This window comes from Camellia sinensis, chromosome 9 (assembly GCF_055761805.1).
Source record: "Camellia sinensis isolate YWXY chromosome 9, ASM5576180v1, whole genome shotgun sequence".
In the NCBI taxonomy this organism is placed as follows: domain Eukaryota; kingdom Viridiplantae; phylum Streptophyta; class Magnoliopsida; order Ericales; family Theaceae; genus Camellia; species Camellia sinensis.
Genome location: NC_138969.1, coordinates 172,878,675 through 172,950,763, shown reverse-complemented (window position 1 = coordinate 172,950,763; position 72,089 = coordinate 172,878,675). Strand labels below are relative to the sequence as shown.

The 72,089-nt window shown below is 35.2% G+C and overlaps 3 protein-coding genes across 5 annotated transcripts; 2 read left to right on the top strand and 1 right to left on the bottom strand.

Moving 5' to 3' along the window:
* Nucleotides 1-15,130: 15,130 nt before the first annotated feature.
* LOC114259093 (sulfite exporter TauE/SafE family protein 5) lies at nt 15,131-26,291 on the top strand. Its single transcript, XM_028199096.2, has 4 exons — nt 15,131-16,067; nt 24,644-24,778; nt 24,881-25,027; nt 25,751-26,291. The coding sequence occupies exons 1-4, from the start codon at nt 15,264-15,266 to the stop codon at nt 26,057-26,059; spliced, it is 1,395 nt and encodes a 464-aa protein (XP_028054897.2). The 5' UTR covers nt 15,131-15,263; the 3' UTR covers nt 26,060-26,291.
* A 717-nt stretch (nt 26,292-27,008) lies between these two features.
* Nucleotides 27,009-31,146, bottom strand: LOC114259125 (protein DESIGUAL 2). The gene is made up of 3 exons (XM_028199122.2): nt 30,888-31,146; nt 29,608-29,813; nt 27,009-27,405 (listed from the first exon to the last, which is right to left on the bottom strand). The coding sequence occupies exons 1-3, from the start codon at nt 30,984-30,986 to the stop codon at nt 27,189-27,191; spliced, it is 522 nt and encodes a 173-aa protein (XP_028054923.1). The 5' UTR covers nt 30,987-31,146; the 3' UTR covers nt 27,009-27,188.
* A 4,109-nt stretch (nt 31,147-35,255) lies between these two features.
* LOC114259094 (uncharacterized) lies at nt 35,256-44,747 on the top strand. Of its 3 annotated transcripts, none has more exons than XM_082888066.1 (3): nt 35,256-35,380; nt 42,756-43,324; nt 43,950-44,747. In XM_082888066.1, exons 2-3 carry the CDS (start codon nt 42,808-42,810, stop codon nt 44,579-44,581), a joined length of 1,149 nt encoding a protein of 382 aa, XP_082744192.1. In that variant the 5' UTR covers nt 35,256-35,380; nt 42,756-42,807; the 3' UTR covers nt 44,582-44,747. The 3 variants fall into 3 exon arrangements, with proteins under 3 accessions (XP_082744192.1, XP_082744191.1, XP_082744193.1); XM_082888067.1 differs by lacking the exon at nt 35,256-35,380 and adding an exon at nt 41,843-42,155; XM_082888065.1 differs by lacking the exon at nt 35,256-35,380 and having other exon boundaries at nt 41,527-43,324.
* Nucleotides 44,748-72,089: the final 27,342 nt, after the last annotated feature.

Here is a 72,089-nt window from a genome sequence, read left to right as displayed (position 1 = left end):
TTCTTTTTTTTCTTTTTTTTCTTTTTTTTTCCTCATTTCATTTCTTTTGCATTTTTTCGTATTTTTCTTTCTTTCTTTTTTTTCTTTTTTCTTCTCTTGCTCTAACTTTTGCCTGGGTCGCCCTTTCGGGTTTTCGGCCCAACGAGCCTCTCAAAGGGTAAAAGTGTAACAAGTCCATGCCAAATGGTTTTGAGATCCTGAAGTCATCTGAATCCAGAAAAATGACTGTTGTATTGATTTGCTGAAGGACCCATCTTCAGCTCTTCGAGCACATCGGACATTTTTGCCCCTAGTTGGAGGGATGCTTCTGTTCTAGCTTCACAAGCTTCTTCTGATGGGATCTGATCTTCTTGATCTGACTTTGGTGCCTCTTGTTCGAGAGCTGCCTCCGATCTGGCCATACAGGCCCCTTTTGATAGTCGATCGTTGAACACTCCGAATTGTGGTTCAAGGTTTTAAAGCAGGGGCTTGAGTCTTGAGGCTGAGAGTGATCCTAAGCTGCACAATCTCAAGAACGATTCCACACAGGTCTTCGCAGGACCGCGCAAAACATTTTGTTTTTGAAAGTTTTGAAAGAAACGACAAATCGCTTGCGCTGAAGATAGTGTGGAACCAGTCTGGATTAAGCTGGGGTCCTCCTCAGTACCCACGCTGACAAACACGATTTCAATCATTAAGGGCTTACCATGCCTCTCTTTTTCTCAATTGATCAAATTTTACAAAACCCGAGGAATTCCTTCCTCTTCGTTTTCATCACTGCAGTGTTCAAAAGGTTTTGAAAAACTTAGGTCAATGCAATGAGTTTGGGGTGCAGAAGAGTAAGCGAGATGCTCCGCCGTTTCATTCAAATCTCCTGGCACATCTTGTTCAAAGTAGCAATAAGCACGGAATCATGATAGCCATAGTTGTTTCATTCAAATTTCCTGGTTGCAACTGGCTCCACAGCAGAGACAGACTCAAAAGAAAGCAAAAGGATAATTACAAAACGAAACGGTGTTTGAGGCAACAACCCCAGAATCACCTGACATTCTATACAATGGGACTGACTCGGTACAACAAGATAGACCCTTAAGCAAAAAGACTGACTCAAAACAAAGAGACAGACTGAAAATAAGACCACCGAACTGACTCGACACCCAAGCCAGGAACTACGCAATAGCATTCGCAGGTGCTCAAAAAAGTGCGTGCCAGACGCCACATCTTGAAATAAACCAAGCGCCGCCCGCAGATGGTCCAACCCCTGATCACATACTTGCAGTATCCTCAAAGTCCAACAACTCAGTGGTGACAGACTTTGCTGCGGTAGGTGGGAGGATGACCTCATTGTCGATCAAATCTTGCACTTCGTGGCGAAGGTGGAAACAACCATCGATGCTGTGACCGGTTTGCTGGTGGTATGCGCAGTACAAGGTAGCATCATGTGAGAGAGGAAGATTCTTCGGGAGAGGCCAAGGCTCGAGAGGTTTAAGATGCCCCTTTTTAGCCAAAATTTGAAATGCCCTAGACAAAGGCATGTAGAGGGCGTGAAAGACTCTGCGCCCTCGAGGCAGGTACTTCGAAGTCTGAGGGTTCTTGCTAGATGCACTAGCGAAAGGGTCGGCAGGCACTGCCTTGGCTTTCTGATCTTTTCCTGGTGCAGGGTTGGGAGCAGAAGGAACTGTTCTGGCATGACGGGGCCTATCCCGATTTTCCGCCTGGCTTGAACTGCCCTCGGCTGGAGTAGGGAAAGCATCATCCATAGCTTTAGTCATGACTGCGAATACTTGCTGCTTATTCATCTCCCCGGCTTTCAAAACCTCGACTACCCACAGCAATTGTTCAACTGGATCAGCATCTGTTCCCACTTTATTCTTACCTCTAGCCTCAGCCTGATCAAGGGTTTGGGCTGCTATATCAGAGCGGAACCCGGTTGTTGTTGACATGTCATTGCCATAGCTTGGGACAGCCTCAGGCTGGCTGAGCTCGATCACAATTCGTCCCAGTAGCAGGGGCTCTTGTGGTATGAAATTCCCGGCATATGGTGCAGCTGGTGGCGAAGCCGACATTCCATAGGCCAGATCGGCCACGGATCTTTGGAGGTCGCCGATCATTCCCATTAATTCAAACGGGGTGGGCTCACGTGCCTGATACAACTGGAGAGTCCAGATCAGGTGTGCAGCAGGCGACCTGGGCGGATGCGGTACATCAACATTGGTCTTATCCTACAAGATGATCCCTTGGTCTAGCACGGCTGCCATAACCACAATTTCCTCTGAGCTTTGGGTCGTCATAAGTACGCTGATCTTGAACGGTGACTGACGGATCAGATATCTTCCTTGCCTCAACGAGGGAGAACACTGGCTATTCTGTACTCGAATCTTTGAACCTCTAAAGAGAAAACATGTAGCATTTCAGCCCAAATGGAACAAACACAGGCATAGCTAAATAGTTGTACTCTAATACTGATCACTGTTCTCCAAAATCACTGCCCCAAAACACTGAATCTGATACCCGCAGATATAACCGATTCTCAAAGACACTAATACTGATGCCCGCAAGCCTGATGTTCAAACTCACAGACTGATTTGTACGTTCCTGTAGAGATACACTCTAAAAGCACATAACAGATAGATGAGAGCCAAAACACCCCTATGTTGGGATAGGGTTTCCCTGTCCTATTTTGTCAGGAGCTAGGGTTTCACTACGCACGCAGCGGTTTCAAACAACCTGTCATCGGGTAAGCAACTTGTCCTAGTTTTGAATGGTCACTATGGATTCTGAATATGCACTAGGTCGAATGGTCAAAAAGGGTCCCCCAGTAAAATCGAGGTTTGTGTTCCCATACTGGCAGAGCCCGCAACCGGTCAGCCTTATGACATGCTTTGATAAAGCAAGCCTCCGGCAAACCGTTCAGGAATAACAGATAGCAAACACGGTGTCCTAGGTGCACCAATGCACATGTAATGCAAAGAAACACATAAGTGTAGTCAAAACAAGATATCATGAGTTCGAGTCAAGTTCTCTAACTCCCCAGCAGAGTTGCCAGAAACTGTAGACGTCCCTGAACGCCCCGGGAGGATGGGTTCCGTTCTGTTCATATTGGGCTCACTACAGTTCGGACTCTCGAATTGTCACGGTTCTGAATCTGAACCAAAGAGTCCAAATCTAGCAAATTATTTTTAGAAAAACAAATTTTTAGAAAAGAAGTGCCAAACATGGACTGCTTTGCCAGATACAGAGTCGCCACCTAAATATTTTATTTTGAGAAATTTAGGAAACCCTGACTCGGTGCCAAAGGCCACGTGTCCGTCATCACCAAAGTTGCCTTGGCTCGGGAACTTGGGTACGATTGGAGAAGGTCAGCTATGAGCACCCCCTCTCGCCCGATCAAAGATCGGCCTCTACTAATCGTGATATCTTGTTTTGAAAGCATTATGTATTCCTATTCCTGTTATTAGCCTAGAATTACTACGTTATGCGCACAACAAACAAGTATAGACCAAATCGCCTAAATTGGAACAAAACATTTCATGTTTGTTTTGAAAAATAGTTTGCTACTCGCAAGTAGGCTAAAATCCAGATTTTGCCACCCTCAAGTGGGCTTTAGAAAATATGGTTTTGCCACTATCTAGTGGGCTTAAAACTCATAGTTTTAGTGCATTATTCCAATTTAGGTAATTCAACCTCTATCCACAGGCACTCAAGTAGTTATATCATATAAGCAAATAGCCTCATGGTAAACATGCTGTCATGGCAACATTCACACTCATGCAAGATGCTAAAGCATAAATGTTCACCTAGTACTCCGTGCCAAAACAATGAACTAGTTAGTAATCATATGCATGATCCTAGTTCATGTTAAGTGCCTAATGCGACACATGCAGAATGCAATTAGGATAGGCTCGGCTAATCCTAGGATGGCATGTGAAATGCAATCATTCGATGCACGTATTCAAGTTAGATTTGAAATACTTATGCAGTTAGCATGATGCGCCGAGTCCGGTGCATGCAATACTAATAAATGATGCACGCATGCATAGCATAAGGTATGTTAAATTAAATATGCCCTAGCACTAACCATCAAAGCAGGTAAGTAAAAGGGAGAAAGAAGTGGGGGTTGGATGACATGCACACACGCACCCACACTTATTACAAATTTGCCCTTGCTCGGAGGGACCGAAAGAATAATACAGATTTAACTAACCTACAAGCTAATTAAATATTACAGACCACTTAAACTAGTTAAGCAAATTAACTAATCTAATAAAACAGTAAATCGCCTCGGGGAGAGGGCCCGAAGCAATGCGTGCTCGGCTCCGCTCGGAAGTCCACTGCCATGCACAAGTTGCCTCTGTTTTCCCTGCTCTGTTCTTCTGAAAATTGCACGACTCCCAATGTATGCTCTATGGACACTTGTGGATCACCACCAGCTAAGATAAATCATCACCGGCCATAGCAAGATGGTCATCAACCATTTTTTGGGCTCTCGGCCATCCATATTTGGTCGGTTGGCAGTATAGATGGTCGGCCGGCCAAAGCTTCCTGTAGAATCCTGTTTCGACAGCAGCAGAGGACAAAACAGGGCATGGCAATGCATTTCAAGCAAATGTGCGCACCAACACATCCCTATCATGTTTATGACTCAAAGGGACATGGTTCTCGATTCTCGGACCACCAATCGCGCATTTCAATGCGTGATGGCCCAAGAAACCATGTATGCACTTTGATATCAAATGAAATGCAATGCACATAATCAAACAAAGAGGCCCAACCTCTATCACTTGATCAAGAGGCAAGGCATGCATGCCAATGCAATGCAACCTAGATATGTGGACTAAGTATGCAACATGAGCATAGGCACTAGCAATGCACAATGCTTATTAGGCATGCAACCTATGCGAGCAAGCATGCAAGGTATGAGGCATCAATGCTAATCAACAAGCATACAAGATACAATGTGGATGTTCAAGCATGCAAGTAAGCATGTGACTTCATTCAATCATGCAACCACACACAAGTATGCAACAACGCACAAGGTGAGCATGCATCAACATGCAAGGGGTGGTCTTAAATTGATTTGAACAGCCTTATACTAGACCAAAACAGTGGCCAAATGCTAAGAGAATGATGACCAAATAACATGCAAGCATGCATGCACACAAGGACCAACACTTAGGCATTAAAGAGCAACTCTCAAGCACACTTAAGAGGATGCAAACATGGACATATAGCATGCACATTAAGATTTGAAAATCATGTTAAGAATGGTGCCAAACCAAGTAGACAAGATAGACATGGCATGCAAATAAAACCCAAAATCCAAGACAAGCCAAAGGGCTTAAATCATGATCATGTGACATATGAAGCAAATGATCAAAATGAATCAAATCAGTCCCAAATCATGTTAAGGCAAGCCCCAAAAACCACTTAGATGGCATCTAAATGATCTACACATGGAGGCATGCACAAGTGCTTAAACATGGAGTGTACAATATAACCACTTAAAGCATCAAAGGAGCATTAAATGCAAGCGTGCGAGCATGTTAAGTGGACTGAAATGACATGATAAGTGGTGCTAAACCACTAAAAATGATGCAACTAATGCATGCTCATGGTTCATACACTGAAAGCCAACAAGCTAAAATGCAAAGGGGCTATACGAAGCATGGAAAACATGGCTAAGACAACCTACATCAGACCTTAAGCATGGCAAAACAAGCCTAAAAGCTTCACAAAGCTTGGCCAAAACAAGCGAGCATGGTAATCTACATGCTAAGTGCATGTTAAGGCAAAATGATGGCATTACAAGACATGTATGCAAGGCATGCAACGTATGTCTAAACCAACATGAAACAGAGGTAATATATGGCAAAATATTACCAAATAACAGTTAAGGCATGGCCAACATGGACCTAAACTAGGTGCTCACACATGAGGCAAAAATGACCCTTTTTAAGGATAACAAGGAGAGGGGGTGACCCTCTCCTTCTTAGGACCCTAAACCACCATCCTCACCACTGAAATCTCTCAAGATTTCAGTGGTGAGAAGGGCCAAACAAGGTGGTCCCGGAGCTCATCAAAATAGCACAAAAATAGAGCCTAACAAGGCTTAAGAGGGGTCAAACAACCCCAAAGCTTAAAACACCCTTAAACAACTATTTAGAGCAGGCAAAAACAAGGCTTTTATATGTTATACACAAAGTCTAAAAACAGTCGCAAGATAGGTAAAAAGACTATGAAAATATGGGGTAAAAAGGGATAAGTTCTTACCCTTGTTGACCTTCTTCAAGAATGATGCTCCAGCTGGTCCTCAAAGCTCAAAACCAATCAAGAACACCAAGAACACCAAGAACAACCCTCTGGCCCATCAGCAACCAAGGGAAGGTGTAGAACTAGGTGTTTGTGCAAAAACGTAAGACAAAACACACACAATGCAAAAGAGAGAGAGAAATATAGAGATAGGATAGAGACCTAACCCTAATATCAAAACTCCTCTGGCTTTTTTTTGTAACCCTAATGGAGGGAGAAGAGGCCTCCTCTTATAGAGCTTCCCTCTTGCAAAGCTTCTCAAGTAAGCTAGTCAAGAGGGAGATCCCTCCATACACGTGTATGGAGGGGAACAAAGTGTATGCCAGCTAGTACAGCTGGCATAAAAATATCTGTAAAAGCATATGAACAGTGGTCGGCCGGTCAAAAATGCAATTTGACCAAAATAGATGGTCGGTCGACCATCTAGAGTGCCGGTCGGCCAAACATTTGGCCGATGGAAACAAAACACAGCCGGTGGCCTCAATCCATGGCCGGTGGAGTGTGGGGATGGCCAACAAGCCATTCCCTGCCCTTCAAAGCAAAACACAAGTGTTTGGTGCAAAACCAAACACAAAACAGTCGAGTCGAGAGATCATGAGGCAAGGCGCGTAACTGAGACCTCCGGGAACTCAAGACGAACACAAACAAGGATGATCACCGAGTGTTCAAACGGTGACGTCCAAGTCTTGAGGACGGTCAAAAATGGGGTGTCTACACCTGGCCACAAATATCTCGGCCAGGCCTTCCCAACTTTTCACAGTTTCTTTCGGCAACTTGTGAAACCAATCTAATGTGATTTCCCCAAAGGATGGAGGAAACACCTTGTAGAGCAACGGTTCATTCCCAGTATACAGTGCCATTAAGTTCAAATACAAGCTGACGTGAAAGTTAGGATCGGACTTACTATCGTATATCTGGAATCTCGGCATGTGGAACCTTTTCGAGGCCTCAAACTTATCCAATTCTACTGAGAACGGTGTTCTCGGCTTGACCGGAAATGTGACCTCGGCATCTAGTCGCTTCCTTTGGAGGTAGTCCCTCAAATTCTCCTTAGTTCGTCTAGGAGCTCAGCTGTCAAGGGATTTCAGCCTTTTTGGTGTGCTGCTCTCGGTGTCGTTATGAGTCCTCTTGGACCTCCCTTCATTTATCGTGTCAAAACAAAACTCCTTCCCTTGAATATGCCGATGTTTCTTGACATAAGTTCTCTTGGGACGAGGTGTCTTCTAAAACTCTCCCCTCATCGATTCTCCTCGCCTAACTTCTTGTGAAGGCCGATACGAATGCTCATTTATCCTATCATGTTGAGCAATTACAGGTATTGCTTTCTGTCCCCCTTTCTGGGCATTGTTCTTGACCGCTAGAATCGGTGTGTCCTCCAATGGAAATGGTGGCTGCATGACATTGTTCTGCATCATGAAGTTGATAACTGATTGTAGGTCTGCCAACTTGTTTGCCATCCCCTTTATCTCGTTGTCCCTCCTCAGGCATCTATTTTTTCATACCTGGAGGTCGCTTTCGTTGTAATACTCGCCTCGGCCTGCCTTCTTTGGCATGTCACTCTCTTGGTCGACGTCATTTTTCCCAAGATTCTGTTCTCGGAGTTTTTCATTACAGTTCTCTTCTTCCACGTTGGGATCAGTGTGTTTACCACTCCCACTAGGGATGTCGTCCCCAATCTTCTCTTTCTGCACGTTGTTGGCCATCTATTCTCCTTACGTTTCCTACAAGCGGTGCCAAATTGTAGGTGCTGATTTCTAACCACACTGCCAAATAGGGAACTCAGCTGGGAAGCACAGACAGAATAGATTACGCCTGAACAACCTGTCACAGAAAGATAAGACTTCGGTAATGGTTCGTCCACCCAGGGGCATTCCGACGATCAAGTCAGTACTCAGTTATCTCCCAAAGATAGCAAGTAGTACTTAACTCACTAGCCAGAACACAAAAATCATACCTTAAACCCACAAGGGTGCCTTACTTTTATAGCCAGCACTAACCTGACCCTTGTAGTAGCCTACCTTCAATGGACTTTAGCTCAATGCTTATCTGGGACTCCCAACTAGATAGAGATAAACTCCCTAAGAGTTTTATCTTTATCTAGATTGAGGTCCTCCACTGTTCTAGGACTTCCGTCCCCTATCTGCTCATCTCGGATTCCGGTATCTCTAAAGATAACCTAGGCCTAGCCGAGATCATCTCTCACACGGCCAAGCCATGTGGCATTCTGGCTGACACGTCGGCGTCACCTCGGCCACGTGTTGTCATTCAAAATATGCCCCCACAACATCCTTCATGTACTTCGTCATTTGTATCATCTGTTCAACTACCAACTTTTATATCAAAGGCTGAACAACCAACAACTTCACCATCTTCATAATTAATTTCATAATTTACAAATTCACTCTATATATTAGCAGATGATATCGGTGTAAAATAAGAAGACCAAATAGGGCTGTTTTGGCAATTGACACAAAAATAAAAAATAAAAAATAAAAGAATCCCCATAACGGTCACCCAGCCGGACATCCAAGAGGATGTCCAAGGGGACGACTGAGTAGACTAAAAAATTCAAAAACTGTACAAAAAGGTGAGAGCTTTGGCTTGGAAGTTTGTTTTGGAAAAAGCTCTGTCAAACGTGAAACAGAAATGTGTTTTGAAATGTGTGGTGAAATTAATTTTTGAAAACCCCATCCAAACGCTTTGTTCACGTGAAATGATGGACTTGTGATTGGAAAGTTTTATCAAACACAGCTTAATTTCTTAACGTTATTTTCACTACAAGTCTTTAAACTTTTATAAATAATTTTTTTTTTCGATTAATGAAAAAAATAATAATAATAATAAAATAAAAATAAAAATTCAACCATTAATGAAGCTTAATTTAATAAAAATAATTTAAATGATAAGAATAAAGATGGAGAAATAGATTTTAGGTGTCATACATAACAAATTAATTGAGTATTTTATTATTCTCAAATAATTTTTTCTTTTAAGTAAAGTTTAATTGTTTGAATTGTTTATTATTTTCAATGATTTATTGATTCTTCATTCAATATCAACTAATTTTAATTTATTGTGACAAGGCTTCATTTGGGAAGCCAAGTTTGGGGGGTTTTTTTTTGGCTATTTTAGCCATAAAAAACAAAATAGGCTTTTAGTCTAATAAGACAAAATATCACATCCAATTCATAATCATTACATTCTTCCTCTCACAAAAAAATTAAAAAAACCAAAAAAACCAAAAACCTTTCCCAATCAAGACTTTTTAGCTCCAGGCTAAAATAGTCAAAAATGTCAAAAAACCAACTCACTTTCCAAACGAACTTTTTCACTTTTATACTTATTTTTAAATTTTTTTAAATAATGTGAAAAAATCTTGACCTACATTTTTTTTAAATATGCATCAATTAAAAGTTTGAGGACTCAAAGATAAAAATTAAAATTTGTGAATAATATATGACTACGAAATGATAATTTTCTTACATATAAATAAATAAGTAGTACAAATTATTGAGAAAAAATTAATCCATTTGTTTAAACTTAAAAAAGAAAATAAAAAAGAAATTCAAATAATAACAGTGCGTTTGGTAACGTTTACATTTTTAGTTTATATTTACAAAAATTTTATAAACTGGTTTTTGTATATTTTTTATTTATTTTTAGAAAAAGATAAACTACAAACACGTTTGGTAATTGACAAAATGTTTAAAAAATTTTAAAAATATAAAAAAGAGTGAGAAATGGCAAGTGGCGGCGGAAGACGGTGGTAGAAAGTAGTGACGGTGGGTAGCTGGTGGTGGTGGTGGGTGGGCGGATGGGTGACGGTGATGGGTGGTGGGTGGTAGCGCGTGGGTGGTGGTGGTGGTGGTGGCGGGTGGTGGTGACAGGTGGGTGGCGAATGGCGGATGGTGGTGGCAGGTAGGTGGCGAGTGGTGGTGGCAGGTGGGTGGGTGGCAGATAGCGGGTGGTAGTGGGTGGTGGCGGGTGGGTGGTGATAGTGGGTGGGTGGGTGACGGTGGTGAGTGGTAGTGAGTGGGTGATGGTGGTAGTGGTGGTGGTGGCGGCGGCGGCGGGTGGTGGGTGGTAGTGGCAAGTGGGTGGCTAATAACGGGTTGTGGCGGGTGGTGGTGGTGGTGGTGGTGGTGGTGGTGGGTGGATGGGTGACGGTGGCGGGTGGTAGGTGGTAGCAAGTGGGTGGTGGTGCTAGGTGGGTGGCGGGTGGGTGGTGGGTGATGGTGGTGGTGGTGATGGTGGTGGTGGGCGGTGGTGGGTGAATAGCAAATGGCTAGTGGTGGTGGTGGGTGGCTGGTGGTGGTAGGTGGTGGATGGTGGTGGCAGGTGGGTGGTGAGTGGTGGTGGTAAGTAGGTGGCGGGTGTTGGTGGTGGCGGGCGGTGGATGGTAGTGGCGGGTGGATGGCAGGTGGGTGGTGGGTGGTGGTGGTGGTGGCGGTGGTGGCGAGGGGTGGGTGGTGGTGGCGAGTGGGTGGCACATGGGTGGTGGCTGGTGGCGGGTGGTGGCTGGTGGTGGCAGGTAGGTGGTGAGTGGTGGTGGCAGGTAGTGGTGGTGGTGGGTGGTGGTGGCGGAAGATGGTGGTGGAAAATGATGGTGGGTGGTGGCTAGTGTTGGGTGGTAAAAAAAAAAAAAAACTAAAAACTCAAAATGGAAACACATTTTTTGTGTTTTCATTTTTTGGCCAAATTTATAAACTGAAACCACTATTTATAAATCAAAAATTTTACCAAACAAGTTTTTATTTGAGTTTTTAAAATTTTTGTAAATATAAACAGAAAACTGAAAACGTAAGTGTTACCAAACGACACCTAAGTGTATTAATTAAAATAATAAATTGCATGTTGTTTATATAATATGGAATAAGTCTTATATTAAAATTTGAATACTTTATACCCCTAAACTATCATCAAAATGTCTATTTAGTTCCTAAACTATCGATTGAGTCTACTAAGTCCCTAAAGTATTTAAATCAAAGTTTATTTAGTCTTCAAATTATCGATTGAATCTATTAAATCTCTACAATATTTAATTCAAACCTATTTAGTCCCTGAAAAATTAATAAAATTAAATATAAGTCCATAAATATTGTAAATTAGTAAAAAATCCTATCTATTTAAAATTTTATTTCAAAAAAAATCGTAACTTTTTTTTCTATCTTTGAAAAGTAGGCATCAATTCCTATGGTGAATTTCCTTTACAATGGTAAAGGTAATCTATAGTATTTTCTTACTTATCTTTTACAATGGCTATGTGATTACTTTTATCTAATAATATATGTCAAATTTCATTTATAATTTCTAATTGATTATGTTTAAGTTTTTTGGTAAGTTCATTTTATGACTTAATTCATTTATTATTTTATTTTATTATTACTTGTAGTGAAGTGTTATTATTTAAATTATCTAATTTTACTTTTTTCATATATCTAATATTCATATAATTTTACTGACAAAACTAATAAACTAGATTCTAAAAATAATTTAAACACACAACGAAATAAAATACTTTTTAAAGAAAAAAATTAAGATTTTCTGTAATAAAATCTTAATTAGCTAAGGTGTTATCTAACATTAATTCTAGATAGATTATTTCTTTTTAAGTATTTTATCAATAAAAATTAAATTTTGTAAAATTAAATATTTTAATAATATCTTAATAATTTAGGGATAAATAGTTTTCTTACATATGAATAAATAAGTAGGAAAAATTGCTAGGAAAAAAAATTAATCCATTTGTTTCAACTTAAAAAAAGAAAAAAAAATTAAATAATAAATCCATTAATTAAAATGATAAATTTCTCGTTGTTTGTACAATGTGAAATAAATCTTATAAGTATTATATTAATTATTAGGATATTATATTAAATTATTAGGGTGTTATGTTAAAATATGCATGGATCTTTAATAATATATATACGAAATCTCAAAGAAGGTGAGTGAAAATTTTCATTTAAATAGCTGCTTGATTGATTTGGTAATTTTCATCACTTCAAACTCAATTGAAAGAGTAATATGGCAATTTTGGATAGCCAAGTGTCGTTTTGGCTAAATTAATGGATAGGGAGAATTTTAATATTGTCAGCAAAAGTAGAAGAAGTTTCAATAATCATTAAAACCGCAGAAGAGGTCCCTACATTTGTCAGAAGCCTCAAGAGAGATAAATGTAATTTATCCATAATTCTAACATGATATTAGACTAGTTCAAATGAATCCTGGTTTGAACTCTCATTGTTACCTTTGTCATTGTGTTTTCTTCTCTCTTAAGTCTCAACAATTTCTCCCAATATTTTGTTTTTATTTTAAATTTAATTAATTTGAATTAATTTTGTCAATGTAATTAGATTCTATGTAATTTATAAAATATTGTGTGAATGTGAATGTTAATGTTAGTAGGTTGTATATGTTGAGTTTTTTTATTTTTATTTTTATTTTTAATTAGCAATCCCGTTTGACAAAATTTCATTCAAATGTAATTGCATTCGCTCTTTTGTATCTTTGAGTTTGTGATAGTTTAGATGCGAATCCAACAAAATTTGTGCCTAAGTAGAGAAGTTTGTGCTGAGGGAAATGTGTGCTTGAGCAGATATGCTATTGAGCCTGTTAAACTTCTTGGACTGCTCGAGCGGTCAAGTGTGTGCTCAAGCACTATTTTGGATCATCTAGTATCTTAGTCTAATTTTAAAGATATTGAGAGTTGTATTTTACTGCTAAAGCAAAGTGACATGTGGAATTTTGTTAGCACCGCCTTACTAGTCTCACCGTTCGAGCAATCATTCTTGCACTCGATCAGTTTTTGCGCCGCTGTTTGTTATAGTGCCTCAGTTGCTCATTTTAGGGTTTAACCCGTCCAGAATTCTCTTTGCAGAGATAAGGTTGATTGTTTTATATTGGAAGGTGTTTCATAGTGTGTTTACCTTGATGGATTGAGATTGATCACTGAATCAACAAGTGCATTATTAAAGATCGTCAAGGGATTTCTTTCATTCAAATTTATTCATTGAGAGTCGTTCATCGATGGATTTCGGGGAACTTGAGCTTAAAACTTTGATGGGTTTCGAAGTAGCTCATCATCGTGAATTCGACATCTGCGTTGTGGATTCAATATTGGGCAAAACAATTCAAAGGTGAAGATGATGGTGGAAGAGTCACAATGGATTCAGTTCAATTTAGGCATGGATTCATTAGGTAATTAAGGATTTTCTTGTGTAATTCATTTGTTTTCTTAGTGGATTATTTTGCGGCTTTGGCCCTTGATTTTTCATCGCAATTGGCTTCAATTGTGGTTTTTTTCCATGTTATATCATTGTATCGATTTGTCGTTGTTTGTTTATAGATATAATTCAATTTGTTAGGTTTTTGTAATTGGCAATCCCGTTTGACAAAACTCTTTTAAGTTATAATTTTATTCGCTATTTTGTTTCAATGAAGATGTGAGTGTTTAAATGTGAATCCAACAAAAATTGTGCCTATGTAAAGAAGTTTGTGATATTGAAATTTTCATGTTTTATAACTTCACTAACTATGTATAAGGATTGAGCGATCATTTGTGTGCTCGAGTAGTAAATAGGAGCATCCAGTGTTTCTGCATGCAAACTAAAATTCTGGGAAGTAAGTTTTACTGTTCGAGTGGTGGATGTTGCGCTTGAGTAATCGGCCTATATGTTTTTGCACTGCCTTTACTCACATCGCTCGAGCGGTCTTCGCAATCTTGTTTATTATAAAGTGCGCTGTTTGCTGTTTTTAGGGATTAAGTTATTCAAATTTTAAGAGAGCAGAGCTATCAAGGTTTTCTATATTGGAGGCTATTTTTATTAGTATTTCCTTGATGATTTGAGAGTGATCGGTTGATCTACGAGTTTCATATTGACATCATTAAGGAGTTTGTCTTTATTCTTTTATTCACAAAGAGAGATGTGTTTTTTAGTGGATTCTAGGAAACTTGGGCCTGAAACTTTGGTGGATTACGGAGTGGCTCATCGTCATGGATTCGATATTAGCATTGTGGATTCAACATTAGGCAAGACAATTTTGTGACGAAGACGGCGATGGAAGAGGCACATCGGGGTTGGTTCAATTCGGGTATGGATTTGCTAGATAATTGAAGGTACACATGTGTAATTTTTTTATATATTCTTAATAGATTATTTTGTGATTTTGGCCTGTGATTTTTTTTATCATAATTGTAGGCGCTCCAATTGTAATTTTTCCATGTTAAATCGCTGTGTTGATTTATTATTGATTGTTTAATTGTGATTGGTATTCACTATTTAAAATTAAAACATAATCACGAATTAATATATGAAGCATTTTAGATTTTTCAAAGTTCTTATTTAATTGGATTAGATTTATGATTTTTTACTTGAGAATTAATATTCATCACTAAAATTCTAATTGCGAATCACTATCTTGGATTTTTAAGTTTTTGAGTATAGAACTAAAAATATAAAATAATATTGATAATGACTTGTTGAATGAACTCGTTGATTGAAGTTCTTAGCTACGCTCTCATTTAAGATGTGAAATTTATTACAAATTAACAATTACATATATGAAAAATATTATATAAATTAGTGTTATATATTATTATACAAATACTTGATAATTGTTTAAAAAAATTTTCCAATCAACTAACAAATTAAAACTATCCCAAATCACAATTTAATTATTTATCAATTCACCATTTAAAATTTAATTTATAATTTTATCTCATATTCAAACCGCATTACACCTAATCCCTAAACATTAGATTTTATATTTGATTTAACAATTAAGAAACAAAAGGCCACGTCACGTGCCACCAATAAAGCATATGAAATGCTCTCACTCTGACGTGAACATTGAGAATGATGATTCAACTTTCCAACTTTGTTTGTATCCTCATAGCACGGCCATGCACCACCTCTCTCCTCCACCACACCCTTATATAAGCTCAAATTTTTCACAACAAATCAAAACCAAAAAACATGAAGATTCACACTTCCCTCAGATGGGCAATTCTCACCCTACCCATCTTGATCTGTTTCAAATTCAATCACTCTCATGCAAAACAAACACAACCCATCATCTCAGAATCACCAAGATTTCATCAATGGTGGACTCACCACCACCTCCACACACATCTCCAACAACAAACCCTACACAAATTCTCATCCCCTTTTTTGATTTCAGGACTCCTCTGTTTCATAGCTGCCTCAATCTCAAGTGCTGGTGGTGTTGGTGGTGGTGGGTTGTTCATACCCATCTTAACCATAGTGGCTGGTTTAGACCTCAAAACAGCCTCAAGTTTCTCTGCTTTCATGGTCACAGGTGGTTCAATTGCCAATGTCATCTGCCAAATGGTCATGTCATGCCCTAAGTTTGGTGGCAAGGCTTTGATTGACTATGACATAGCTCTTCTTTCTGAGCCATGCATGTTGCTTGGGGTGAGTATTGGGGTGATCTGTAATCTTGTGTTCCCAGAATGGCTCATCACCATACTTTTTGCTGTTTTTCTTGCTTGGTCTACATCCAAGACATGTAAATCTGGGGTTATGTTTTGGAAATCGGAATCAGAGGAGGGGAAGAGAAATGGGTTTGGGAAATTGGAAAATGGGTTGGTGAGAGAAGATGAGATTTGTGATGGGAATGAAGTGACCAAACAGCCCCTTCTGGGTGAGGGATTGGAAAACTGTAAATTGGGGATTCCATGGAGGAAATTGGGAGTGTTGATTTTGGTATGGTTTTCTTTCTTTGCTCTGTATCTTCTCCGCGGAGATCGGTTTGGACAGGTATGGCTTTGATATCTTCATATAGACACAGAATTCGTACAAAAAAAATATTCAGAAAATTTAATGTGTGGTATAGATTTATTTTGCTGGAGTTAAATCTGATTCATACAATTTTTTTTCCGGGGATATTTGTGTATATGAATTACTAGCCTGTCACCCGTGCTATGCATGAGATAATTATAGTTATTTATGTTTGTTTTAGATTTTTTTTAATATATAAATTATGTTTCTTAAGATTTTTTATAAAAATAATTTAACAATCTTATCACTAACCATAGTGTATGGAAGAAATTGAAAAAGGTACTGCAGTAACTATGCACGGATTGTATCTATAATTATTTGTATGAGAGAATTTTAAATGTTGATCAGGAGATTTTGACTAAATCAATAAATACAGGCATGTGAAAAGACATGTGAATTGAAAAAAGTTAATAAATGTTAATCAAGAGATTTTGACCAAATCAATAAATGCTGAGTTTTTTTGTTTTTTTTTTTAATAAAAAATTTAGAAAATTCAGATTGAGATATTAAAACTCTCACAGACCTTGGGGGTTAAAAACTCCCTTTTTACTTAATATATAGTATAGATACATATCTTTACTATTTTGCTATGTTTATTGCGTTATCTCCGATTTCTTGATTAATCACCTTCACAATGCTGCGAAAAAGTAATCACTGCCTAGAATTTAATGAGAAGTGATTTTGATGTTGGAAAATGTTAGAGGTCCCAAATTTTTTACCAAATAAATGATCAAATGTCTCACATGGGTGTGGGGCCCATAAAATTACGGACCCCACACCCATGTGAGACATTTGATCGTTTGTTTAGTGAAAAATTTGGTATCTCTAGCATTACCCTTTTGATGTTTCCTTCCTGCTTTGATACGTGGATGTTTTTTTGGCGATTTACGTGTATTTTTAATAATTTGACTTATGGGCGATTTACGTGTATTTTTAATAATTTGGCTTATGGGCGATAGGTCTTAACCGGAGGATTTATTGTCTAGTAGAAGCTGTGATAATTAATCGCGTTTTTTTTATCAAATATCATTAAAAAAAATTACTAATTGTTAATTTTCAGCGACAGTTTAAAATTTTTTTATAAAAAATGTCATTAATTATAAGTTTTAGCGACAATTTGAAAAAATCGTCACAAAAAAGTCATTAATTTTCACTTTCAACGACAATTTGAAAAATTTGTCACAGAAAAATGTAATAATTGTAAGTTTTAACGACAATTTATAAAAATCATAACAAAAAAAAGTCATAATTGTCAATTTTTAACGATATTTATAAAAAAAGGTACAATTTTTTTTAACGACGATTTTATTAAGATTTATTTTTAATAAGATCTGATGAAAATTAAATTTAACTATTATAATGTATTGATAATTTCTTCCCCCCTAATTTTTTTTCCCCCTCTCTCTAATTTATTAAAGTTATCGTTGACATGGACTCTTGGTTTATCTAACACTATCTACATAGAGGACTTAAGGTAAATCTGGACCACATCAAGTTGATTCGTCACTGTCTATGTAGGAAAAGGAAATTTCCATATAATGACATAGTTCAATGGAATTCTAAACTCGAAAATCAGCTATAGGCTGGGATGGCTGGAGATGCTATGTTTCCAAATACTTCCCATCACACGATGTGGTGGAAATCTGAAGATATAATCCTACAATTAGGGGTGTATGCGATGCAGTTCGGACAGTTTAAGAGTGAAATTACAAACCGAATGACGGGTTAGCGGATTGACAAATTGCGATTTGGATAATTTTTGGTTGAAGAATATTCTAATTAATTATCAAATATTTACATAATATATAACACTAATTTATATAATATTTTTTAGATATATAACACAAAGTAATTTTATATAATATGCTTCATATATATAACCACTAATTTGTAATAAATTTCATATCTTAAATCTCTCTCATACTCATTTTTATAATTATATTTTATTGAAAGTTAAAAAATATATAAGTATTAATTATAACGAAGCGGAACGGTTCGGTTGGCAGATTATAAATTTTAAAATTTAAACCGCGGTTAGAGCGGTGCAATTTTAATTGATTAGACATTATTTTGTACAGCCCTACCTACAACTGAAAATCCACCGGAACCAAGAGATTTAGAAATGATCTTACAAGTGAAAATGCATTGGGATAAAGAGATTTGGAGACAAATGATCTCGTAGTGACTAGAATGGACAAGGGTTATTGTTGCCATAATGATGACATATGTGATTCCATCTACATAATTGAGAGCTTTATTAACTTCCATTTATCAAAGTATTTAAATGGTTAAACTTATCTTGGGAATTTTTAATGCGTGGCATAGTGTACTCCTACACAATTTTTTTTTTTTTTTTAATTATCAAAGTTATCCTTGACAAGGACTCTTGGTTTATCTTGTTGGAGAAAATATATATGATTTTTGATAAGTAAATTAATTAATGTGAATAAAAATTAAATCAAAAACAACACAAGAATTTTTACGTGATTCCCTCAATGTGAGGTATGTCCACGGGATTGAAATCCGATTCCACTATCAACCAAATAAGTTTCCAAACGATTACAAACGAGACACCAATGGTCTCACAAAATCACCCTTAGGTGAATTCTAAATAATCACAAATAAACAAGAGAAAAGACCTCACCAAATAGATGAACCAAAATCTTCAAACCAGAGTTGTAGAAGATCCAAAATAATAATCCAAATTAACTTCCAAGCACCAGCCGAAAGCATACAAATAATATTTCAAAGCAATCAAACCTTGAACCAAGTGAAACTTCCAAACATCATAATCTTTTTTTTGTTGTTGCCGTAGTGTATATCACACGGAAGAACATAAACAATATTTTTATATTGTTAATTAATGAGCTTTTCTATCAAAACTTTAGTTGTATCCAAATTGAATTGAGTTTCCTCAAATTAGATATAATATATAAAAATATATTATAACTAATACCAAACTAAATTAAACTCTTTTAATAAACCAATTGGGTCTCAAACTCCAATAAGGAGATATTCCCCAACAATTCTTCCCCTATCGACTTAGGTGGAGACATCAACCATACCCGCCAAAGTTCGACACTTTAAATGTTTGTTCCTCGACAAAGTCTTAGTCAACATATCCGAAATATTATCATCTGTGTGAACATTTTCGAGTTGCAACAATTTCGAATCTAACACATCACAAATCCAATGATATCTCACATCAATGTGTTTCGATCTCGAATGAAAAGTAGAATTTTTACTCAAGTGAATAGCACTTTGACTATCACAATAAAGCACATACTTTTCTTGCTTCAAACTCAACTCTTGCAAAAATTTCTTCAACCATAACTCTTCTTTGCAAGCTTCCGCAATGGCAATAAATTCAGCTTCGGTAGTTGAGAGAGCAACACATTTTTGTAATTTAGATTGCCATGCCACAGCTCCCCCTGCAAAAGTCATCAAATACCCCGAAGTAGATTTTCTAGAATCAATATCACCTGCCATGTCAGAATCTGTGAATCCATCAAGCATCGGTTTACCATCCCCAAAACACAAACACACCTTTGAAGTCCCTCGAAGATATCTTAGAATCTATTTTACCGCTGCCCCATGTTCTTTACCTGGATTAGAGAGAAATCGACTCACCACACCAATAGCGTGAGTAATATCCGGCCTTGTACAAACCATGGCGTATATCAAAGAACCAACTGCTGAAGCATAAGGAACTTTCAACATCTCTTCCTTGTCTTTCTCACTTGTAGGACATTGATTCGAACTAAGCTTGAAGTGACCTGCAAGTGGACAACCAACCAGCTTTGCTTTATTCATGTTGAACATCTCAAGAACTTTCTCAATGTAGCTTTCTTGAGACAACCAAATCAGCCCCTCTTTGCGATCACGAAGAATTTTCATACCAAGTATTTGCTTTGCTGGTCCCAAATTTTTCATAGCAAAAGACTTGCTCAACTCCAATTTCAACCTGTTAATCATGGTAGAATCTTGACCCACAATTAACATATCATCAACATAAAGCAAAAGAATAATAAATTTACCATCTGAAAATTTTTTCACAAACACACAATGGTCCGAAGTGGTTTTAGAAAAATCATTATTCATCATGAAAGAGTCAAATTTTTGGTACCATTACCGCAGGGCTTGCTTGAGACCATACAAACTTTTCTTCAATTTGCAAACAAATTTCTCTTTTCCTTTTTCCACAAAACCTTTCGGTTGCTCTATGTAAATTTCTTCTTCAAGATCACCATGAAGAAATGCGGCCTTCACATCAAGTTGCTCAACTTCAAGGTTCATACTTGCAGCCATGCCAAGTACAACCCGAATAGAAGACATCTTTACAACCGGTGAGAAAATCTCGTCAAAGTCAATACCTTTCTTTTGCCCAAAGCCTTTCACAACAAGACGTGCCTTGTACCTCAGATTCTTGCCATCATTCTTCAATTTGAAAACCCACTTATTTTTCAGAATTTTCCTCCTTTTAGGCAACTTTACTAAATCATAAGTTTGGTTTTCAATCAAGGAATTCATCTCCTCGTCCATGGCCTTTTTCCAATCATCTTTCTTTGCATGCTCAATTGCTTCTTGGTAGCTCTCAGGCTCCTCTTGATCGGAAATCAACACAAATTCATTGGGAGGATACTTTCTTGAAGGTTGTCGATCCCTTGTAGATTTCCTTAACTCAAGTTGTGGTGACGGTTCTTGAGTTGGATGCTCTTCCTCAATTTCTAGCTCAACTTCATTAGGATTAGTATCATCTTCTACATCTTCAATAGGTGGTTGCACATCTCCCCCATTTTCATCATCCACTGAAGATGAAGGAGATGGATCCATGTCAATGAGATCACTAATTTTTTGCTTCGGTTGATCACCTTTGCCAAAGTCTTCAATTGTTTGGTCTTCAAGAAACACAACATCACGGCTTCGAATGATTTTCTTGTCGACTGGATCCCACAATCTATACCCGAATTCATCACGCCCATAGCCAAGAAAAATACATTGTCTTGACTTGCTATCAAGCTTGAACCTCTTATCTTTTGGAATGTGAACAAAAGCTCGGCAACCAAACACTCTCAAGTGCTCATAAGACACATCTTTACCGGTCCAAACTCTTTCTGGAACATCACCATTCAAAGGATAGAAATGAGACAAATTGATCACGTCAACCGCTATCTTCATTGCCTCACCCCAAAAGGATCTTGGCAATTTAGCTTGTGAAAGAAAACACCTTGCTCTTTCCACAATTGTGTGGTTCATCCTCTCGGCAACGCCATTTTATTGAGGAGTCTTCTTAACTGTCTTTTGGTGCCGAATACCTTGGCTGCGACAATACTCATCAAATGGCCCAATGTATTCATCACCATTGTTAGATCGGATGCACTTCAATTTCTGCCCTGTTTCTCTTCCAACCATGGCCTGAAAATGCTTAAATACTTCTAGAACTTGATCTTTAGTTTTTAGTAAAAAAATCTAAACTTTTCTTGAATAATCATCAATGAAAGTAACGAAATAAAGTGCACCACTATGTGTTCTAACTTTTAAAGAACCATAAACATCCGAATGAATCAACTCCAAAACATTTTGTTTTTTAGAAGCAACATTTTTCTGAAAAGAAACTCCATGTTGTTTACCCGCCAAACAATGAACACAAGTTTTAAGGTGTGTACCTTTCAAACCGGGTAGAAGCTCTTTCTTGAACAAAACTTGCAGCCCCTTTTCACTCATGTGGCCAAGCCGCTTGTGCCACAATTCGGTAGAAATATCATCTTCAAGTACATTGACAATACCTTTACAAATTTTTCCTTGCATCGAATAAAGTGTATGAGTCTTCTTACACTTAGCCACCACCAAAGAACCCTTTGTGAGCTTCCATATTCCATCACCAAATTTGTTGTTGTAGCCTTCATCATCCAGCTTCCCGGTAGAGATCAAATTGAGGCGAATGTCGGGAACATACCTCACATCTTTAAGCAACAACTTGCAGCCCAAATTTGTTTCCAAGCAAACATCACCCATGCCAATAATCTTGGACAAACCTTTATTACCCATTCGAACAGAACCATAATCTCCTTGGTGTAGGTAGTGAAGAAATCAACTCGAGAAGTCACATGAAAAGAAACACCGGAATCAATCACCCAATTGCTCTCTTGGCCTATAAAATTGATACAATCATCTTCACAAACGACCAGAAGATCATCAGTAGTAACTGCCGTTGTGTCTTCTTGCTTCTTATCCACACTTTTGTCACGCCTTTTCTCCTTGTTCTTGAGCTTTCGGCATTCTCGCTTCATGTGCCCTTTCTCATGGCAATAATAGCACTCAATGTCTTTCTTTGAAAAAGAACTATCTTTTGATTTGTCACGACTTTGATCACGACCATGAGGAATCTTACTCCTCCCCCTTGTTTTGCTTCGGCTTCTCACAACAAATGCTTCCGAATGAGAGGAACCCGCTGATTTTCTTCTAGTTTCTTCATTCAACAGGCTATTAATGACTTGGACTATTGTGACAACTTCATCGGGCGCCGAATTACTAACGGTCACAACCAAAGTCTCCTAACTTTCGGGCAAAGAACTAAGTAGCATCAAAGCCTACAACTCATCAACAAAAATAATTTTCATAGAAGCAAGTTGGTTAACAATACTTTTTATTTCATTCAGATGTTTCGGAATAGGGTTGTCCTCTTTATATTTTAAATTAACCAACTTACGAAACAGAAAAGCTTTATTTGTGGCTGATTTTCTATCATAAAGACTCTCTAATTTTTTTCTATAAATCATGTGCCAAAGTTTTAGTTGCAACATGATGAAACACACTGTCATCAATCTATTGACGGATAACACCAACGGCTTTTCGATTAAGCCTATTCCATTCATCATCTTTCATACCATCCGGTTTTTCAGAATCACCCTCAATGGGTCCATATAAATATTTACAAAATAATAGGTCCTCCATTTTAGTTTTCCAAGTTACCCAATTGCTTCCATTGAAGCTAGACATACGACCCACATTTCCCTCCATTGATTTACACAAATAAATAAACCAAAATAAACCGTAAGCTCTGATACCAGTTGTTAGAGAAAATATATGATTTTCCACAAGTAAATCAATCAATAGGAGTAAAAACTAATGCGGAAAAATTAAATCAAAAGCAACACAAGAACTTTTATGTGGTTCCCTCAATGTGAGGTACGTCCACGGGATCGAAATCCAATTCCACTATCAACCAAATAAGTTTCCAAACGATTACAAATGAGACACCAATGGTCTCACAAAACCACCCTTAGGTGAATTCCAAATAATCACAAATAAACAAGAGGAAAGATCTCACCAAATAGATGAACCAAAATCTTCAAACCAGAGTTATAGAAGACCCAAAATAATAATCCAAATTAGCTTCCAAGCACCAGCCGAAAGCATACAAATAATACTTCAAAGCAATCAAACCTTGAACCAAGTGAAACTTCCAAACATCAAAATCTTTTTTTTGTTGCTGCCGAAGTGTATATCGCACGGAAGAACATAAATAATATTTTTATATTGTTAATTAATGAGCTTTTCTATCAAAATTCTAGTTGTATCCAAATTGAATTGGGTTTCCACAAATTAGATATAATATATAAAAATATATTATAACTAATACCAAATCAAATTAAATTCTTTTAGTAAATCAATTAGATCTCAAACTTCAATGAGGAGATATACCCCAACATATCTAACAAGAAGTCTCAAGTTGTATGTACATAGAGGACTTAAGGTAAATCTGAACCACATCAAATTGATTTGTCACTGTCTATGTAGGAAAAGGAAATTTCCATATAATGACGTAGTTCAATGGAATTCTAAACTCGCCATAGGCTGGGATGGCCGAAGATGCTCTGATTCTAAATACTTCTCGTCGCACGATGTGATGGAAATCTCGAGATATAATCCTACAGCTGAAAATCTATTGGAACTGAGAGATTTATGCTGTGTTTGGTTGAGAGATTTGAGGAGGGATTTGGAAAGGGAAATAGAAAAGACAGGTGAAATGTGAAAAAAATATACCTACATTTCACATAGTTTCACACACCTTTTCTCTTTTTCTTTCCAAATCCCTCTCCAAATCTCCCAATCAAACACAGCATTAGAGATGATCTTACAACGGAAAATGCATTGGGACAATGAGATTTGGAGACAAATGATCTCCTGGGGACCGGAATGGACTAGTTTTATTGTTGCCATAATGATGGCATATGTGATTCCATCTACATAATTGAAAGATTTATTAACTTCCATTTATCAAAATATTTAATTGGTTAGCAATCAGAAAAGTTAAAAGGATTGTATATTGTTTATTACATGTACTTTTATGTAGAATGTATAATATTTTTAAGGGCATACGCTAACAAAATTCAAATATATATAATCATTATCATTGTTGAAAGGTTAGCTACCTTTGTAGTTTCCACCTGTAAAGTTCTTGAAAATAAATCTCCTATTTTATTTACCATAGTTATTTCTTGTAATCAGATGGTACCTGTGGTATTATTGTGACTTCTGAAAAATGGATGCAGAGTTTAATACCAATAGAGCCTTGTGGAATGGGATATTGGATTCTCTCAGCATTACAAATTCCTCTTGCTATAATTTTTACTACCTGGATATTGCATGGAAGAGAAAGCCCCCAAGATCAAACTTTCTACCAACAGGTGCTTACTGAAAACACATAATTTCAATCACTTGTTTGTCTTACATATAAACAAATGTGAAATTTCTAAACCCCTGTTAAATGCTCGAGTTTTTCATGATAGGAAGGAGGCCAAAGAAAAAGTGGGCCATCAAACAAGCTCATTTTCCCGGTAATGGCTATGTTTGCAGGGATTTTGGGTGGAGTTTTCGGAATTGGTGGTGGCATGCTCATAAGCCCACTTCTTCTTCAAGTTGGAATAGCACCAGAAGTGAGTTAATCTGGTCTTCTGCAAAAGTTAGTATACATATACAAAATTAAATTATAGAAACATGCTAAGGACGTCTAATGTCAGCATGATCTGTTCACCTGAGGTATCCTCATACGCTCGTATATCTATATCCTCATTATTTTCACAAGATGTGAGTTCCATCATACTAACATATACATTCTTAATACTTTTCTCTAATATTAACTCCCCTGAAGTTTCAACTATGCCTCCCAAAATACTTTATACCTCTTCTTTCCTTTTCTTTTTCTTTTCAACAAAATCCTTACAATCTTCTATTATAAATGTTTTATTTTGCTAAAACCTTCTCTTATGAATTTTATATTATTTCTCTCTCATGTCTTCTCCACCCCTTCTCTATCTCTTTTTCAAGTGTATATTGGTGTAATTTTGTTTGTCCTTCTCAATTTTAATGGAGGCATGCAATCACATTTTGAATTGTGATGATCATCATGTTCAAAAACTAATTGAAAATCATTGGGGGGAAAAAAGAAAGAGAAAATACCCTATAACTCAAACACAAAACATATAATTTTGGCATCACACTGATCTTTGGCCATCCTATTGGAAAATGAAAATTGGATTCAGTTAATTTGTGATTGATATCACTAAAGATGGAATTCAATTAATGTTGTCGTGAATCAAAATCCTGGCTCTGTCACTGCATTTAACCATTGACAACCACACATTCTTGTCATGGTGCAGGTAACAGCAGCAACTACTTCATTCATGGTGTTCTTCTCATCAACCATGTCTGCAATGCAGTACTTGCTGCTAGGCATGGATCACACATATGGTGCCATTGGCTTCACCTTGGTTTGTTTTGTTGCGTCACTTGTCGGTTTGATGGTACTGCAGAGAGCTATGGAATTGCATGGAAGGGCCTCCCTCATTGTGTTCTCAGTTGGTACTGTGATGGCTCTGAGTACTGTTCTAATGACAAGCTTTGGAGCCCTTGATGTTTGGAGTGACTATACAAATGGGGAATACATGGGATTCAAATTGCCCTGCTGAAATAAAATTAAATGCTTTCTTGGTAATCAGGTTTTGAAACCTAATGTCCTAATGAAGTTTTGAGTTAGAAATTTGGATTTTAGAGGTGTCATGCATCAAAGAGACACAGGAGAGATGTTGTAGGGAGATCTGTGCATTTTCTTCTCTCTTTTTTTTCATAGAATTGTGCATTTTTGGGGAAATTGTTTTATAATCCTGAAATAACATATTGCCTACATGGTCATTCTTAGCCGATGAAAAATCACAACATACACTGGGTGTTTGGCATATACTTAAAAAAGTTCAAATTTTTTTTAACAATATTTTTTTTTAAATTATGTCAATTTTTTTTTTTACTTTTCCAATTCGTCATTTGTAAAAAAGAAAGGGCAAAACAGCAACCAAAAAAAAAAAAAGCCAACTATTTTTTACTTTTTTTTTGTTTGTTATTTTTGGATTTTTTTTTTTTTCATTTTTCTTTTAACTTTTTCAATCCATCTAGTCTTGTAGAACTCAAAATCTTAAAGTTTTTTTTTTTTTAAAGTTCAGTAAAAAAAAATTTTTTTTTAAAAAAAAAAAGAACAAAGAAAAACAAACAAACAAAAAAGTTATTGGAAAAGCAAAGGGCACTTATCAATCAGTCTTATACTTATTTACTTATAAGTCTTCACTGATAAATTTATTAATAAGACTTAATGAGTAATAAATCTAAAAAAATTTGATAATTTTTTTTCTCGTAGTACCTAACAAGGGGGAGTAATTCACTATATGTCATCTATAAAAAAATTTGTTACCCGATTAGTTTGAAATACACATTGGTTTGGAATAATTACGTCCATTTTATGGTAGGAATATATTACACTCATAATTAATATGCATTTAGAAAGGGATGGGATTCAAAGTTAATTTCGTTAATTCGTATCATTCATTTTGTATTATGTTAAAAAAATAAATAATTAAAATAATTAGATATCAGTAATCATTGAAGTTTTATTTTTCTTTTAAGTATTAATTGAACATGAACATATTACAAATTTCAAATAGTTCTTATGAGGAGAAAAATAGTAAAAATAACAGAAGATTACAAATTTATGGTGAAACATAATATTACAACCATCAAAGACATGTGGAGTTTAAAAAAAAAAAAAAATCATGCATGGGGAGCTTGGGGATTCATCTTTCTTTTATCTTCACGAGCATAGGCTGAGGCAGAGAGATAATAGGCAACCATGAAGATTCCATGAATGAAGCACACAATTCCTCCTATTGACAGAAGACGATGATGTGCCAGCGCACATGTTTTTCTCGACCTCAAATTTGCGAGTGTCCCTATGATCAACATTGTGGATGCCATTGCTAATATAATCCTAATTGTCCATCACCAAAAGGTAATAATGTCATTTTCTAATCATCCAATAATTTGGTTATATTTCACTATTTTATTAGGGGGTCGTTATTCCAACTCTACTTTACTCCAAATACACTTCATTATTTGTCTTTATTAAAGACAATTACATTAATTCTCTTTTACACAAAATATATTCTTAAAAAAATCAAAATTCTAATAGTATTAATATAACTATGTATAATAATGACAAATAAGAGAGTGTATTTAGAGTAAAGTGGAGTGGGAATAGCAATTCCCGTTTATTAAAAGGGATAGGATTGTCTTTAGTCCACGTCTATTGGCCCTATGAGACCTGAGTCCAATTTCTACAATTGGAATCGTTTATTTTGTCAAGTTTTATGCATAGATCATTTATAGGGGAAAAAAATTATTAATCTTATAATCACTACTATATAGTGATTATATATATATATTTTTTAAAAAATGAATGGCTTACTTTGAAAATGAAAATTATTATTTTTCATTTTTGATGATAATTATAATAAAATAATGTGTCTACAATTATTGAATCAATTTGATTTAAATTTTTTTTAATAAATAATCTACACATAAGACCTTATAAAATAAATAATTTGAATTATTAAAACGAGATTTATGGTGAGTTCTACAGTGTTGAACAATACTCATTAAGAGAAACCTCACCCTTACTAAAAATAAGGGTAAAAATACAACAGGAATGTTTGGTTTGTCTCTCAAAGCATATTTTTGAAGAAAAAATTCTAAAAATATGTTTCGTTGAAAATTTATAATAAAAAAAATTTCAAAATCGATTTTCTCTCTGTTACACATCAATCAATCATTTTTTCTCTCTCATCTCTCATTCTTAATATCTCGAAACACAAACCAAATAAGGCCAACAAATCTTATAGTTTTAACATAATTTCATTCATTTCATTTTACTAAGATTAAAGAAACCATATTTAATGTAAATATTGTGAAGACACAACGATGAGCCCTAAGATTCGTAGGGGTGAGAAATAAACCAAACAGCTTGAATTCGACTCGTGTTTAGCTTTTTAAAAACTTGTTTGAACTCAATTCATTAAGTAAACAAATCAATCTTGAATATATTTTGAAACCAAGCTTGAACAATTAGGTGGGGTTTGTTTTGAGGGATTAAGGAATGGGATTGGACTATTAGTCCATCCAGATTAATAACCCGTTGTTTGGTTTAAAATTTTTACATCGGATTATTAGTCCCAAATCCATTGGACTATTGTGTCCCATAGGGAGGGGTGGGATACAAATGGAGGGATAAAGGGGATATAGGATTAGGTGGTGAAATTACTATTTTGACCCTCTGCTATTTAATTATGTATTATATTTGTAAAATTCAATCAAATTTAAATGTCTCAATTTAAAAATAAAATAAATTTATTTAATTTTTATTGATGTTTATTTATTTATTTTTAAAATAATTTTTTATAAATATTTTATTGATGTTTTATTTTAAAATTTTGTTTATATTTTATTTAATTTCATTATTTAAATTTTAATAGATGTTTTATTTAATTATTATTATTTTTTAAATAAATTTATTTAAAATTTTAATTAAAAAATAACATATATTTTTATTGATATTTTATTTATTTAATTTAAAAAAATAAATTTATTTAATTGTGTAAAAAATAAAATAAAATAAATTTTTATTTAATCTAGTTAAAAATAATTAAAATATTATGTTTAATATTGCTATTACTTAGTAAATAATTGAAAAGGGTAAAATAGTCATTTGAACATTCATTTTTCTCTATAATATTCCAAACAAACATAGGATTCATATCCTATCCAACCAAATAGTCTTTTCCGAATATCGAATCTCATGACTAAACAAACATGAGATACAAATCCAGTCCAACCAAATGGTTCGGAGATAGTGTATCCCAAGATTAACAGTCCGGTGGATTCCAATCCCCCCTTATCTAATCCGTCTAAACAAACACACCCTTAATTACTTGTTTGGCTCGGTTCAATAAACCTAAAACTATGTAACAATACCAAACTATTTGAACTCGATTCAACAAAAGCATATTTGAGATTGGCTCAATAATTTAAAAAATCAAACTCAAATAAATTTTGAAACTCGTCAAATTTTTTAAATTAAATTGGAATAATTAACTGCTCTGTCAACCTATCACCCCTAAAAATTCATAGTACATACCAGGAGAAAATGAGGAAGCCCACTGCTAATGGCTTGTTAGCTGTTGCTCTTTGCAGATCTTGCTTTGAACAAATGCAAACGCACCCACCAAAGAAGTTAGCAATGGTGTGGGCAAGGCATAGAAGTACTAATGCAGCCAACCCTAGCTTGAATGCTTCATGGCTTGGCTCTCTGCAATCAAATATCCACACCCTCTGATTTTTCACCTGCCCAACACAAACCGTTTACATCAAAACTAACCATATACATTTATGATTTTCTATTTATATTTATAAAAAAAAATAAAAATTCTAAATTTTTTTTTTTTTTTTGTATCTATTTTTATTTTTTAAAAAATGGTAAATAATTTAAAAAACAAAATTGGCTTGTCTTCGGTTCTCTATAAGGATTGTATAATCTAATTTTGGGATTTTGCACTCATTAGGACTTTCATTTTAATAATTCAATAACAGTTCATCTTTTAGGTAATTGTGTATAGATAATTCTTGAAAAAAAAAAAAAATCAAATCAATCTATTAAAGGGTTGTTTGAGATGATCTAAATAAGTGTACTTTTTGATTTTTTATGAAATATGAGTTAGATTTGGGTTGGGTTTAAAGTGATGCGTTAGAGATGTGATGTGACTTAAATAAAATGATGCGATTTAAATAGAACAGTGACTTTTTGACTTTTTTGAAACTTGTCAAACCAGTCCTAAGTGTAATTATATAATTTTATTGTGTTTATTTTTAAAAAAATAGATTTTATATTTTTAAAATTATATTTATCATTCATTTCCTAAAGACAAATAAACTAAAATTACAATGATAATTTATACACAACTACCTAAAAAATAAGTTGTTCACATTTTGTACAGACTGGAAACAACCTTAGTTCTTACAAATTTTACTAAATATAACAAAAATAAAAAAATACAAAGATATAGTATTTATTCATTTCCCCTCCCATCACCTCCGTCCACCACCCACCGCTGGCCACTAGATTCAACCACCACCAACCTTCGGCCACTACCACCACCAATCACCTCTCCGCCAATTGCCACCACAACTGCCACCACAACGACCACCTCCAGCAACCATCTTTAACCACCATCCACCCCACTCGTTTCCGCTTCCCTTTTTTTTTGCCAAAAATAAATATAAAAATATTTACCAAAAAAATTAACAAATAAACAATAAAATGCAAAGTTATCAAACGTGCACCTAAACATATAGTTTCATTGTTTTTTTTCATGGATGTGAGTTTCCAACACATACATATATATATATATATATATATACCTTGTTTTGAGTTATCTCAGCTTGAATGCCAAGTATGCCAGCAACAATGTCCAACATCATGATCAAGAGACAAACAACGGGGCCAATGTGCTTCGACATTTTAACGAATTCGGAGTTCTCTCGGACAGATCAGATGGTTGGGACGAAACAGAAGATTGGACACAACAAGTCATACATAAGGAAACAAAACAAGCACAAAAGGAATGAATTAAGGCATGCATGCATGCAAGATTATATCTCAAAGTCTTCTTTTCTTCTCATTCTTTTCTTTATTCTACTTTTGCTTTTCTAGATTTGGATTTCTTCCCTGAAGAACAAGCAAAGAAGGGTATCAAAAGAAAGTGGCGGCATTGATCCAACGGCTGGGATTGAGTTGTCATGTGCAAGACATGTCAGTTTTTCATCTATTATATAACATATACTTTAATAAAAGACATTGAAACAAATGTATAGTTTAAAGTGATAAAATATAACCATTTTTGATTCTGCGATAAAGTGATATTGGATGATAGTTCAAAGAGAAAAAGTGTGATTTATCTTATAGCTGAATGGTATTTTCGTCATAAAAATTCATATTACAAAAAATTAATAGCTGAAAGAGATTAAGGCCTCGTTTGGAAACAAGCTAATTTAGTAATTTTTTGATTATTTGGTTAAAGTATGAGCTAAAAAAAATTAATATGTTGGGATGACTTTTTAGCTTTTTATAAAAAGATGTGCAAAAAATACAGAGAAAAAAGAATCTTTGACTTTTTGGTATGGGCTGTTGGCTTTTTAATTTTTTTAGTGACTTTTTGACTTTTTGACTAAAAAAGGCACTTGCCAAACGAGGCCTAAGGGTTGTTTTGGGTATGACTTATAAGATTACTTTTTTACTTATTACAAAAATACGTAAAAATAAAAATAAAAATAAAAATGTGATGTGATCTAAATAAGCCAATAAATTGACTTTATTAGATATTGCCAAAAGAGGGCTAAGTGTTATAATTTGTAATTGAAGGAAGTAAGTGATAAAAGACAATAATTGAGAGGAAAAACTGTAATTTAAACCACATGAAGAATGTTTAGGTGCCGTTTGGTAACACTTACATTTTTAGTTTTCTGTTTATATTTACAAAAATTTAAAAAACTCAAATAAAAATATGTTTGGTAAAATTTTAGATTTATAAATCAGTGGTCTCAGTTTATAAATTTGGCCAAAAAATGTGTTTCCGTTTTGAGTTTTGAGTTTTTTTTTTTTTTACCACCCAACACTAGCCACCACCCGCCACCATTTTCTACCACCGTCTTCTGCCACCACCACCCACTACCGCCACCACCACCACCCGCTACCCACCTACCACCCACTCGTCACCACCACTCACCCCTTGCCACCACCACCACCACCACCACCCACTTGCCATCCACCCGCCATCACCCACCACCCGCCACTACCATCCATCGCCCGCAACCACCACCCGCCACCTACTTGCCACCACCAGCCACCTGCCACCACCATCCATCACCAGCCACCTGCCACCACCACCCACCACCCATCACCTACCCGCTACCCACCTGCCACCACCACTACCCACTCCCTACCACCTACCACCCGCCACCGTCACCCACCCAGCCACCTACCCGCCACTACCCACCACCACCCGTCATTCGGCACCTACCTGCCACCACCACCCACCACCCGCCGCCACCACCACTACCACCCACCCGCTACCACCCACCACCCGCCACCACCACCCACCCGGTACCAACCACCACCCGCCACCGTTACCCACCCATCCACCACCACTACCACCACCCACCCGCCACCACCCACCACCATCAGCCATCCGCTACCACCACCACCACCACCCACTCACTACTACCTACCACCCGCCACCGTCACCCACCCACCCACCACTACCACCACCACCACCCACCCGCCACCACCCACCACCACCAGCTACCCACTACCCACTACCCACCGTTATCACTTTCCACCACCGTCTTCTGCCGCCACTTGCCATCACTTGTCATTTCGCACTCTTTTTTATATTTTTAAAATTTTTTAAATATTTTGTCAATTACCAAACGCGTTTATAGTTTATGTTTTTCTAAAAATAAACAAAAATCAATTTATAAAATTTTTGTAAATATAAACTGAAAACATAAACGTTACCAAACACACCAGTATATGTATCAACAACTTTAAAGTGTGAGCTTGGGATAGGTTTCAAAAGTCACATTGTGTTTAGAATATTTTTGTTTTTAGTCATTTTATTTTGAAATTTGAATTAAAAAATTTTATTGTTCAAATTCTTAGTAAAATATTTTAATTTTTTTAAAATTCTTTAAAATTATTAAAAGTGAACTATTTTATATTTTAAATTTTAAAATTTTCAATCTGTCTATTCAATTAAACCTGCAAATATAAAGCTATTTGAAATATTTTTTAAAAATCATTAAAAAAGATGAAAAAAAATATTATAAAAAAAAAGTTCAATCTAAGACACACCAGATACATTTTAGTTTAACTATTTTATTTATAAAAAAAAAAAAAAGAGGATAAATTATAAATACAACTCTGAAGTTTGTTTAAAATACGATTTGTCCCATGTAGTTCTGAGAATTACATTATACCCCTTGAAGTTTCTAATTTCATAATAAATTGTGTTTTTTATTAATAAATTATTAAGTCAATTTACAAGTTTTAATGATGTCAAAAATATATTTCAATTTATAATTTAAGTAATTTTATCATTCTATAACCTAGAGCTATTTTTCAGTTATAGTTTTTATTTTTAGTATTTTAAAATTTTTAATTTTTCCATTTGTCTAGTCAAACCAAATACATTTTAATTTAACTATTTCAGTTAGACTTTATTTGGTTGGAAAATTTGAGAACATATTTGGAAAAGAAAAGAAAAGAAGTACATGAAATTAAGTAAAATATAGATATATTTTATTCATATTTCAACTAGATTTTGTCTTTTCTTATCAAATCCCTGATCAAACGCAGAGTTAAAGAAAATGTGCGTAAAAAGTATTCCGTGATCGTCCGGAGAAGCCTCTCTCTCTGCGTGCTTTTTTGCTTCAAAATTTCTCCTCTGATTCTTCATTTTTTAATTTGCCTGTCTAGTTCAAATTTTGAGGGCTTTCATTATTAAGTAATTAAATAGAGTGATTTTATTTATGTTGGTTTTTTGATGATCAGTAGTCTCACTTTGGAAATTAGCTCTGTAGAATCATCTCTGAATTTTCCAACTTTTTTTCTGAAACTCTGCTGAAATGAATCTGAATATTTTGGGTAATTCAGTTCTTTATTAGGACATTGTTTTGGTTTTAGAATAATGTCTCACTAGAAATTAAATGAATTATAATACCCTTTTGGTGCTTGATTGACATCCAATTTCTATGGCCTGGATCAATTTTGTATTTTCCATGAATTGAATTTTTAGATGTGGGGGAAGCACAAAGAAGCAAAAGTCAAACCATTACTTGAACAGAAATCAGAAACAAAAGAAGCCAAATCAGTTGGACAGAAATCAGAAACAAAAGAGGAAAGCGTAGCGGTGTACAATCAAAATGCTGGTCTGGTTTTTCTGTCTTTGGATGCTGCTAGTGCTATTCCTGGTAGATTTGTTGCTGCTGTAGAGTTGGCTTTGGTGCTGTGCTGTTGTGATGGTTTTGGTGTTGTTTTGATATACTTATGCTGTGTTTGGTTGAGGAATTTGAGGAGGGATTTGGAAAGAGAAATGAAAATGGTAGGTGAAATATGAAAAAAACATGCTTACATTTCACATAATTTCACACACCTTTTCCCTTTTCCTTTCCAAATCCCTCCCCAAATCCCCAAACCAAACACAGCGTTAGTGTTTGTTTGTCTTGGTTTTTGAAAACAAAGGATAGTTTGTTGGGTTGCCGCTGTGCTGTTTTGTTTTTGCCAATTGTTATTTTTCTTGGCTTTGGTTGGTTATTTGCCAACTCTGAATGGTGTGCTAGCAAGGGATTGGGCGGGCATATTGGTGCTAACATAGTTGGGATTGGTATGTCTCGTTATGATGCTTTTTGCATCCATCCTTTTTCCTTTCTTGATGTAATAAATTCTTTGTTCATCAATAAAAAATTTTTTGCCGATCAAAAAAATAAAAAATAATTACAAGATGCAAGTGGAGCTCTAGTGTTTGGTGCAATTGAAAGCTTTGGCATAGAAAAAAAAACTCTGACTTGCACCCATTTGCACTTTCATGACGACGTAATTATTTTGAATTATTTCTACTTGGACCATGTTTGAAGTATCAAATGCCAACACTTCTTCTGAGTGGTTCATAAAACAATATGGTCCCATGGTATATTTTGTTCTTTCAATAAACCCTTTTCATAGGGTAAGCCATTTGTCTATTTTCTCTCAATGTTTGTCACATTCATACTTATCATTGGCTGGGATTTTCAGGTGAACCTTTTTGTGGATCACTCTCAATTGATGGATCTGGAGTGCCTTGGAGGGCTCAACCTTGGTAAAGACCACGGATCTGTTCTTGGTTCTTTCTATTTTCATTTAACATATATAGTAACACCATTGAAACTTACTTAAAATTTAACTTTGAGCTTGCATTGTTGGCCTTCATTTTCTTTAAAATTTATCCGTTCTTGATTCTTCATATTTCGTTTTCTTTTACCTCAGTGATAAATGCAGGAATCGCAGATCCCAGAAAGAACAAAATTTAAGAATTCTAGTATATTGTTAAATATTATTCACGATACAAGCCCAAGATGGCTTACCATGTGATATATTTATATTACATAGCTTATTATTGTTGAGTTGGCTACAGATTCTGACCATGTGAAGGAAAGTAGCAGCCAGCTACATGGGGGGGAAGCCATGAGGCCATGTGAGTTGGCCATGAGGCCATGAGGCCATGAAGCCTCAATCTGGAAAGCCACCGAAATGGGCTGGCAACCAGCTCAATTTCTCTTGCATTGTAATCTCTATATATAGAGAAGCTAAGGAGAGTTGAGATGTACAGCTGAGGGGTGTGAGCTTAGAGAGCAAAGAGAGAGAGAATTACAGAGAGTGTTGTAATTCTTACCATTTTGTTCAATATAGTGAATCCGCTGCCCGTGGACGTAGGCGACTTGCCGAACCACGTTAAATCTTGTGTGTTATTGCTTGTTTGAGTTCCCTGGTGTGCCCCCGATCCACAACAATTGGTATCAGAGCTCGGGTTGCGAAAAATCGAATTTTTCCCGAAAGTGTCCAGATTTCGAAGTGCTCAAAATCCACTTTTGACCATACCAGGAGGAAGAACTCCCCGAGAGGAGTCCAGAACAGCAAAAACAAAGCCCAGAAGCCTCCTCACGCGCTCCCTGAACAAAGCGCGTCAGCCACAGTCTCGGCACGCGCCTACACGCGCCGTGCAGTCACCGGCGCGTGATCCCAATCGCATCCACGCGCCACACGCGCGTCTCCAGGAAGAAGACGAGCCACGTGGCACCACGTCAGCGCCACGCCAGCACCGCGTCAGCGCCACGTCAGCACCCGTGTCCGACTGACAGGCCACGTGTCAGCCACGTGTCAGCCACGTGTTAGCCCAGTCAGCCTGAGCCGCTGACCAAGCCGAGCCGTTAAGCTGGAGCCGCGTTGACCGCGCCGCCGATCCTCCGTTGACCGCGCCGCCTGCGCCGTTGACCGAGCTGTTGACCAGCCGTTGACCGGATAAATTATCCGGTGCATCTCAGCGCACCAGATTCTGCAGATCTGACCCGTCCAAAGTGTTTTTGCCAGATCGGAGCCATTCGGAGTCCGTTTTTGACGATCCAATAGTGCTTCCCAACTATTTGGAGTGTTCCGGACACATCTGTACGGTCAGTTTTTTGAATTGAAGTTTCTAAAAAAAAATGGCAGACTCTAGATTAACCGAGTCCGTAAGTAATTCAGCCAGTGCAAGCACTTCTAGGCATTGGACCCCGGTGTCCCATGCCAAGTTCGAGGTAGAGAAGTTCGATGGAAGCAGCAACTTCGGCATGTGGAGATGCGAAGTGAACGATATGCTGGTCCAAATGAACCTGCACTTCACTCTGGGAGACAAACCAGATGACCTGGACGAGATAGAATGGGAGAGGGTGAATCTCCTGGCCTGCAGTTCCATCCGACTTTGCCTTGCAAAAGAGGAGAAGTATGCTTTTACAGAATATGATATTGCGAAGAAGCTTTGGAAGGCGCTGAAAGATAAGTTCATGACAAAGAGTATTGAGAACCGGCTCTACTTGAGGAAGAGGTTGTTTCGTTTCGACTACATTAAAGGTATTTCGATGAACGAACACCTAAATAATTTCAACAAAATTATTACGGATTTGAAGAATTTGGATGATGACGTTGGTGATGAAGACAAAGCACTGTTATTGTTAAATTCCTTGCCTGACTCGTATGATCATCTCACTACTACTTTACTGTACGGTAAAGAGAAGATCAAGTATATTGATGTTGCAAACGCCTTGGTGAACAATGAGTTCAGAAGGAAAGATAAGTCTACAAACAGGGACTCAACATCCGAGGCATTAACAGTCAGAGGCAGAACAAATAACAGAAGAAATACAAGGCGAGGAAAGTCTCGCTCAAAATCTAGGGGGAAACCTTCAGACAAAAGACGTCTTGCAAAAGACGAGTGTGCAGCTTGTCGCGAGAAGGGACATTGGGCAAAAGATTGTCCAAATAAAGACAAGACAGAAGAGAAGGTGAATATTGCACGAGATGAAGATAATGATGAAGGAGGAGCCTTCACAGTTTCATCATATGGCCAGTAGGATGAATGGATAATAGATTCTGGATGTTCATTCCATATGTGTCCTAACAAGCAGTGGTTCTCGAGCTTACGAGAGTTCGATGGAGGAGTTGTGCTGATGGGCAACGACCAAGCTTGCCAGACAAAGGGGATTGGAACAATTAAACTGAAGATCCATAATGGAACAATCAGAATTCTTGAAGATGTACGGTATGTACCAGATCTAACCAAGAATCTCATCTCAGTGGGAATTTTAGACTCCAAAGGTTACAGAGTAACCATGGAAGGTGAAGTCCTTAAAGTTGTTCGAGGAGCATTGGTTGCAATGAAGGGTACTCGACAGGGAAATTTATATTTCCTAGATGGCTCTACAGTCACAGGGAAAGTGGCTGTCTCCACCAGTTCCAGCTCAGAAGATGATGCATCAGACACTTCCAAACTTTGGCACATGCGCCTAGGGCATGTCGGTGAGAAGGCTTTACAAGGGTTGGTAAAGCAAGGCCTGTTGAAAGGCGCCAAGACGGGGAAGCTTGAGTTCTGCGAGCATTGTGTATTGGGCAAACAAACAAGAATCAAGTTTGGTACTGCAATTCACCGTACCAAAGGGATTCTAGCCTACGTCCACACCGACATATGGGGTCCTTCCAAGACTGCTTCGTTGGGAGGTAAACACTACTTTGTGTCGTTCATTGATGATTTCTCTAGAAGAGTTTGGATTTATACAATGAAACACAAAGATGAAGTCTTAGACATCTTTCTTACGTGGAAGAAGATGATTGAGACCCAGACAGGCAGACGGATCAAGAAACTCAGATCTGACAATGGTGGAGAATATACATCAGATCCCTTCTTTGAGGTTTGCCAGAATGCAGGGATAGTGAGACATTTCACAGTTCCTGGAACACCGCAGCAGAATGGAGTTGCAGAACGCATGAACCGCACTTTGGTGGAGAAAGTCCGGTGTATGCTGTCACAGTCTGGATTGGGCAAGGCATTTTGGGGCGAGGCATTGAACTATGCTCGTCATCTTGTCAACAGACTACCTACTGCAGCATTAGATGGAAAGACTCCCATGGAGGTATGGTCAGGAGTCCCAGTTACTGATTATGATCAGTTACGTATCTTTGGATGTCCAGCATATTTTCATGTTACAGAATCTAAGTTGGATCCAAGAGCCAAGAAAGCCATCTTCTTGGGCTTCGGTGACGGTGTCAAGGGATACAGACTGTGGTGCCCTGAATCAAAGAAAGTTCTCATCAAAAGAGACGTTACCTTTGATGAGTCTGCAATGCTGAAGCAACCAGATCCTCAACAGAATGAGAAGAAGTCAGTGCAGGTGGAGTTTGAGACTCCAGCAAAGACTAGTCAGCCAATCAACCATCCTGAAGAAGTCTCAGAGGATAGCTTTGAAGAGAGTTCAGATGAAAATGAAGATCTAGAGGCTCCGCAACAATCAGAACCAATTGCAATCAGGAAAGGAAAAAGGGTTACTAAGCAACCCAGTTGGATGACCTATATGGTAGCCTATGCACTTCCAATCATTGAAGACAATGTTCCGTGCACTTTCAAAGAAGCCGTGCATAATGCAGAAAGTGTCAAATGGAAGGAGGCTATGGATGAAGAGATCGGGTCACTTCACAAGAACCAGACTTGGGAGTTGGTACAACTTCCAAAAGGCAAGAAAGCAATTGGGTGTAAATGGGTTTACACCAAGAAGGAAGGCATTCCAGGCAAAGACAACATCAGATTCAAAGCTAGATTGGTAGCTAAAGGCTATGCTCAGAAGGAAGGAATAGATTACAATGAGGTATTCTCACCTGTTGTGAAGCACACGTCTATTCGCATCTTGTTAGCTTTGGTTGCACAGTTTGATCTCGAGCTCGCCCAACTCGACGTCAAAACTGCCTTCTTACATGGAGATCTTGAAGAGGAGATATACATGTCCCAGCCAAATGGTTTCAAAATTGCTGGAAAAGAGAATTGGGCCTGTAAGCTGAACAAATCGTTGTACGGATTGAAGCAATCCCCGAGACAGTGGTACAAGCGATTTGATCGGTTCATGATAGAGACAGAATACACAAGAAGTCAATTTGATCATTGTGTATATTTCCGTAAGCTTCCCGACGGTTCCTTCATCTATTTGCTCTTATATGTAGATGATATGCTGATTGCATCTACGAGCAAGGTGGAGATTGACAAACTCAAGGCACAGTTAGCAAGGGAGTTTGACATGAAGGATTTGGGAGAAGCAAAGAAAGTTCTTGGCATGGAGATCAAGAGAGACAGGAAGAAGGGCACGGTTTGTCTGACACAAACCCAGTATCTGAAAAAGGTGTTAGATAGATTTGGCATCAATGGGAAAACCAAAGCTGTAAGTACACCATTGGCCCCTCATTTCAAGCTTAGTGCTTCGTTGTCTCCACGCACAGAAGAAGAACGGAAGCATATGGCACAGGTTCCATATGCAAATGTAGTTGGTACATTAATGTATGCTATGGTTTGTACACGGCCTGACATCTCGCATGCTGTGAGTATGGTAAGCAGGTATATGCATGATCCAGGAAAAAATCACTGGCAGGCAGTGAAATGGATTCTAAGGTACATATATGGCACGGTCAATCTGGGATTGAAGTTCGAGAGAGATAACCGACTCGGGTAGAATTTGGAAGGATATGTGGACTCAGATTATGCTGGTGACTTAGACAAACGCCGGTCAACAACAGGGTATTTATTTACGCTTGCTAAAGGGCCGGTAAGTTGGAGGTCAACGCTTCAGTCAACGGTGGCTTTGTCTACTACAGAGGCAGAGTACATGGCAGTGACGGAAGCCTTTAAAGAAGCTATTTGGCTACATGGGTTGATTGAAGACTTGGGAATTGTTCAGAAGCACGTTGAGGTGTTTTGTGACAGTCAGAGTGCCATTTGTTTGGCAAAGAACCAGGTCCATCATGCCCGCACCAAGCACATTGATGTCCGTTTCCATTTCATCCGAGAAATTGTGAATGAAGGGGATATTCTGCTTCAAAAGATTGGTACTGCAGATAATCCGGCCGATATGCTCACAAAGGTAGTTTCTGGGATCAAGTTCCAACATTGTTTGGACTTGGTCAACATCTCTCGGAACTGAGCACCTTCGGGTGCATGGCAGTGTTGATCGATCACTATGTTGGATAAGAGAATCCTCGCCAAGGTGGAGATTTGTTGAGTTGGCTACAGATTCTGGCCATGTGAAGGAAAGTAGCAGCCAGCTACATGGTGGGGAAGCCATGAGGCCATGTGAGTTGGCCATGAGGCCATGAGGCCATGAAGCCTCGATCTGGAAAGCCACCGAAATGGGCTGGTAGCCAGCTCAATTTCTCTTGCATTGTAATCTCTATATATAGAGAAGCTAAGGAGAGTTGAGATGTACAGCTGAGGGGTGTGAGCTTAGAGAGCAAAGAGAGAGAGAATTACAGAGAGTGTTGTAATTCTTACCATTTTGTTCAATATAGTGAATCCGCTGCCCGTGGACGTAGGCGACTTGCCGAACCACGTTAAATCTTGTGTGTTATTGCTTGTTTGAGTTCCCTGGTGTGCCCCCGATCCACAACAATTATTGCATAAAACTCTTTTCATAAACTACGAATACAATAATAATTTGTCAGCTAACCAGTCGGGTTTGATATGAATTTGTGTGTGAACACCGGTTGTCATAAATAATCTAGAATTTAACAAGTCATTGTGTTTCTATCAAAATATACAACTTTCATGTGGGTCAAACGCTAGACAAAACGTGTGAGTTTGTTGTATAGCATTGTAGTTGAAAACTACACATACCTGTTTGCTGAGAAGTCAAAGAATTAGAGGGAAAACTGTGGATTTTATATTATTGGGAATCTCAGGGACTTTATTTCCTAATCTATCTACTCAACTTTGCTTAAACAATTTTCTGTGCCTAAGATTTTATAATTTTCTGTATTTGATATAAAGCATCACCATTAAGAAAATTTGGTAAGTTCGGTAAACGTTGTCATCATTCACAAAAAAATAAAAGAAACATCGGGATTCACTATCTAACAGGTTTCAGTAGTTATATCGCATTCACCGGGAATGATATTGATTTGATCATTAATTGCAACCGGTTGATTCTAACCAAATCTTTGGATAGTTGAGGTACTCTGTAATTGCTTTAAAAATCCGCTGCAGAGTATATTCCTTGTGGATTAAACAGTTTAATTCAACTGTAGGACCCGGCAGATGATAGAGTTATAACCCAAATCAAATTGTGTAACAAAGAAGAAATTTAGACAGCAATCACATAGTCTTCAGGTTTGAATTATTTGTGTAGATCGACTGAAAATTTACTACGGCATTCCCAGTAGTAAGCCTCTCAGCATCTAGTTATTATTAGTCCTCATTAATTTCAATTGTTTTGCATTCAACATGGGCACTAGGAAGACCAAGTACTGCCGCCTTCATTTATTTACATCACTGATCAAAAAATTTCAGCTCACATGTCCTAACTCCAAAGGTACTTCATTTATTTACATCACTGATAAAAAAATTTCAGCTCACACGTCCTAACTCCAAAGGAATTGACCAAGAATTCATTGCCTTGTCTATATATATGTCCATGCTTACTCTTGATTCATTTATTTATTTTGAATTGTATTCTTTTATGTTACATTGTTGTCTGGTTCTGACTTCTGAGGCTATCTTCATTGTTCTTTCCCTTTCATATGAACCCCCATTTAAGAACTTCTCTGGTTTATGACCAGTATTGGTATTAGTGCATGAAAGTTTGAAAAAAAGTAATTTTTTTTGGTGGGTTTTCCTCTAAACACCTTTTAAAGTTGCCATAAATTGAGATTGTATAAATATATGTTAGGTTGGGTTACTCCAAGGAGGGAAACAAGTTGCACATATGGTGAGTTTTGTTTTTAAAAACAGGAACAATATTAGAGTTGGAATTACTTTCCTTGCATTTTTTTGGTTTTCCTTTGCTATTTCAATGCTTGAAAAGCTGTGCTATAGAAAGTAATGGGCACTTAATAGAGAGAGAGAGAGAGAGAGAGAGAAGGAGGAAGATGCCAGCTCTTTGGTTTGCTCTAAAGAGATCACTTCAGTGCAGATCAGAGCCATCAGATGTTCATGATCCAAAGGTCAATGGTAATCTCAGCAACATGTTGACAAAGAAAGCAGGCATGTCTTCAGGGTGTGCAAGGTCTATTTCAAATCTGAAAGATGTCATCCATGGAAGCAAGAGATACATAGAAAATCCAGCAACTTGTAGTCCAAGATCCATTGGGAGCAGTGAATTTCTAAATCCAATTGCCCATGAAGTGGTCTTGAATGATTCAACTTGTGAGATTAAGATAATAGGGGTTGGTGCTTCCCAAGAAAGTAATGGTGGGAATGGTTCTACACCCTTTGTGGGCACATTGAGGACTGGTACACCTGGCCCTGGAGGACACCATGTGGTGCACCATAACAACCCTAGGGTCTCATCCACCCTTCCAAAAAACATAGCTAGGAGCTTTTCCAGGAGGGAAGGCTATGGATTCAATGGTATTCCTTCAAACCCTAGGGCTTCTTTTGGGAAAGATTGTCTTCGTGGTTCAACTTTGACTTGCCATAAATGTCGTGAACAATTTGCCAAGTGGGAAGCTTTTGAAGCACATCATCTCTCCAAACATACTGGTAATAAAAGGAACCCTTCATTGATATATCGTTTATTTATTTTTTAAACGTTGCTTGGTTTTGTTTTTGGATATTTCTTCCATTGTCTCTGCTTTCTTCAAACTTTTTGTTTGTATATTTTTTGTGCTCGTGTCAGCTTAAGTTCTCCAACTTCAACCTTTGTAGAATTTTTGTTATTCACCATAATGGTTGATCCCCTTGTTTATGGCCCAGGATTTAATGTCTCCAAATTTCTTTGACCATCTGTCTTAATACATTATCAACAGTAGGATCATGTGAGAATTTTGAGACATGAGCATATGGGCCCGTGTGCATTGGAAACGAGGAATAGAGGGATTTGGGGATTAAAGATCCCGAGCACCCATTTATTCCCAATCTATTTTCTTGAGGGACTTCTTATTCTGCAATCTGCGATTTTAATTTTCAAATCTAACATGGTTTCATGATAGTGAAGGAGCAAAAGCAAATTACCGTGTCTTTTCAAGTGGTTATCTTATCAAGTTACACATTAACAAGTTTGTGGAGGCTCATTATTTGCCTCCATATCTTTGTTAAATTTTTATATTTTGTTTCAAAATTAGCTTGTTTTAAAAAGAACTCTCAAGTGTCCTCTCTTGTTGTGCAGTCACTGAACTTGTTGAAGGAGACTCATCAAGGAAGATTGTAGAGATGATTTGCAGAACTGGCTGGTTAAAGTCTGACGACAATCACGCACATATCAATAGAATTTTGAAGGTCCACAGTATGCAGAAAACAATTGCTCAATTTGAAGAATACAGAGAAATAGTGAAGATCAAAGCTAACAAACTTCCAAAGAAACATCCCCGTTGCCTAGCTGATGGGAACGAGCTTTTGAGGTTCTATGGAACTACTCTTGAATGCTCTCTTGGCATAAATGGCTCATCTAACCTTTGTATATCAGATAGATGTAATGTGTGCCAAATCTTAAGACATGGGTTTTCAACAAAGAGCCCACTCAAAGGAGACATTGGTGTTTTCACTGCTTCCACAAGTGGAAAAGCATTGGAATCCATCGAACTATATGATGAAAATTTTTCACTAAGGAAGGTTCTTATAGTATGCAGAGTGATCGCCGGGCGAGTCCATAGACCTCTGGAGAGTTTTCATGAACTCGAAGGTCAATCCGGATTCGACTCGTTGGCTGGAAAAATGGGCCTCTATTCAAATATTGAGGAACTATTTTTACTGAATCATAGAGCTCTCCTTCCTTGCTTTGTGGTAATCTTCAAACCCTGAAAATGGTAACATGTAAAGTGACTGTTATGGGTCATGACTTATTTAAGTAGGTTTAGCGAAATTTTTTCCTTTTCTAATTTCCACTATAATAGTTCCTTGAGTTCCCCCTCTCCATCTCTGCTTCATTTTATTTGAGAATTGTGCGGAAGATCTACAAATTTTTTAATCTGTCTTGAAGAGTATTTCTTCTCCCTTTTCCATTTATGCATTTTGGTAGAAGTGCCTTGGGGTCCAATTATACAAAATTAGTGGTTTTAGGTACCATACTTTAAAATAAGTGATAAGTATGGTCATATTTGGTGGTGAAGAGAGTCAGTTTTAGTGATAAGTAAGGCCAGTTCTAGTAATAAATGAGTCATATTATATGATAAATAAGATCATTTTTAGTGATAAATAAAATGTCAGATTGTATTGTAACTTATAAGTTGGGTCAAATCTATTGATAAGTGGAGTTATATTGCGCGACATGTAATTATCAGTTTCAGTGGCAAGTAAAACCATAAAAATCTCTTCATTATTAAAAGAAAATTGACTCATTTTTTGCATCCGATTTTGGTCGATATCAATTCCAGGCTAGTTTGCTCATGGGTCAGCCTATCCGTCCTCGGCCATCGATTTTCGGCCTGCGCTAGGGTTGAGGATGGTCAGCGTACCCATCATTGGCCATTGGTCTTCGGCCTGCTAGGCCCAAAGATGGGCGACCAGCAGCTTCGGCCCAACCCAATGGGTTTTCAAAGCAAAGCTCATGCCAGGGCCCATGCATACAAATTTTAATGACATAATCATAATAGATGTAATATTTATTTTAATAAATAGTGTTATTATTTTTTTTTCATTTTTATGATTCAATAAACTATTCTAATTGTTGTGCTGCACCCTAAAATTTCCTCTCGTGATATATATATATATATATATATTTTTTTTCTTATGAATACTGAATTTAATTAAAGAGTTCACAAAGCTCAAATTAAGCTCCTATGTGGCCCAAAGACCACATAAGCTCATGTTTTCAGTTTATGGGTAGCGCTTGGACGTTACAAATATAGTATGGGCCAGCCCAATACTGTGGGTGTTTGGGGCTTGTGTTTTTTATTACTTTTTTGTTCTTTTATTTTCGTTTTAGAGAACTTAAAAAAATAAATAATAAATAATAAATAATAAATAATAATAATAATAATAATAATAATAATTTATGTTTTCTAGATTTTACCCAACAAGACGAACTGAAAAATTAAAAAATTCCAAAAAAAAATCCAGAAAACACAAAAAAAAGAGTCAAAAATAGTAAACTTGTTTTGACAAATTTTTTTTTTGGGGGGTTTTTTTTCTAAAAAAAAAAAAACTTACTCTTTAGATTTTTATACACAATATGGACCGGGAAATTAAAAAGGGGTTTTTTTTTTAAGCTCCCTAATAATAACAATTTTCTGCATAAAGGACATTAAAAAATGTAATACTGCCTCAGGTCCCTAACCAAAATACCCACGCATTTTATCAATTTCTTGGACCAAAATACCCTACGTCTGTTCATCTTCAAATGAGTTGAATGTTGACAAGATCAACAGAGATGAGCTTTACGAGTATTGGTCTCAAGTTATTGATCAGAGCTTCGATTCTCGACTCCAGATCTTCTTCGACATGTATGCATTATTATTTTTTCTTTTCAAAAAAATTTAATAGATGTATATATATATGATACATACATATATATATATATATATATATATATACAATTTGTTGCTTACTGTCTTGACTAGTATATATATGATAATTAATCAATTAAGACCATTTGCAACCATAATCAAACAGTCACTCTTGGTTATCTTATCTATGGTTGCAAACATATATATATATATATGATACATACATATATATATATACAATGTCAGCACATATATATATATATATATATATATATATATATATCCAGTGTTGAATATAACATCTTCAGGTTCAAAATTTCTCTGAGTGTTGAATATAACGTCTTTTGATTTTTTGGGTTTAGTAGAATTGGAGTTTTTTCTGGAAAAGCAATATTTGGACCCCTACTTGAAGAATATTGGAAAAAGAAGCTTGAGGAAGAGGCAGCAGTAGAGGAAGGCTTAAAGTAATCCAGAGAAATTTGAATTTTCTCTGGATTCAACCCAGAGAAATTTGAATTTTCTCTGGATTCAACCCAGAGAAATTCATACCATTAAGTTTAAAGAAAATCTATCACAAACTCATAGAAGAACTATTAATTTGTTTGTGCAGGAAATTGTGATTGAATCAGCAGCAGCAAAACCAATGACAAATTGATAAAATCAAAGTTTTATCGTTCCAGAGAAATTCTGGACCAGAGAAATTTGAAATTTCTCTGGGTTGAATCCAGAGAAATTCCTGCGAAGTCCAGAATTTCTTTGCTTCCAACTGATGATGGGTTGCTTTCCTTCCAACTGTCAAAATTGAACTGCTTTCTGTACATTTGGGGCTTCTTATTGAAGCTTCTTGTGTTCTTGTTTTTGTAAATTTCTCTGGCTTGCTACTACTCTATTGGTGTGGCTAATTTTCTCTGGCATTTATAATTTTCTCTGGCCAAATTACTTTTCTTACTTGTGTGTCTAATTTTCTTTGGCAGCATTTATAATTTTCTCTGGCCACATTATGTTTATGTCTTGTGTCTAATTTTCTATGGCATATATATTTTGTTCAATGCTACCTTGTAATTTTCTCTGGGATTACAAGGTAATTTTCTCTGTCAAGGTAATTTTCTCTGTAATTTTCTCTGTTGCTACCTTGAAGAACCAATAAGCATCAAGATCAAGACACCAACTTCAAGGGTGATTTTCACTCAACTACAAGCTTAACATTTTCTCTGTCATTTTCATTGGATTATAATAACAAACCTATGATTTTCTCTATACTACAAAGAAAAGTCCAGAAACATGAATAGTGCAAAAAAAAAAAATGAAAAGTGCAAAGAAAACATATCAGAAAACTTTGAAAAGTGCAAACATATAAAAACACAACATATAAGTCCAGAGAAATTTGTAATACTTATCATTTGTAATACAATCATATGATTTTCTCTGGACTACAAAGAAAAGTCCAGAGAAATTTGTGAACTTATGTTTATGTCTTGTGTCTAATTTTCTATGGCATATTTATTTTGTTCAATGCACCATTTCCTCAAAATTTCTCTGTCGTGTAATTTTCTCTGTCATGTTTATGTTGCTACCTTGTAATTTTCTCTGTTGTGTAATCATTGCTACCTTGTAATTTTCTCTGGGATTACAAGGTAATTTTCTCTGTCAAGGTAATTTTCTCTGTAATTTTCTCTGTTGCTACCTTGAAGAACCAATAAGCATCAAGATCAAGACACCAACTTCAAGGGTGATTTTCACTCAACTACAAGCTTAACATTTTCTCTGTCATTTTCATTGGATTATAATAACAAACCTATGATTTTCTCTATACTACAAAGAAAAGTCCAGAACCATGAATAGTGCAAAAAAAAAAAAAAATGAAAAGTGCAAAGAAAACATATCAGAAAACTTTGAAAAGTGCAAACATATAAAAACACAACATATAAGTCCAGAGAAATTTGTAATACTTATCATTTGTAATACAATCATATGATTTTCTCTGGACTACAAAGAAAAGTCCAGAGAAATTTGTGAACTTATATTCACTTTCAATATAACAAAAACAAAAACACATTAACATCAAGAGACAAAAATATATTAAACACAAGCACATAAAAAAATCACAGAGAAAATCTGTTATGTTCACAAAACACTTAATTCAAAAAAAATTTAAAAAAAAAACAAAACATTTACTGCTCTATTGCTACGTCTGTAAATTTCTCTGCCTACTTACAATTTTCTCTGTGATTTTCACTGCACTACAAGTTTACAATTTTCTCTGTGATTTGAGTTCAATTATAGTAACAAACCTGCAATTTTCTCTGCACTACACAAAAAATGCAAAGTGAACAAAAAACAGAGCACAAAACGCAGAAAAACAGAGCACCAAAAAGGAACTCATAACCATGTTGACAGAGAATGAAAAAGCAACTCCAAAAATCAAAATCAACTCCATCGAAAATTCATCAATAATAGATAATGAAAAATTAACTTCAAAAATCAAAAAGAACAACACTGAGTTCGTCTCTCTCACATTGATCAAAACTAAAAACAAAAACCTAATTCAACACCTACACGATCAAATCAAATCAAAAATTGAAAACTTATCTATTTCAACTCCACATGAAATCAAATCAAACACAATGAACCAGATTTCAACTCCTACACGATCAATCAACACCTACAAACAACGAACATGATTTCAACTCGTACAGGATTTCAACACCTACAAACAACGAACAGGATTTCAACACCTACAAAACCCTAGAAAATCTCCACAAAAATCTGAATCGTCAAATTCATCCTCACGTAATCTCCCACAAAATATCAATATGATCTTTAGCTGCCAAATTGAAAACAACGTATATTATAAACAAGGGTAAGACAGGTATTTTACACTCTAAAATAACATTGAGGGACCTTAGGCTACAAAAGAACACATTGTGGACCTAATCCATTACTAAAAGTTGGATAGGGACCTTAAACCGATTTTCCCAATTAAAAATGACCTAAGTTAACTAAATAAATAAATAAAGTCACTAAAGACTGAAAAAATCAGAAAAAGAGGTAGTTTATTTGGTGGATGACAAACAAGTCAAAATCAACCCATTAATTAGGGCAACGTCATTGTCCTAAAAAAAAAGTATTGGTAAATATCAATGGCTGTGATCAGAATATCACAGACCTATGGATGGATATATATACATATATTATCACAAAGAGACAACAATGAATTAGATGGTTGTATTTATTTTCATTGCTCGGAGGAAAAAATGTGCAAGTGGTCCTCTATGTTTGGTTTTTTGGTAATGAGAAGAACAAGAATGAAGCAAGATTTTCAATACCCTACAATCACAGATTTGTTCAGAATTTGTCTTGTCTATTGCTATTTCATAAAGCTACAAATTCTCAACTCATACAAAAATTTATCTAGAAAAAAATTTAAAAAAAAAAAAAATCAAATCAGTGGTGTTTTTTTATAAAAAAAGAAAAAAGAAAAAAAAGAAAACCTACAAATCAGTGATAAATTTAATAAAAATTAATAATTAAAATCTTATCAATGGTATTTTCAAAAAAAAAAAAAAAAACTACAAATTAGTGATGAATTTAATAAATATTAATAATTGAAATCTTGAATTTTTTCATGAATCTATAATTAGCTTTTTAACTTTCCATTGAATTGTAATTTTTCCAAAAATATATGGGGATCTATTTAAAAATAATAAATATCTAATTACACTCATTTATATAAGACTTATATATATATATATATATAATTCATCAACCTTACAATGCATACTATGAATGTAATGAGAAATTTACCGTGGTTAGATAAAAACTCCCAAAATATCTCATACTAACAGTTCATATAGTTTAGAACTTATATCATTTTGATCCGTGATCTTTTAATTGTGATGCATTTAATCTTGAATTTTTAATCTCGTTCTAAATAAGGATAATTGAAGACACCGTTGCTCTTTTTCAATGATGAACTCGTCAATTTAATAAAATATAAAGTTGTTTGACAAAAATAAATGTCAAAAAATTATTTTCTAATTTTTAAAAATTATTTCTACCCACCAAAGATAAAATTATACAAAAATAATAAATCTTTTTATATTTTTATTTTTTTACCAAATTAATTTTTAGTATGTGTTCGGATGATGATCATGTAATGAGTGGTTGTTTTTGTTAATGTTTTTGGATGGTTATCATGGGATAGATGGTTGTATTTGTTATTAATAGATATTTTCTTAATGATTATCATGTATTGAATAGTTATTAGGTTTTTAATACGTGATCGATATGTTTAATATATGAAATATTTTTAGTTTTAATTTTATAATTTCATGGATTGGTTTAATAATGATATCAAAATTGTCGTCATGTTTGATTTTTTAAAAAATCGAAACTAATTTAACGAAAATAAACATCAAAAAAATTTAAAAAAATTTATTTCAACCCTCCCAAAAGATAAAATTATATAAAAATGGTATATTCTTAAATTTTCTTTTTCAACAATTTAATTTTTAGTTTCTTAGAAAAAAATTCTAAGAATAGATTCTAAAAATTAAACAAAACAAAACATTATAATTAAGAAAATTCCAGCATTATACATTAAAAGAAAAAACCATTACATTTCAAACAACATATAAGTTAACCAACACAAAATAAGTTGTATGACGACTTTGCTCTGAAATGGACCGTTTAAAAAAAAAGACCATTACATTTCAAACAGCATATAAGTTACCAACATAAAATAAGTTGTATGACGACTTTGCTCTGAAATGGACCGTTTGCAAAGGAAATATCTTTGATTGTCATTTTTTAAAATAAGATTCAAAATTCATGATCAAATATATCACAATTGAAACAACTTTAATTATCCTTATTTAAAATATGATTCAAAATTCAGGTTCAAAACTAGGACTAAATGGCTGATACATAGGCATTTTTACACACCCTTTGGTTGACAAAACTAGGAAAAGGAAAGGCTTATAGAAGAGGAAAAAAAGACCCAAAACAGAGCAAACCTTTGAAAATCACTCTGAACGTAACAACAAAAAACAGTATTCTTCGAGGCACATCACGACCATGGAAAAGGACACAAAGCATAGTTTTCACACAAACATGTACAGCATGTACATATATATATATGTGTGTGTGTGTGTGTGTGTGAAAATGAGTAGAGGGATTAAAGTGGAAACCTAGGGTTTTCCTATAGCTTCTTGGAATGGAAAATGGAGAGAGAGAGAGAGAGAGAGTAGTACCTAGTGATAATACTTCAATCTTGTGATTGTGCTCTCTCTCTTTTCTCTCTTCTCTCTTATATTCGTCTCCTCTCTCTCGTTCTCTGTGCTTTCTTCTTCTCCTCTTTCTCTTCCCTATGTTTTTTTTTTTTTTGAAATTTTGTCCCAAAATGACGTCGTTTTGAAGCTCTGTAGGTGTTGTGAAGTAATCTTGCTTCACTATAAAACAATTTCCACCGGCCTAAGAACCGACCTAAGAGTAGAATGGAGGCTGCAAATCAAGATTGTCAAAAGTAGCAGCTGCAAATATTTGAAATTTGTTGCCTCAGCCGTAGTTGAATTTAATGCGTTCACATTGTTAGTTTTATCTATATATATAGCTATTGTATTATGAGAGTTTAGAGTGTGGGAAAAAGAAGAGAGTTAGAGAGCTTTTCCTCTCCTCAGTGTATCCTAAATATTTGAGTTAAATAATCTGTTTTTTCTGATTATACATTCTCTCTTTGTTTTTATTTTTGTGAACCACTATAAGTGATTTGCATCCCACTCCCACCAACAGTGGTATCAGAGCCGAAGGTAGCTTGAATTTGCAGAAATTCTGCAAAATTTTCAAGAACAGAGTGTGTTTTTCAAAAATTGCCCAGAAATCAAAGTGGTCGAAATCCATTTTTTATCACATTAGCTTGAAGCTCCTAACGAGACGAGCACAATCATGAAAATCGCGTCGAAAAATCAGATCGGACGGCCTCGAACGCGCCCCACGCGCCTCCTGACGCCGTTCTCACGCGTGACCACTCTCCCACACGCCATACACGCTACCAGAGGAAGAAGACGCATCATCCAACGGGCAAGCACGCGCGACACGTGCACGTACCAGAGACAGAGACCTCACGTCATCTGCTGACGTCATCTGAGCCGAGCCGCCAAGCCGAGGCTCCAAGCCGTTGACTGGAGCCTCTGACCAAGTCGAGCCGATGCCAGGCTGAGCCGCCAACGTCATCCTATCCTGAAAAATTATCCGGTGCTTCTCAGTCGTACCAGATTTCAGCGATCTGGACCGTTCAACTTGTTTTGGCTTGATCTAAGCCGTTTGAAGTTCGTTTTTGGTGATCCAATAGTGCTTTCCAACTATTTGGAGTATTCTGGACACATCTATACAGTCAGAATTTGCAAATTTCATTCTAAAAATTTGCATGTTTTTAAAGACAACCAATAGTCAATACAAACAACTTCTTTCAGCCCTAGTTTTCAAAACTCAGTAAGGAGAATTATGAAAATTGGAGTATTCAAATGCAAGTCCTACTTACGTCACAAGATTTGTGGGAGCTAGTGGATCGAGGATATGACGAGCCAGCTACTATGGGTGTTTGGGGCTTGTGTTTTTTATTACTTTTTTGTTCTTTTATTTTCGTTTTAGAGAACTTTAAAAAAATAATAATAAAATAAAATAACAATAATAATAATAATTTATGTTTTCTAGATTTACCCAACAAGACGGACTGAAAAATTAAAAAATTCCAAAAAAAAAAAATTCAGAAAACACAAAAAAATAAGTCAAAAATAGTAAACTTGTTTTGACAAAATTTTTTTTTTTTTGGGTTTTTTTTTCTCTAAAAAAAAACTTACTCTTTAGATTCTTATACGCAATATGGACCGGGAAATTAAAAATGACATAAGTTAAGTAAATAAAGTCACTAAAGACTGAAAAAATCAGAAAAAGCGGTAGTTTATTTGGGAGATGACAAACAAGTCAAAATCAACCCATTAATTAGGGCAACGTCTTTGTCCTAAAAAAAAAGTATTGGTAAATATCAATGGCTGTGATCAGAATATCACTGACCTATGGATGGATATATATACATATATTATCACAAAGAGACGACAATGAATTAGATGGTTGTATTTATTTTCATTGCTCGGAAGAAAATATGTTCAAGTGGTCCTCTATGTTTGGTTTTTTGGTAATGAGAAGAACAAGAATGAAGCAAGATTTTCAATACCCTACAATCACAGATTTGTTCAGAATTTGTCTTGTCTATTGCTATTTCATAAAGCTACAAATTCTCAACTCATACAAAAATTTATCTAGAAAAAAATTAAAAAAAAAAAACAAATATCAAATCAGTGGTATTTTTTTATAAAAAAAAAAAGAAAAAAAAGAAAACCTACAAATCAGTGATAAATTTAATAAAAATTAATAATTAAAATCTTATCAATAGTATTTTCAAAAAAAAAAAAAAAAACTACAAATTAGTGATGAATTTAATAAATATTAATAATTGAAATCTTGAATTTTTTCATGAATCTATAATTAGTTTTTTAACTTTCCATTGAATTGTAATTTTTCCAAAAATATATGGGGATCTATTTAAAAATAATAAATATCTAATTACACTCATTTATATAAGACTTATATATATATATAATTCATCAACCTTACAATGCATATTATGAATGTAATGAAAAATTTACCGTGGTTAGATAAAAACTCTCAAAATATCTCACACTAACAGTTCATATAGTTTAGAACTTATATCATTTTGATCCGTGATCTTTTAATTGTGATGCATTTAATCTTGAATTTTGAATCTCGTTCTAAATAAGGATAATTGAAGACACCATTGCTCTTTTTCAATGATGAACTCGTCAATTTAATAAAATATAAAGTTGTTTGACAAAAATAAATGTCAAAAAATTATTTTTTAATTTTTAAAAATTATTTCTACCCACCAAAGATAAAATTATACAAAAATAATAAATCTTTTTATATTTTTATTTTTTTACTAAATTAATTTTTAATATGTGTTTGGATGATAATCACGTAATGAGTGGTTGTTTTTGTTAATGTTTTTGGATGGTTATCATGGGATAGATGGTTGTATTTGTTATTAATAGATATTTTCTTAATGATTATCATGTATTGAATAGTTATTAGGTTTTTAATACATAATCGATATGTTTAATATATAAAATATTTTTAGTTTTAATTTTATAATTTCATGGGTTGGTTTAATAATGATATCAAAATTGTCGTCATGTTTGATTTTTTTAAAAATCGAAACTAATTTAACGAAAATAAATATAAAAAAAAATTTAAAATTTATTTCAACCCTCCCAAAAGATAAAATTATATAAAAATGGTATTTTTAAAAAAAAAAAAAATCAACAATTTAATTTTTAGTTTCTTAGAAAAAAATTCTAAAAATAGATTCTAAAAATTAAACAAAACAAAACATTATAACTAAGAAAATTCCAGCATTATTCATTAAAAAAAAAAAAAAACCATTACATTTCAAACAGCATATAAGTTAATTAACACAAAATAAGTTGTATGGCGACTTTGCTCTGAAATGGACCGTTTAAAAAAAAAAGGCCGTTACATTTCAAACAACATATAAGTTACCAACATAAAATAATTTGTATGACGACTTTGCTTTGAAATGGACCGTTTACAAAGGAAATATCTTTGATTGTCATTATTTAAAACAAGATTCGAAATTCATGATCAAATATATCATAATTGAAATAACTTTAATTATCCTTATTTAAAATAAGATTCAAAATTCAGGTTCAAAACTAGGACTAAGTGGCTGATACATAGGCATTTTTACACACCCTTTGGTTGACAAAACTAGGAAAAGGAAAGGCTTATCAGAAGAGGAAAAAAAGATCCAAAACAAAGCAAACCCTTGAAAATCACTCTGAACCCAGCAACAAAAAACAGTATTCTTCGAGGCATATCACGGCCATGGAAAAGGACACAAAGCACAATTTTCACACAAACATGTACAACATGTACATATATATATATATATATATATATATATATATATGTGTGTGTGTGTGTGTGTGTGTGTGTGTGTGTTTGTGTGTGTGTGAAAATGAGTAGAGGGATTAAAGTGGAAACCTAGGGTTTTCCTGTAGCTTCTTGGAATGGAAAATGGAGAGAGAGAGAGAGAGAGTAGTACCTAGTGATAATACTTCAATCTTGTGATTGTGCTCTCTCTCTCTTCTCTCTTCTCTCTTCTCTTTTCTCTTTTATATTCGTCTCCTCTCTTTCGTTCTATGTGCTTTCTTCTTCTCCTCTTTCTCTTCCCTGTGTTTTTTTTTTTTTTTGAAATTTTGTCCCAAAATGACGTCGTTTTGAGGCCCTATAAGTGTTGTGAAGTAATCTTGCTTCACTATAAAACAATTTCCATCGGCCTAGGAACCGACCGAAGAGTAGAATGGAGGCTACAAATCAAGATTGTCAAAAGTAACAGCTGCAAATCAAGTTTGTCGTTTGAAATTTGTTGCCCAAGCTGTAGTTGAATTTAATGTGTTCACATTGCTAGTTTTATCTATATATAGCTATTGTATTATGAGAGTTCAGAGTGTGGGAAAAAGAAGAGAGTTAGAGAGTTTTTCCTCTCCTCAGTTTATCCTAAATATTTGAGTTAAATAATCTATTTTTTCTGATTATACATTCTCTCTTTGTTTTTATTTTTGTGAACCACCATAAGTGATTGCATCCCACTCCCACTAACAGTGGTATCAGAGGCGAAGGTAGCTTGAATTTACAGAAATTCTGCAAAATTTTCAAGAACAGAGTGTGTTTTTCAAAAATTGCCCAGAAGTCAAAGTGGTCGAAATCCATTTTTTATCACATTAGCTTGAAGCTCCTGACGAGACGAGCACAACCGTGAAAATCACGTCAAAAAATCAGATCGGACGGCCTCGAACGCGCCCCACGCGCCTCCTGATGCCGTTCTCACGCGCGACCACTCTTCCACATGCCATACGCGCTACCAGAGGAAGAAGACGCATCATCCAACGCGCAAGCACGCGCCGCACGCACCGCACGCGCCGCACGCACCGCACGCGCGCATACCAGAGACCTTACGTCATTTGCAGACGTCATCCTAGCTGAGCCGCCAAGCCAAGGCTCCAAGCCGTTGACTGGAGCCTCTGATCAAGTCGAGCCGATGCCAGGCCGAGCCGCCAACGTCATCCTATCCTGAAAAAATTATTCGGTGCTTCTCAGCCGTACCAAATTTTACCGATCTGGACCATTCAACTTGTTTTGGCTTGATCTAAGCCGTTTGAAGTCCGTTTTTGGTGATCTAATAGTGCTTTCTAACTATTTGGAGTATTCTGAACACATCTATACGGTCAGAATTTGCAAATTTAATTCTAAAAATTTTCATATTTTTAAAGACAACCAATGGTCAACACAAACAACTTCTTTCAGCCCCAGTTTCCAAAACTCAGTAAGGAGAACTATGAAAATTGGAGTATTTAAATGCAAGTCCGACTTTCCTCACAAGATTTGTGGGAGTTAGTGGATCGAGGATATGACGAGCCAGATACTCTCGAAGATGAAGGAAATTTAAATGACGCTCAGAAGACGGTGTTAAAATATTCAAGGAAGAGAGATAAAAAGGCCTTGTATCTACTCTATCAAGGCATTGATGAGTCAAGTTTTGAGAAGATTTCAGCAGCAGCAACCTCTAAAGAGGCACGGAGTATTCTTCGCAATTCACACCGTGGAATTGAGAAGACGATCAGAGTTCGACTCTAGGTACTACGTGGCGAATTCGAGATGTTACACATAAATGAGAATGAGTCAATTTCTGAGTACTTCAACAAAACATTGACCATTGTTAATCAGATGAGAAGATATGGAGAGAAGATGGAATCTCTTCAAGTGATAGAGAAGATTCTTCGATCACTCAGTCCCAAGTTCGAGCACGTGGTTGTAGCAATAGAAGAGTCCAAGGATCTCAGTGCCATGACCACCGATGAGTTGATGGGCACACTTGAGATTCATGAACAAAGGATCAACAAGAAGACTCCCTCAAGTTCTCTAGAGCAAGCTCTTCAATCAAAGCTGTCTTTCAGAGATGACAGAAACGAGCAAGAGGGGACATCACAAAGAAGCCGATGAAGAGGCCGTGGTTACAAAAACCGAAATTCTGGTTTTCGAGGAAAATGAGGAAGAGGTCCAGCCAGAGGAGGAAGAAGTCAACCACACTTTGCTCCAAGAGGAAAAGCAAGAGGTAGAGGAGGTGGTTACAACAACCGACCAGGATTTGACAAAAGCAATGCTCAGTGCTACCAGTGCCACAAGTTCGAGCATTACAGCAATGAATGCCGAAGTAGAACAACAATAGAAGCCAGAGAGCAAGCAAATTTTGCCGAGGAGGAAACAAACAAAGTTGGACCTACGGTCTTGTTTGTCCACCATGGAGACACTGAAAACCAAAACAATGTTTGGTATCTAGATTCAGGAGCTAGTAATCACATGTGTGGTAAAAGAAAGTTGTTCGTTGAGCTTGACAAGACTGTACAAGCACAAGTCTCATTTGGTGATTCTTTAAAGACTCCAGTGAAAGGAAGAGGTAATATTCTGATCAAGCTCAAGAATTGAGATCATGATTACATCTCCAATGTTTATTATGTTCTTGCCATGAAGAATAACATTTTGAGTATGGGACAACTCCTAGAGAAAGGATACGACATCAGCATGAAAGATTGTCATCTTATCATCAAAGACAATCATGGTAATTTGATCACTCGGGTAAGAATGTCCAAGAATCGGATGTTTACATTGAACATCCAACATGATGCTGCGAAGTGTTTAAGTGCTATCATCAAAGACAAAGATTGGCTATGGCATTTGAGGTTTGGACATCTCAACTTTGGAAGCTTGAAGTTGTTGTCAAGCAAGAATATAGTGAAAGGGCTCCCTCATATTGCTCATACTAATGAAGTTTGTGAAAGCTGCATTCTTGGCAAGTATCACAAAACTAGCTTTGCCAAAGAAGTGATGTGGAGAGCAACAAAGCCACTGGAGCTAGTGCACACTAATGTGTGTGGTCCATTGAAGCCGATGTCAAATGGACAGAATAGATATTTTCTCACCTTCATTGATGATTATAGCCGGAAGACATGGGTGTATTTTCTTAAAAGAAAGTCGGAGGTGTTCAGTATCTTCAAAGAATTCAAAGCTTTTGGAGAGAAGCAAAGCGGCTACTACATCAAGACATTGCGATCAGATCAAGGTGGAGAATATATATCAGATGTTTTCGAGAATTATTGCAAAGAGTATGGAATCAAGCATCAAACAACACCATCCTATACGCCACAGTTGAATGGTATTACTGAAAGGAAGAATCGCACAATCTTAGATATGGCAAGGAGCATGTTGAAAAGAAAGGGACTGCCCAAGCAATTTTGGGCTGAAGCCGTATCATGTGTTGTGTATTTGTTGAACAGATGTCCAACTAGGAGCCTTCATTCTATGACTCCAGAAGAAGCTTGGAGTTCACATAAGCCAAGTGTCAACCATCTCAGAATATTTGGGTGTGTTGCGTACACCAAGATTCTAGAAGCAAGAAGAACCAAGCTCGATGATAAGGGAGAAAAATGTATCCTTGTCGGATATGGAGATAGAACAATGGGATACAAGTTGTATAATCCCATTACCAGAAAGGTGATCATAAGTAGAGATGCGATATTTGAAGAAGAAGAAGCTTGGAATTGGAATCAAGATAAAGTTGTTAAAGATGCAGAACTTATTCTTGAAGATAAAACATCAAAAGCTCTGGTTGAAATCATAAGAGAAGTTCAAGATGAGCCACAAACTCCTCCACATAGAATACTGGCACCTAGATCGCCAATCTCTCACAGAAGTGCTGCATCATCATCATCATCATTAGCATCAGCATCATCAGATGATAGTTTTTTCAAACAACCAAGACCAATGAGAAATTTGTAGGAGATATATGAAGCTACAGAAGAAGCAGATCTGAATTTGTTCTGCCTACTTGCAGATAGTGATCCACTTACCTTCTCATAAGCCATCCAAGAAGATAAATGGAAGAAAGCAATGGATGAAGAAATTCATGCCATTGAGAAGAATGACACATGGAAGCTTACCAGTCTACCAGAGGGGCACAAACCTATTGGCATGAAATAGGTATACAAGACAAAGAGGAATGCACAAGGCAAAGTGCAACGCTATAAGGCAAGGTTAGTAGCAAAAGGTTACAAGCAGAGAGCTGGAATTGACTATGGAGAAGTGTTTGCTCCAGTTACCCGATTGGAGACTATCAGGCTAATGATTTCTTTGGCTGCCCAGCACAAGTGGCGGATTTATCAACTTGATGTGAAATCTGCATTTCTTAATGGTTTCCTTGAAGAAGAAATCTATATTGAACAACCTTCGGGGTATGTTCAGAATGGGCATGAAGACAAAGTGTACAAATTGAAGAAAGCACTTTATGGATTGAAACAAGCTCCGCGTGCATGGAATACTAGAATTGATTAGTATTTTCATGACAATGGTTTTGAAAAATGTCCATATGAGCACGCACTATATTTGAAGAAGGAAGCTAATGGAAGCATGTTGCTTGCTTGTCTTTATGTTGATGATCTAATTTTCACCGGAAACAATTCAGCCATGTTCAAAGACTTTAAAAGAAGCATGGTCCAAGAATTTGAAATGACAGATATTGGATTGATGGCTCATTTTCTCGGCATTGAAGTGGCACAAAGAAAAGATGGAATTTTTATTTCCCAAAGTGGCTATGCCAAGGAAATTCTCAAGAGATACAGAATGGAGAATTGCAATCCAGTGAACACTCCTGTAGACAGTGGAGTGGAGCTCAGAAAAGGTACGAAGGCAGTTGGTGTGGATCCAACTTATTTCAAGGGCCTAGTTGGAAGTCTTCGCTATCTTGCTTGCACCAAGCCAGACATGCTCTATGGAGTATGACTGATTAGCAGATATATGGAAACACCGGATCAGTCACACCTTTATGCAGCAAAGAGGATTCTTCGCTACATCAAAGGTACAATCGATGATGGTTTATTTTATAAACCAATTGATAATTTCAGTCTTGTTGGCTACTTAGATAGCGACTGGGGACGTGCCTTGGATGAACGGAAAAGTACTACAGGATTTACTTTCTTTATGGGAGATACAGCCTTCACATGGTCATCCAAGAAGCAAGCCATTGTGACATTATCAACTTGCGAAGCTGAGTATGTTGCAGCCAACTCAGCTGTGTGTCATGCAATATGGTTACGAAACATGCTGAAGCATTTGGGATTCCATAAGAAAAACCCACTAAGATCTATGTTGATAATCGCTTAGCAATTGCATTGGCAAAGAACCCAGTTTATCATGAAAGAAGTAAGCATATTGACACCCGCTATTATTTCATCCGAGAGCATGTGAAAAATAAAGAGGTGGAATTATTTTCTTGCAAATCTCAAGATCAGCTTGCAGATATTTTCACGAAGCCATCGAAAAATGATCTGTTCAACAGAATGAAGATAATGCTCGGGATGAAGCATCATGGAGAATCAAGATTAAGGAGGGATGTTGTGAAGTAATCTTGCTTCACTATAAAACAATTTCCACCGACCTAAGAGTAGAATGGAGGCTGCAAATCAAGATTGTCAAAAGTAGCAGCTGCAAATCAAGTTTGTCGTTTGAAATTTGTTGCCTCAGCCGTAGTTGTATTATGAGAGTTCATAGTGTGGGAAAAAGAAGAGAGTTAGAGAGTTTTTCCTCTCCTCAGTGTATCCTAAATATTTGAGTTAAATAATCTGTTTTTTCTGATTATAAATTCTCTCTTTGTTTTTATTTTTGTAAACCACCATAAGTGGTTTGCATCCTACTCCCACCAGCAGTAGAAACCGCCGTAGAGAAAGGCGGCAGAGGATCCGGACTCTCCTTTACCCCATCCCCACCTAACAATCCTATCCTTCCAATTTAACTTTACAGTTTATATTTTTAAAATTAAATTTTGGAGTAAATTACAAATACATTCCTTGAGGTTTGCTTAAAATACGAATTGCCCCATGTGGTTTAAAAAATTACAAATACCTTTCTATCAGAAATTTTTATTTAACAAAAATTAATTGAAAAAGTGAAATTTCTAACTATTCACCTATACAATAATAAAATTATTTGAATTATAAATTGAAATAAAATTTTAACATGATTAAAAATTGTTAATTAACTTGATGATTTATTGACAAATTAACCTATTTGTAATGAAATTAGAAACCTTAGGAGGCATAATGTAATTTCTAGAACCATATGAGGTAATTTATAATTTAAGTAAATCTTAGGGGGTGTGTTTTTAATTTAACCCAATTTTAATAGTGTCATCATATAACTTTGGATGATAAATGAATGAAACAATTGATAATAGTGTCAGCATATGACTTGTAACAATTGATATTTTTTTACATTAATCTTAGTAGAATTGTAGAATAAATGGAGATAGAAGAAATGTGATATCAATAAAACAAAAAAGTAGATGGAAAAAAATCTTAAAGATTTATATTATTAAAAGAATTTGCAAATATATGTTAAAAAATAGACATTTTTTTTTTAATCAGGTCGGGTTGGGGCAAGATTTCTTCCCCTTACCAGACCCAAATCGTAAATGGTCTTTTACTCTCGCCTCCAAACCCAACCCTGCACAATTGAGAAACCTCCAAACTCATTTATTTTTTTAGGATCCGAGAGGGTTAGAGGATTTTGCATCCCTAACTCGGTTTGTGATCCCAAAGCAGTTGTGATTAAGATGTTAAAAAAAGAAAAAAAAAATATGATTAATTTGTTTAATATAATTTTTTACAAGTTGAAAGTTAATAATTAGAAAATAAAAATTAAAAGTGCTATTCTCTCATTTTTTCAACAATCATTTTTATTTTAATTTATTTGAGTTATCCTAAATTATAAGTAAAATTATAAAATTTATAATAGATTATATAAATAAATATATAAACTACATGAAAGAGAATCAGTGAATTTTAAAGGGTTAGTCTAATAGGTGTAGTTTAAGGTTTAGGAGTGTGTTCCCGTCAGATCTCAGGTTAAACTTTTACTGAGTGTCGATCACAACTGTGAGTTTTGCTTGGATTTATCTGATTTACGTGCAGAAAAGGCTTTGCGTAGGTTTTGAAATTAATCAAATTACGTGTAACCTAGCCGGATATTGGTCATGAAAAAATAAATAAATAAATAAATAAATAAATAATTGAAAGAGAATCAGTGTCTAGTGGTTTTCCATCCAGTCTGGAGCCAAACGCAATGATCCCACTGGTGTTGGTGCAGCATGAATTAGTATGAGGCAAGGGACCTCTCTCTCTCTCTCAATGTTAAGTACCATGAAAATTATTTTATGAAGATAATTATAAAAGATTTTTAACTCTTAAATTATATATGTAATCAATTACAATCTGTACTATACATATAAGCAAATGTAGTGTATTTTTAAAATTCTCCAATACTCTAATACTAATATCTCAAGTGTTCTCTCTTCTATGTAGCGCTTTATGCAGTCTCTCTACCTCATTTTCCTAATTTTCAATTTTTTAATATAATAAAAATAGCTATTCTATTTCTTTTACTTCTGCTAAATAAAATTAAATGGAAGGAAAAATATAACCAAGAGATAAAAAGAAAAAAATGAAGAAGCAAAAAATAAAAGGATAAAATCCCATATAATAAAATCATAAAATCCCACATAGTTATCCATTATTTCTTTTGAAAACAAACTTAAAAAATAATAATAATAATCAAGAGATAAAAAGAAAAAAGAAAAAAAAAGAGCAAAAAATAACCATCTCTCTGCTAAAAAACTTTAAAAAATAATGATAATAACCAAGTGATAAAAAGAACAAAAAATAAAAACATAAAAATCTCATATAGTTATTCTTAACTTTCTTCTAAAAAATCTCCTCTCACGTTCTTTTTCCGTCTCCATAAATAGTTGTATTATTCTCACTAACATGAAACTAAGAAGGATGGAAAAAAAAAACTCACAACCCTTGTGTATACTCTCTATTACAACAACATGAACACTTCTATATATCTTTCCAAACAAACCCACGTTCTAAACCTATTCATCTACAATTTACTTATACAGACATGGTATGTTACAAAAATTCTAAAGGTTTTATTGTCTTTTAGTTTTGTTTTCATTAATTAATCCATAGATAAATTAAAAGTTGATTGTTTTTTCTTCTCTGACATTTTTCAATTGTGTGTTTGATATTTTTATTTTGTGTTAATATTGAATCACTTTTTAAAGATCATTCAATCATTTCTCCATTTTCATAGTAATTTCTTTTTCAAAGATTTCGAACAAAAAGAAGAGCAATGGTAATGTTGTAGTTATCATCACAAGAAGTTGAAGTCGATGGTTATGAAAAAACTAAGAAAAGGGAAGAAGAAGAAGATGAAGAACCAGATGAAAAAAGTAAAGAAAATTATGAGAATTCAAATTAATGTGCAAATTAATTCTTTATGTGTACTAACTTGATATTTTTTTAATCTTTCATTTGTATCTATATTTAAATTTAAACATTTATTTGGTTATTGCTAAAAAAGTTTCGAATGTTTTTCAATAATGATTGTCTCTGTACATTCTTTAAAAAAATAAAGACCAAAATTATAAGGTATGCACGGGAATCTCTTAGAAGAAGAGTTCTAGGAGCTCCAATCTTCAAACTAAATTTGTTGATTTTTTAAAAAAATTCAATCAATGAGTTTTGAAAGCATCAAAATTTCAAATTAAAATTTTTAATTTTTAATTACTTAAAAAATCTATTGTTTAGTTCCTTTGCTCCTATATCAATATGCCACAAATAATTAAATATATATATTGGTTTGAAGTCACATTACACATTAAAAATTGCTATGATACCATGATTTATACTATTATTAGAAATAAGCTCTCTTAAGCAATTAAACTATCTAATTGAATTATTTGTTACAATTTAATCATACCTTTTGGCCAAAATTTAAAATAATTTTAGAATTATTGGCTTAAAAACAGCTATTATTATAAATAGGTTCCATTTGTTTAGAAAAAAAAATATAGATAATAGAAAATGAAAATGGTAGAAAGTGAAGTGAAATAAAGGAAAAAGAAATGACAATTTATTTTCTTGCATGCATTTAAATAGTTGAAAAATTTTATAAGAAATGATGGGAAAAAAAACATAATCACTGCCAAAGAGGGAGTTGTGGAAAGCAACATGGAAAAAATAAATTTCCTTATATATTTTACAAGAAATTGTTTGCCTAACTAATAAGCTAATTTGAATTGTATAGAAAACTTTAGTTTCTATTATTTTCGAGGACTCTCGATCTTAAAAAACACATAAATATATATACACACACATATATATATATATATATATATATATATATATATATATATATATATATTTACTTTCCTGAATTATTTATATCACCAAATTGAGTCAGGTTTAAAATTGAAACATTCCATTAAAAGTTGAAACTACTACACAACTTCAATATCTCCATAAAAATATCCAATTCTTTAGAATCCATATTACACTCATTAATGTGGATTCTGTGAAAAAAAAATACTTTGAATTTTGAATTTGTACAAGCGCAATTATTAAAAAATTATGGATTTATATAAAAGATAATTTAAATAGATTTGTGCATGAAATAAAAGTTCATTTTGTTCACTTTTTCAATTTTTTCTCTCTCCAAACTCCAGATGCAAACACAACTTAAGAATTTTTTGAGTAGTTGTGTAGAAAAAATAGATGTTAGTTGATAATAAGTTTCTTTTTTTTGGATAAGTTTTATAAAATCGATAAACATATCGTGTTAAACTGTTTGTATATTTTAAGTACTAAATTATTTTATCCCGTGCAAAGCACGGATTAATTACTAGTATGTAATATAAGGATGAAGATTCTTTCATGATTATTCTCACGAAACATTTTTCATGAAACCTAACATTTCCCAATCAAAGCAACAAATTGACTTGATTCAAAATAAATTGTGTGATTTGATTTGATTTTTTTAAGGTTCTTTTAACAAATAGGTGAATCGTACTTCACAATTTAATCCATTATTTTATTGTATAATGACATAACTAGTTTGAAAAAATTATTTAAATAATTATTGTTTGTAAAATAGTGATATATTATTTGACGATTGAACATATTGGAATTATACTGTGAACAATGAAAAAGTTTATAAGAACCATAATTTCGAATCGAATCGAACCGTATTTACATTATTTGGTTTGATTTTAAATTTCATAAAATCGTAAATAATAATTTGGTCGTAATTACTGTTAAGGAGCAGCACAAGTCAGCAAAGTCAGCAGCAAACCAAAGCAGAGGAGAGTTACAAGTCAGCTCAAAACAGAATTAGTTAGAAAACAGAATTAGTTAGACAGTTATGACTTAATCAGAGTTAGGTAGCTTGGTTATATTTGAGTTACCTGTAAACTGTAGTTAAATAGTAGTTACACAGGTATTCTCTATAAATATGTATATGCACTACTGTAATCGTGTGGTTAAAAAAGAAATAAAAACAGATTCAGTTTTCCTTTATGGTATCAGAGCCACATTTCAGCTCTTACGAGCAAAGCCGAATCAATCCAATCCATACTTAATAAGTATTAGGTGCATGCATATGTACTGTGAGAAGTGGCTATCATGTACTCAACAATGCTACACTCCCACAATTTAAATTGTATGGAGCAGGTTCAATATAGTGATGGTACACAAGACATCAAATTTTAATTTACCATCAAATTTTAATTTACACTAAACACTTGTTTTTTTGGATAGATTTTATAGTTACTGAGATACAAAACTTGTCAGGGTGTTTGACATACAACTAAAACAGTTACAATCATTCTGTTTGATTTCAATTTTCAGAATTTATTTTTTAGAAAATTTTACTATTTCAGTTTTCGTATTTTTTTGTTTTCACTAAAATTTTTTAATATTTTAAGATTTTTTTTTAAAATTTTTAGACACGCCTAACCACTACAAGAAATAACAGTTTTGCTGACCAAAATATTAGTCGCCAAAGGTCGGATTTTTAGTCGCCAAAACCATTTAGCGACTAAATTTTTTTATCGCCAAGTTAGTCGCCTAAACCCTGTCGGCGAATGTTTTAGCGACAAAACGCGTGTTTGGTCGCTGAAAGTACAACATTTGGCTACTATTTTTTTTAGTTGGCAATGTTACATTTTAGCTACTAAATTTTATTTGGTCGGCAAAAATAAATGTTTTGGCTACTAAATTATTTGTCGCCAATAGTCAATTTTATTTTTTAAAATTATACATTTACCGACCATTAACCAAGGTATCGGCGACCAAACCTTTTAGTCGTCAAAAGGTCATTCGTGAAAAAAAAAAAAAAATTACACTTACTAACTTCTCATCTGCTTTTGTGGAGATTTGAACCATCAACCTCCTACAACATAAACCTTATACAACACACTTTTGACACTATGCTTTTATAACACCATATGATTACATATGTAACATATATTATTTATATAATACATAGACCCGTATTAATATAAAAGTATATATATATAATTATTTTTTATTGAACATAATATGTGTAAAAATAAATTATTTACTAGAGAAAAAAAAAAAGACTACTTTTGGCGACTAAACTTCTTTTTGGTCGCCAATTCTATACATTTGGCTAGTCGCTAAAAAATTTAATTCTCGTACTAAAATTACCACTTTTGGCGACTAAACTTCTTTTTAGTCACCAAAAAGCCTCACTTTTGGCTACTAAATTTTTTTTAGTCGGTAAAAACATCACATTTGGCTACTAAACATTTTTTTAGTCACCCAATGCCTCAATTTTGGCTACTAAATTATTTTTAGTAGCCAAAAGCCTCACTTTTGGCTACTGAAATTTTTTTAGTCGGTAAAAGCATCACATTTGGCTACTAAACATCTTTTTAGTCGCCCAATGCCTCACTTTTGGCTACTAAATTATTTTTAATAGCCAAAAGCCTTACTTTTGGCTACTAAAATATTTTTAGTCGGTAAAAGCCTTATATCGGCGACTAAACAGATTGTTAGTCGCCAAAACCTATACCTTTGGCTACTAAATTTTTTTAGTCGCCAAAACGAATACTTTCAGCGACCAAAGGTGCTTTTTTAGTCGCCAAAGATGTTTTTTCTTGTAGTGAACATAATACGATTAAAAAATATAGTATTTGTGAATTTTTTTTTTAAAAGTCACTAAATACCACACACACAAAAAAAAAAAACAAAATTCAGTATAACTATGCGCATGATTTTTGTATTTTTTTTTTGTATTTTTGGTACCAACGTGGTAGTGATGCCATTTTTGGTACCAACGGCAAGATAGTCTACCGAATCACTCACTACATCAACGGGGTAATGATGCCATTTGACTAGTAATTGACTGGTTGACCAGGTCCACGCACTTTATATCTATGCGCGTGAGTGGTTCGGTAGACTATCTTGCTGACTTGTATATCAGGGATATAGTGAGGTTGCACGGGGTCCCTATAACGATCATTTCAAATAGAGATCCGCGTTTCACAGCTCGATTGTAGCAGAGCTTGCAGAGTGCCTTGGGCACTAGATTTATCTTTAGTATTGCATATCATCCTCAAACTGACGGGCAGCCCAAGTATACTATTCAGATCCTTGAGGATATGCTTCAAGGTTGTGTGCTTGATTTTAAGGGGTCGTGGGAGAGACACCTGCCCTTAGTGGAGTTTGCCTATAATAACAGTTTCCAATCAAATATTGGCATGACACCATTTGAGGCCTTGTATGGCCGACCTCATAGGTCTCTGGTGTGTTGGGCGAAGGTGGGTGATGCACCTTTGTTGGGTCTAGACTTGGTTCGAGAAACGACGAAAAAAGTGGTACTTATTCGTAAGAGGTTGGTTACAGCTCAAAGTTGCTAGAAAAATTATGCCGACCATAGGAGGAGACCCTTGTCTTTTAAGGTGGGAGATCATGTGTTCCTGAAAATATCACCTATGCGGGGTTTGATGAGATTTGGGAAGAGTGGGAAGTTGTCCCCTCAGTTTATTAGCCCTTTTGAGATCCTTGAGCGGATAGGAGATATTGCTTATCGATTGGCGTTGCCGCTACAGCTTTCTGGGGTTCATGACGTATTTCATGTTAGTATGCTTTGAAAATATGAGCCGGATCCATCGCATATATTGGATTGGACCGACTTGGAAGTAGATGAGGATGTCTCGTATAAGGATAGGCCGGTAAGGATTCTAGATACTCGAGATCAAGTTTTGCGAGGCAAAATGATTCCCTTGGTTAAAATATTGTGAAGACACCACATGGTTGAAGAAGCAACCTGGGAGCGTGAATTGGAAGTCCGTGAAAAATATCCAAACTTATTTGTTGATGTTTAGTTTTATATTAAGGCTTTCAATATGTAAATGAAATGCAAAGACATTGTATATATTATGAACATTTTGGAAATATGGATTTTATATAAAAATTGCACATGTTTTGAACATATGGAATACAGATGATGTTGTATTATTTTGGAAGCATTGTATATGCTATGTAAACATTTGGAAACTTGAATCTTGATTTAAACATTGCAAATGTTTGGGAAAAATGTAAAATGTACTTTCAATGTGGGACTTGTGTATTGAGTCGATGGACATGGATGACCGGAGGATGGGTCATAGTGATGAATTTGTGGGAATAACATAGTTGTAAACGGTTTAGCTATATTTGTAAACTTGATCTGTTATTTCGGGGACAAAATTCTTTAAGGGTGGAGGTTATAACGATTTCGATTTTGAACCGTCACCTGTTGTGTTCCGAACTCGGGTTGTTTAGTTCTGAATAGTGATTCATACCTTGTTTCCCTTGTCTCCCTTTTATTTTGGTTATCGGGTTGTGGTTGTATGTTTGGAACAGGTTAGTTGCATGTTTTTCCAAACCTGTGATTCCTAGATTTTGGCTCTTTCGCTCGAGCGGGCATTTTTGCACTCGAGCGGGTTTCATAAATTTTGCTCCTCTGCTCGAGCGGTCATTATCGCGCTTGAGTGGGATTCATCAACTCTCATTATTTCTTTTTGCAGGTCTGTAAATAATAGAAGTGTGCATTGGACGCTCGAGCGTCCAGTCTGACGCTCTAGCGAAACTTTATGTCTGACACTCGAGCGGGGTTTTCTAAGCTCGAGCGAACTGCGTGTATAACAGTCCGAGAAGATGACATTTTGAATCACTTTTTCTTTTCTCTCTCTCTCTCTAAATCTTTCTAAAAAGTTTATTCTTGAGTCTCTCTCTCTAAAATTCACCTTCTCTCTAAGATCTCATCTAGATCCATTGGGATTTTCACTCTAGTGCCTTTGAGAAAAAGATAGAGCTTGTCAAGATCTACATTTTGAACCGAATAGAAGTGGATTTTGGCATTCTTGGGATTCCACTCTTGCTTGGCTCGTCTTCTCTATTTGAAGTAGGGATCTTTTCTATACCTTCATATGATATTTAGCTTAGTTATTGTTTCTTGTGTAATAATGGTGTAATTTGGGGATGTTTTAATCAAACCTAGGGTTTGGGCATAAAATGGAAAGAGAGGTTTTGGGTGAAGGTGAAATAAATGCTTGTGGGGTTTGAAAATGATGTTGTGTTATGTCTAATTTGATGATTTTAGCACTTGGCTAATGTTTTGGGAAAAATGGGGAATTTTCCCTAATTAGATCAAAATATTATTTTGTACAAATAATTGGAATTGACATTGAAAATATGAAATTGAGAGGGTATTGATATAAATGGTGAGATTGGTTGTATATTAACTCATTCTTTTAGAAGTTTTGAATAAACTATCTGTTTGAGGCTGAATATCTGTCTAGAAATAACTGTATTGGGCCATCGGTAGAGGATAGCCATGATTGTTGTAGAAATTGCATAAGGATTAGGTGAATTGAAACTAATCTCGTGTTGTTTGTCATTGATTATGACTATGTTTATATACATTGTACATATATGACTATGTAGGAGTGGAAAGAAGATGTGCTCCATTGTTTGATTTTGTGTTTAAATACATTACATATGTATGAATGATTGTTTGAGAGGAGAAAGAGGATGGACTCCATTATAATTAAGTTGGCCAGAGCGTCCTGGGTGAAAGTCTCGAAAATATACATGGGTGCCTGACCCGCAGACGAAATATCAATAAAATAGCAATTGTAGTGCTCGTATAGCTTACATTTACATGGGTCCCATTTGACAGCTGCCTGCGAACGAAATATTCGTGAAATAGAAGTTTGAAGTGTTTATGCATATGTGTTGTATGATTTGAAAATAATTGAGTTATAGCCTCAGTTCAATTGTTGAGAAATAACGAAATTGATATATGAATTGAGACAGATATGTGAACGGAATATAAATTGAAAGTAAATGGATTAAGACTCGAGACTGATATCTTGTGAGCATATAAAGTTGTGAAAAGTTTTATCACAAGCATTGCTTATGCACTTGTATTTATACCTTTGCTAAATTTCATATACTGTGTTAGATGATTTCTACTGGGCTGGGGCTCACCCTATATGGGAATAACATTTTTAGATAATGATGGCATGCCTTCACCAAGGCAATAACATGGGAGGGACCTTTGGGAAGCAAGAGTTTCTCGTTTTGTTTTGTTTTTGTATAGCCTAGGGCTAAATTTGTATTGAGCGAAACTCATTTTGTTATAACCAAGTCAAGGCTTGGAAAGATGTAAGCCAATATGGCACTTATTTACGTTACGCTCTTTGTATTCCTTAATTTTATGTAATGAAAGGACTAAGATTCTGATTTATACTATCATTTATATATATATATATATATATATATATATATATATTTGTGGATGTATTTATATTATTATTTTGGGGGCGTTACAGACTTACTTTTATACCATTAAGTTTTGGTCATGATATTTAGCCATCATTTGATTTGTCCCTTTATTATTGTAAGTAATATGTGTATCCGAATAGAAAATAATGATTTTTTTATACAACTATACCGAACCACATAGAGAGAATGAAACTAATTTGCCTTGTAGGTAGAGTTTGTTTATATATCAAACTTTGCATACTTTTTTTTCTGTATAAATAAAAAGTATGCTGATTGTAAGTTGTAAGCGATACACTAGTTTGAGTCCAAAGTTAATCCCTTTAGATTATATTATTATATATATAAATAGTGAACATATTTTTTGGGTCAATTTGATAGGAGATATAAATAGAGACATATTCAATTGAAAATAATATATTAACTAAACACCATTTGGTTTAACACTCCAACAACAAACAATTTTTTTATATAGAAAAAATAGAAATTAAAATAATAATAAATATAATAAATAAATAAAAGAAAAAGAAACTTTCAATCTTTTAGTAATTGTCAATAAATTCAAATTTTGAATTTCATATGATTATAGAATAAATTATATGTTTGTGAATGATTAAATTTGGTATTCTAATTTCTCATTCAATTTTTGAATAAATGAATGTTTGTTGTTAATCTAGATAAATGAACACATTACAACATAGATCCATTTAAAAAGATTTTAATTTCTTAATTTAGGTAAAAATGATCAAAACAAAAAACTCAATGTAAACACAATCACATTGTCACAGTAAATGCACAATTTTGATGAAGAAAACAACATAATTGAATCACATTATGAGTTTGGAAGATCTGGCAGACCTAAGATTGAAAGAAGGCCATATGGGTGCCGAGCAAGATAGAAAATCAGATCGCGTTGTTGCTCAGGATAAATCTGAACAACATCAAGTTCTCACAATATCCAATCGG

Bases quoted from the DNA above. Each gene is read 5' to 3' on its own strand.
- LOC114259125 (XM_028199122.2), bottom strand. From the start codon at position 30,986: ATGTCGAAGCACATTGGCCCCGTTGTTTGTCTCTTGATCATGATGTTG. The intron at 29,814-30,887 runs GTATATATATAT...TGTGTTGGGCAG, and splicing joins CTGAGATAACTCAAAACAAG to GTGAAAAATCAGAGGGTGTG. The intron at 27,406-29,607 runs GTATGTACTATG...ATGGACAATTAG, and splicing joins GGCTTCCTCATTTTCTCCTG to GATTATATTAGCAATGGCAT.
- LOC114259094 (XM_082888065.1), top strand. From the start codon at position 42,712: ATGCCAGCTCTTTGGTTTGCTCTAAAGAGATCACTTCAGTGCAGATCA. The intron at 43,325-43,949 runs GTAATAAAAGGA...CTTGTTGTGCAG, and splicing joins TCATCTCTCCAAACATACTG to TCACTGAACTTGTTGAAGGA.
- LOC114259093 (XM_028199096.2), top strand. From the start codon at position 15,264: ATGAAGATTCACACTTCCCTCAGATGGGCAATTCTCACCCTACCCATC. The intron at 16,068-24,643 runs GTATGGCTTTGA...AAATGGATGCAG, and splicing joins GCGGAGATCGGTTTGGACAG to AGTTTAATACCAATAGAGCC. The intron at 25,028-25,750 runs GTGAGTTAATCT...GTCATGGTGCAG, and splicing joins AAGTTGGAATAGCACCAGAA to GTAACAGCAGCAACTACTTC.